The 72089-nt window shown below is 35.5% G+C and overlaps 4 protein-coding genes, 1 non-coding gene and 1 pseudogene across 5 annotated transcripts; 5 read left to right on the top strand and 1 right to left on the bottom strand.

Annotated features, from left to right (window-relative positions):
• The first annotated feature begins 19581 nt into the window (after window positions 1-19581).
• Window positions 19582-20526, top strand: LOC119520696 (olfactory receptor 5D13-like). Its single transcript, XM_037818683.1, has one exon. It carries the CDS (start codon window positions 19582-19584, stop codon window positions 20524-20526), a length of 945 nt encoding a protein of 314 aa, XP_037674611.1.
• Window positions 20527-34472: 13946 nt separating this feature from the next.
• LOC119520695 (olfactory receptor 5D13-like) lies at window positions 34473-35417 on the top strand. The gene has a single exon (XM_037818681.1). It carries the CDS (start codon window positions 34473-34475, stop codon window positions 35415-35417), a length of 945 nt encoding a protein of 314 aa, XP_037674609.1.
• A 279-nt stretch (window positions 35418-35696) lies between these two features.
• LOC119520694 lies at window positions 35697-39537 on the top strand (annotated as a pseudogene).
• A 6177-nt stretch (window positions 39538-45714) lies between these two features.
• On the bottom strand, window positions 45715-45819 carry LOC119520903. Its single transcript, XR_005214234.1, has one exon. It is a non-coding gene; the product is annotated as a U6 spliceosomal RNA (small nuclear RNA).
• A 3322-nt stretch (window positions 45820-49141) lies between these two features.
• Window positions 49142-50083, top strand: LOC119520830 (olfactory receptor 5D18-like). The gene has a single exon (XM_037818730.1). The coding sequence runs from the start codon at window positions 49142-49144 to the stop codon at window positions 50081-50083; it is 942 nt and encodes a 313-aa protein (XP_037674658.1).
• Window positions 50084-63349: 13266 nt separating this feature from the next.
• LOC119520693 (olfactory receptor 5L1-like) lies at window positions 63350-64285 on the top strand. The gene has a single exon (XM_037818680.1). It carries the CDS (start codon window positions 63350-63352, stop codon window positions 64283-64285), a length of 936 nt encoding a protein of 311 aa, XP_037674608.1.
• The last annotated feature ends 7804 nt before the right edge of the window (window positions 64286-72089 follow it).

The raw sequence follows: 72089 nt of genomic DNA, 5'->3' as shown, positions 1-72089 counted from the left end.
ATAGCTATATATCATCTACATCTATATCTATTTAAGCACAGAAACAAAATGCAGTTCTAGTAACTGCCATTAACTCAGCTTATGCAGACTTAATTTCAGAAAAACGTAAATTTACAATATTTCCTAAGTCACCACAGCATGGAAACCTAAGTGGGCCACTTCATTTTGGTCACATGACCCATCAATAAACATTATCAAATATGCATGATGAACAGAAATAATCTTTATTTATTTGCAAAATGGGCCAACTCCTAGATTATAACATTTTGTGGCCTTTAGCTGTCAATAGATGTCCTAACTATTGTGCCTCAGTGTGGCAGTATTACAATTTTCTTAGCAAGGCCTTATGTCCCTGTGCAGCAAGGAGTTATAACACAGCCGAAATAATTCCTTCATTTCTCTTTAGTTTCTAAGAATATCAGCAAATGATTAATATTTGAATACATTTCTCTAAGTTTTCCTGTAAAAGAGAGAAAACAGAGGAGTTCCAAAACCCAGAGAAATCTTTTGCCATAAATATGGACTCCTTAATAAATAAACACACACAGAACTTAGACTTGTCCTCTAGAGGGAAAGAAAGAAAAAATTAAAAGAGCAGAACATTGATCACCTACATGTACAGAAAAACTGCAGACAACAGTAGCAAAATCAGAAGTAAGAATAGTTGCAGTGTTAGAAACTAGGAGGTTGGTGCATCAACACATTTATTTACTTCTCTAAGATCTTGTACAAATATAAATAGTGTTAAAACATTCTTTTTTTTTCCTTAAATCAAATTTGCCTTCCATTTTTACTGGAAATATAACAAGGAGTCTGTTTTACTGTTCTTTGTTTTTCTAGTTCTTTTATAACCAGATTTATTTCTTCTCATTAAGCTCATAACAAGTGATATTGTTTTACACATGGCCATGCTACCTTTTTGGTAAAATATTTTTGGTTCTAATATCTCGACTTAAACCAGTATCATTCTCCATGGCTCAAAAAGATGTACCAGTTTGATTGTACTTGGAGTGCTTTTCAAGCTTGATGTGAGACTGCCACTCTCTACTATATAGTACCCCGCCCATATTTTTTTTTCCAGAAGGCCTGTAGTAACCAAATCAGGTGCCATTTTCTTCACAGAAGCTCCAAAAACACCTTGGGAGTTTTGGGAGTACAGAATATGGGAGCCTTTATGTTGTGCAGCATGTCCCTCCCCAAAATATTTACAGGAAAATTATAAAAAATAAGCAAACCTGTTCCCCAGTCAGAGGACACATCTGTATGGAGACTGTGGAGGAAAAGAAACATGTAGGTTATGAAACAAGGCTGACCAGAAATAGTAACATCTTGTATTGATCTATCATCAGATGCAAAGTGAGAAATTCCTGAGGAAACTGCAGTATAAGTAGCACCAGCTTCATAAGTAACACCATTATCACCAGTCCCCAGCTCTGAGATTCCCTTACTCTATTAATTTTACTCCCTAGATTTCTGGGCTTTCCTATATCCCTTGTTCCTACAATTTTTGAGTCTTCTGGAGTCTCTTCTACATTCTGTCTTCAAATGTCCTGCCTTCTGTCTTTTTGCAATAACAAATAATTTTCCCTTCTTCCTTTTCTCTCTCCATACATTGGTTAGGGTAGAGATTATTCCATTTACCAATGAGTTTTAGTAGAATGATTTTAAATTTCTTCTTTTCTTCTTTATTTTTCTCTAGATTGTCCCCAAATTGAGTAGCTGCTGATAAAATTTAAGTGATAATCTGGCCTTGTCACTCTACCACAGTTTCTCTCACTTGAGTTTGAATAGTTGGGAAAAAAGTCAAAACAAAGGTTCCTGAGACTAGAGCATGATTTTGATCTGCCCTTGGGTTTGATCTGCCAATGAGTTTTGAGAAGCCTCAATAATGGGGGCTCACCAGTGTTCTGGGTACCCTGAAGGCAACTTCTCTCAGTTCACCTTTAGTGGAAAGGCTTCATGTGCGACCATCAGCAACCTCCCCCCGCCAATAGTCCCCCAGTGCCCTTAGCTCTTCCAATACAGGGAGTGGTGGAAAGTCACCTTTTTTCTGGGTGGGTCATCCTCTGGTTCATGACAAGCTTTCTTTGTCAATCAAGCAAAATCTGCTGATTGTAGAATTCCCCACAATAGCGAGTACACAACTATGCGTTGAGCTGTAAATTGAAAACATGCTGTGGACTACTTCTGCAAACTTTTGTGGATCTTCTCGGGACACAGAAAAAGAAGCCCTTAGGTGAGTGATATCAGCTGGTGAGAAAAACACATGTATTCCTATTGTGTCATTTGCTCCTCAAGGGATCTGGGTAGCTTCTCAATGGCATTATTTTGCTGGGTACAGAGTTAGATGGGCTGTTTTTCCTCTCATTGAGAAAGGAGCAATAAATTAGATGGCACTTTAGTCTCCTTTCCCATGTTGGTATTTTGTCAGCTTAACATCTTGTTTTTCTTTTATATTTTATTTTATTTTATTTTATTTTATTTTATTTTATTTTATTTTTATTGGGATTGTTCAGATACCATAGAATCATCCGAAGATCCAAAGTTTACAATCAGTTGCCCCTGGTACCCTCATACAGCTATGCATCCATCACCACACTTAATTTTTGTTCAATTTTTAGAAACTTTTCATTACTCCAGACAAGAAATAAAGTGAAAGATGGAAAAAAAAAAAAAGAAAAGAAAAAAGAAAAGGAAACTCAAATCCTCCCATATCCCTAACCAACCCCCCTCAATTGTTGACTCGTAGTGTTGGTATAGTACATTTGTTACTGTTTATGAAAGAATGTTGAAATACTACAAACTATAGTATATAGTTTGCAATAGGCATATATTTCTTCCCTATATGCCCCTCTATTATTAACTTCTAGTTGTATTGTCATACATTTGTTCTGGTTCATGGAAGAGTTTTCTAATATTTGTACACTTAATCATGGACATTGCCCATCATAGGGTTCAGTTTTATACATTCCCACCTTTTGACCTCCAACTTTCCTTCCTTAGTGACATATATGACTCTAAGCTTCCCGTTTCCACCTCATTCACGTGCCATTCAGCACTGTTATTCTCACATCGTGCTACCGACACCTCTGTTCATTTCCAAACATTTAAGCTCATCCTTGTTGAACATTCTGCCCATACTAAGCAACCACTCCCCATTCTTAAGCCTTGTCCTATATCTTGATACCTTATATTTCATGTCTATGACTTTACATATTATAGTTAGTTCTTATCAGTGAGACCCTGCAATATTTGTCCTTATGTGTCTGGCTTATTTCACTCAGTATATTGCCCTTGAGGTTTTGACATCAGCCCATTTTTTTTTTTAAGATGGTTTTGTTCACACCCCATACATTTCATCCTAAGTAAACAATCGATTGTTCTCTGTATGGTCACATATTTATGTGTTCACCATCTTCACCACTATCTGTATAAGGGCATCTACATTTCTTCCACAAGGCAGGAGGGAGCATCAAAGAAGGTAGAAAGGGAAAAGAGAGAGGAAAAAAATGACAGCCAGGAAGTAGCAAAAGGAAAAGCAACCCCAAATCAAAGTAGGGTAAAGAGTCAGACAACACCACCAATGTCAAGTGTCCAACACGCCTTCCCTATCCCCCCTTCCTATCTGCATTTACCTTGGTATATCACCTTTATTACATTAAAGGAAGCATAATACAATGATTCTGTTAGTTACAGTCTCTAGTTTACATTGATTGCATCCCTCACCCAATGCCTCTCCATTGTTAACACCTTGCAAGGTTGACATTTGCTTGTTCTGCCTTGTAAAAGAACATATTTGTACATTTTATCACAATTGTTGAACACTCTAGATTTCACCAAGTTACACAGTCCCAGTCTTTATCTTTCCTCCTTTCTTCTGGTGTCTCACATGCTCCCAATCTTCCTCTCTCAACCATATATGCAGCTAGCTTTGTTCAGTGTACTTACATTGCTGTGCTACCATCTCCCGTAATTGTGTTCCAAACCATGCACTCCCATCTTCTCCTATCACTCTGCAGTGTTCCCTTTAGTATTTCCTGTAGGGCAGGTGTCTTGTTCACAAAGTCTCTCATTGTCTGTTTGTCAGAAAATATTTTGAGCTCTCCCTCATATTTGCTGGACAGCTTTGCTGGATATAGGATTCTTTGTTGGCAGTTTTTCTCTTTCAGTATCTTAAGTATATCACACCACTTCCTTCTTGCCTCCATGGTTTCTGCTGAGAGATCTGCACATAGTCTTATTAAGCTTCCTTTGTATGTGATGGATTGCTTTTCTCTTGCTGCTTTCAGGATTCTGTCTTTGTCTTTGACATTTGATAATCTGATTATTAAGTGTCTGGCATAAGCCTAGTCAGATCTATTTTGTTTGGATTATGCTGTGCTTCTTGGATCTGTAATTTTATGTCTTTCATAAAAGATGGAAAATTTTCATTGATTAATTCCTCTATTATTACTTCTGCCCCTTTTCCCTTCTCTTCTCCTTCTGGGACACCAATGATACATACATTCTTGTACTTTGTTTCATCCTTAAGTTCCTGGAGATGTTGCTCATATTTTTTCATTCTTCTCTCCATCTGCTCTTTTGCATGTAGGCTTTCAAGTTTTTGTTCTCCAGTTACTGGGTGTTTTCTTTTGCCTCTTGAGATCTACTGTTGCATGTTTCCATTGTGTCTTTCATCTCTTGTGTTGTCCCTTTCATTTCCACAGATTCTACTAGTTGTTTTTTTTTTTGAAGTTTTGATTTCTGCCTTATGTATGCCCAGTGTTTTCTTTACAGCCTCTATCTCTTTTGCAAAATCTCTAAAATTTTTTAATTGATTTAGAATTAGTTGTTTAAATTCCTGTATCTCAGTTGAAGTGTATGTTTGTCCCTTTGACTGGGTCATAGCTTCGTTTTTCTTAGTGTAGGTTGTAGTTTTCTGTTGTCTGTCATCTGACCTCCCAGGCCACCCCAGTCAGGTTTTCCCAGATGAGAACAGGCTCAGGTCACAGAAAGATGTACTATTTCAGTATCTGGTTTCCCTGATGGCTTTTCTTAGAGGATTGAGACACCTGTGCTTTTCTGCTGGGCAGATGCACTTGTCACTGCCTGTGTAAGAGGGTGTGGCCTGTGGCTCTCCTCCCCCAGACTTTGGGGTCTGGTTCCAGAAAGACTGAAAGATGGACAGTAGAACTGAGCCCCTTCCTTTCCTCTTGGGAAGCTATGCCCCCTCCAGAGATGTCATTTGCATATCAATAAGTTCTTTGTTTCTGTGACTCTGCTGATTGAAGTGTTTTGGTTTTAAAATGTCTGAGGCTGCCTTTACTGCAAAGCATTGTGGGCTGAGAACAGCTGAGAATCGTATTCTCCACAGAGAGAGAAAGGGACAGAAAAACTCCCAGGTTCACCCATCAGGCAGAGATAGCACCTGATCCTCTGGGCTCCCTGTCCTGAGAACAGATATGTCCCCCGACCCTCCCAAGATCAGTTGTTGCCAAAAGCCTCTGTCTGCTTGTTGAGGATCTGCTGTCTGTACTGAGCAGTTAATAGTAAAACCTCACTTGGAGCTGGGCTGAGAGAGTGCGCTGTGTGGCTTCCGTGAGGGAGGGGCTCTCGGCTCTCAGCTCTGCGCGCCTCTGCAGTTTTACTTACAGATTTTATGCTGTCATCTCAGGCATTCCTCCCAATTCAGGTTGGTTGTTGATGAGTGGACAGTCATGTTTGTCTCCCCACTGTTATTCCAGGTTATTTACTAGTTTTTTGGTCATTTATGAATTGTTCCGGGGGGGACTAAGTCTTCCGCTCCTCTCTATGCCACCATCTTCTTCTCTCAGCTGTTTTTCTTTTTAAGTGACTAGTGCAGCTACTCTCCATCCTGTTGCCTTCATTCAGGGACACAGTCATTTATCCAGGTTCTCAATTATTTCCTAATCATGTTTCCTTATCATCCATGCTCTTCTAGCTAGATGGTATACATTTGAGGAGGGACACTGGGAAGTGAAATCTGTGTTAAGACATGAGGTGAACTCAGGGTTATGCTACGAGAAACACAAACGTGTTCTCAACAGAGCAGATAACTCATTAGGATAATGAGGTCTAGAGAAGTTGTACTCACATCCATTTGCAGGGAAATCCACTAAATGAGGGGAACCACTCATCTAAAAGATCATCAACTCCCTCTTCCTAAGAATCAGCTTGAGGTAGGAAGGAATAAAAGGAGATAGGAAAACAGAGGGAGCAGGGACAGTAGAGAAAGGAGGAGAGTCATGGGAAAGAAAAAGTGCCTTTAATTCTTGCATTTCCCCTTCCATTTCTTTCTCACTCTTTCCTTCCAGCTCTCCAAATCATTTTTAACTTTACTTTTCGAATGATACTCCTACCATAAGCACCAGTTATTCATTTGCTTGGAATAAGGGATAAAAACCCCAGTGATATGTTAACATCCAAATCAAAAGAACTGCCCTCAGGTAACAAAAAGATTGGATTCTCATATAGCCATTCCAAATATAACAGAGAAAGACCTGTAGGCAAAGTTTCTGACTTCCAATATTTTCCAAAAGTATGTTGATCCTGATGCAATTTAGAGCCAGTATTAAACATACTTATTCACTAGATAATCTTGAATTTGGAGAAGGTGATAACATCCAGCTAGAATTTCAAATGAGCAGAGAACTAGAACAGAGATATTTCATAATTCAAGATCTCTTACCTGACTGTTGTATGGCCACTGACCTTCAACTGGTTCACTTAATTCAGGTACTGCCAGACAGTCCCTTCCTTGTCACCAAAGTTTTGGGGAAACAAAAGTGAAATCTCATTCCAACTCAAAACCTCTCCACAAAGGTAGAAGAGAAAGAAAAACTATTTTATTATTGAATAAGCATTAAACAAGAATATGACGCATCATAGGCAAAGTGATTGCAAGAATAGAATGAGAATTAGACCCTTTAGTGTTTTTTAATTTGTATTTGCCCTTACAGTGTACATCTGTTAGGTCTGTTCTCTTTTGTTCAACATTTTATTTTAAAAATATATTAAAGTTATTTGGTATAACAGTAGTTTTTTTTTCTTTCTTTTTTATTGCTGACACATGTTCCAACAGATGAATATACTCAAATTTGCTTGTGCACACTACATATAGGCTTTTGGGGAGGAAACTCTTTATTTCCCATGGGAATGCTACCATGAACATTCTTGTAAAAGCATCTCATGCATTGCATAGAAACACTCATTCTGTGGGATATGTCTTATGTCTGGAGGTTCTGAGTCACAGAGAGTTTGTTTCTTTAGTTTAACAAGTACCAACAAACAATTTTCCCAGGTAATTATATTGATTAATGTTTCTTCTTCATTGAATGAGAGTTCCCTTTTTTTGTGAATTCTTGCCAATATTTATTATTGTAAGTGTAGACATTTTAATTTTGCAAAGGTAGTAGGTGAGTAGTGGTATCTCATTTTGGTTGTAAATTGTGGTAGATTGAGTAATGTATCCCAACAAAAGCATGTTCTTAATCTGCATTCCTGTTGATGTGAGTCCATTTATACATACAACCTTTAGAAGATGATATTTTTTTAGCTAAACTGTGGCCAACTGGTTCTTAATCTGTGTTATCGGAGTCCTTATGAAGAGAAGCCAGAGTTCACAAAAGGCAGAAAGGAAAAGACTCTGCCATATAATAGGATGCATAGGTATAAGTCAAGAATCTCCAAGAATTGCTGTTGGCCAGCACTGGGAGACTCCGAGAGAAAATAAGACTTGCCCATGACTTGGTTTGGGACTTCTAGACTCAAAACCATAAGTCAATAAATTCCTGTTGTTAAGCCAGAACCTGTTTGTGATATTTGTGACAGCAGCTCTGGCAAATTAAGACAGAGTTTAAATTACTCTTATTATTAATGTGCTTGAATTACTTTTTCTACAGTTATTTGTCATTTGGATTTGTTTTCTCTTTGAATTGGCTATTCAGGTTTTTTTAATCCAATTTTCTATTGAGTTATTTGCTTTTTTATTACTGATTTGTTGGATTTCTTTGCACATTTTGAATATAAGCACTTTGTTGAATACATGAGTATTTCCTCCAAGATTATGGCTTGTATATTCACTCTTTTAGTAATTTTTAATGAAGTACAATTTATCAATTTGTTCCTTTATAAAGTAAAGTACTTTTAGTCTCCCTATTAAAGAAATATTTTTCTCCAACATCTTGAAGATATTCACGTATTTTATGTGCTACAGTTTCTCAAATTCCAGATATTATTCTGTGTTTTATGCTATATTTTCTCTTATTTTGTATTCTAGATTTTATATTGTCTTACCATTTTGTTTTTGCATGGATTTTTATGAAAATTGGATCATATGAAAATGGATGAATGGATGTATAGTGCTATGAATGCATATTTACCCCTCTACAGTACTGAATTTTTCATAAAGTAATTGTCCCTAGTGCATGGGTCTATTTCTCAACCCTCTCTATTGTTCAACACCCATTTGTCTATAATTAGAACCACCCATAAATAATAAGATTTGATATCTAACAGAGCAATCCTACAAACTTGTTCTTTTCTCACAGGATATATGGGATATTTTTGGACTTTTGTTTTTCCAAACAAATTTTAGAATCATCTTTGTCTGGCTTCAGGGTAGAAATATAGTAGAACTGTAGAACCATTTGGAGATAAATGGTAAGTTTTCATCACCCAGGCTTTCAAAAGATGAACATGTTATATGTTTCTGTTTATTTAAATTTACTTTAATTTCTGTAATAGAAGTTTTATCATAGTTATTTTCCATAATTTTCCCAAGGATCTCTTGCACATTTTTTGTTAAAGTAATTCCCAGGCACCTGATATTTTTCATGGTATTTGAAAAATGTGTGTAGTTTTTACATCACAATTTATTTTTATATTGACTTTGCTCTGGCCACTGTACCAGCATATCTCATTGATTTTATAATTTATTTGTGGATTATTTTGGATCTTCCACATGTATATCATGTAATCTGTTGATATATATTCTTATTTTGTTTTTACAACTTTATAACTTTTTATTGTTTTGCTTGCCTATAGAAACTCCAGTAATATATTGAAAAAAAGTCTTATAAGTAGGGATAACTGTCTTCCTGTTCTTAAAGGGAAAACACTCATATTTCATATTTTAAATATTGATTACTGCAGGTTTCTTGTTTTCAGATTAGTGGAGTTCTCTGCTGTTGTTTTTGTTTTGATTTTTGATGAGTGGATGATGAATTTATTCAAGGTATTTTTTCCTTTATTTTATAAGATGACAATGTGATATAGCACCTTTAATATTTTTATATGCAAGTTACATTTTTTGAATTTTCTACTATTAAAATGTATTTTCTGAGAAAACTAACCTGGATGTGTTAAAATATTTTATTTTATTTTTTGGTTAGTTCAATGTGTCAATATTTAATTTAGAATTTTAAAATCTATGCTCATAGATGAAATTGTTCTATAATTTTTTCTTGTTTGTACTGCCCTTGTTAGTTTTGGGTATCAAAATTATGCTGTTCTCGTAAAATGAGTTGGGAAGTGTATCTTATTTAATTCAGTCAAAAGGTTCCTGAAGATTAAAGTTTATTGGTGAATAGATGAGTTTTGAATTGCATAAGAAAGTTTTCACTTATGGATTCACTTTCTTTAACAGTGGAAGGAAAATTATGATCTCAATTTCTCCTTCAATCAGTGTTATTTTTATTTCCATTGGAAGTTACCCATTATAGTTGTTTTTAAAGTTAATGACACAACATTGTTCATAATACTCTCTAAAGCTGGAAGTATCTACAGCGATGATATTGTTTCTGGGAAATATTAATTATTTTTGCCTTCTCTCTCTTTTTTCCTTGATTAGACTTATGAGAATTTGTTCATATTTGTCAGTTTTCTCAAAGAATTGATTTTTGGATTACTGATCTGTTTTACGTTTGCTATTTTTTAATTAATCTCTTCTGTTTTCTTATTTTATTTATGTATTTTCTTTTCTCTGGCTGGTTCTTACTGCAAATACCCATCTGTCTCTGCCTGGTGACATTTTCCTGAGCATAGGAGCATGGTCAGTCCATGCATAGGGCAGCCCAAAAGTGCTGGGTAATTGACACCTCCAGTTATTGGTCTCAATCAATGATAGGTAATTAGTGGATGAATACTCCAGCTTCCTTTCCCCCTTGGGTGGGACAGGCCTGAGTTAAGTTCTACATAGTCTTCCAGAAGTCCCCAGTAATACTGAATCCCAGTTGTCTGCAAAAATAATCTGTTCATTGTTGCATCCTCTACTGTCTGTCTTCCCTTCCTTGTCTCATTTTAATACTTACCTACTAGTGCTTCCTAGGATTATCTTCCAAGTAAACTACTTGCATTCAAATCCTTGTCTTGGAGTCTTCTCCTGGGAAAACAACCTAGGAAAAACTGGACAATAATGTTTTAACAGATATGAGAGATAAATGTAATTACTATTACATAGAAAGAGCTCCTACTAACTGAAAAGATATAAACAACCCAAGAGATTTGAGCAATCAAATAAACATAAGCACCAAAACTAAATCTATAAAATTAAGAGTTGGCAAGAATGTGGCTTAAAAAAATGCTTTCATAAACTGCTGGGTAGGACTGTATTGTTGATCAAATATTTTGGAAAACTATTTGGCAGTATGAACCCATCATTCCATTCCTTAGCATATACCCAGTAGAAACACAAACATATTTGAAACCAAAGCTAGGGACATGTATGTTCATGAGAAAACAATTTTTAATTGCCAAAAACTAAAAACAACGCATGTCTATCAAAGAACAGTTCAATACATTTTGGTTGTATTTATTCAATTGAACACTGTATAGAAGTGAAAAAGAATGAAATTCTGATACTCAGAACATTAGAGAATTCAGCAGCCATAGTGTTAAGCAAAAACAGGTAAACAATCAAATGCATAAATCATATGATTGCATTAATATAAAGTTCAAAAACGGGCAAAATTAGTGTATAGTAATTTAAGTCAGAATAGCTGTGACTTTTTAGGAGTGCTGAATATGATGGACATAAAGGAGGCTTCTGACAATATGTCATTAATCATCTGTGCCTTCAGCTTCTTGATAAATATACTAGTTTGTTAATTTGAGTTGTACTCATAGTAATTATGCACTTTACTGTATTTGTATTTAAGTTATACTTCAATAAAGAAGTTTTCTGAAAAAATTTGGGAAAAAATGTAGATTTGGCCAGTGTGCAGATGTTGAGACAGAGTTTGGAATGCAGAGTGTATTTTAGGGATCTATAGCTGTGGGAGGAAAGAAAAGGATGCAATTTAGGACAAAGTGATAATTCAAACTGTAATGCACCCACTGAACCCTCATATGAACTTCAAAGTTGTCCCCCTGTGACCAGGCCTTTATACCCTATCCTGATCCATCATCTGTGGTGGTTTTCCATAGCTAGAGTTGCCCATAAGAGAGTTGACATTATGGGACATGTCCTTCCTCAAAGCGGGATCTGTAGAGTGCAAATTTGTCCAATACAGCAAGGAATAGGGAATCAACCAATCTCATATATTGCAGGTGAGAGTGAATGTTGTCATTATTACCACAAAGAGTAATCTGATAGCAGACATCTAAATAAAATATATTTTATGACCGGCAATTCTGCTTCTGAGAATTCATTTTACAGATATTTTGATGAACAGATGAGAAGGAATGTGCATTTGAATATTTTGAAGTATTATTTGTAACAGCAAAAGACTGAAGGCTTCTAAATGCGCATGTGTGTGTATAATAATATATTTATATTTCATCTATTTAGATATTTAAGTGTTTTGTGTATAGATTACATATTACATACATTATATTACATGCCCATATATAATAAATGTATATATGATTTATGTTATTATGTGCCCATGTATGAATATATATGCTTTAAAAATAGATGCACAATAAAATGCAAAATACACTATATCAAGAGCCAAATTATATTAGACTTGTAGAAGATGAACTGAATTACTATTCTTATAGGTTGAAACACATCCCCCACAAAGACATATTAAAATCCTAACCCATGGTCCTTTGGATGTAAACCTATTGTAAATAGGGTCTTTGAAGATATTTAGTTAAGGTGAGGCCAAACTGACTAGGTGGGCCTTAGTCCAATATGACTGAAGTCCCTATAAGCAGAGGAAATTTGGAAACAGGAGGGGGATGCAGGAGGAGACAGAAGGAGACATCTGGCAATGCGACAGAGGCAGAGACTGAGCTGTGAAGTGCCAGGAAGCCACCTCCAGAATGCTGCAGACCTCAGAGAAAGCATGATGCTGCTGAGGTCTTGATTTTGGACTTCAGTCTTCCAAAAGTGTGAGAAAATAAATTCCTCATGTTTAAGCCAACCAGTCTGTGGGATTTGTTACAAAAGCCCTGTTACACTAATGCAATCATAAAGATCCAACTCCATGTTTCAATTCCATAGTTATAAAAGAAAACATACCATAATGGGGAATATCACTTTTGCTTTAATAACTATTTTAATGACTTCTAGAAATTTTAATGTTTTACACTCTTAGTTGACATTCATGAAATTATAAGCATTCAATCTCTTTTCAAGTTTTGGTTATAGCCAATCATTCTCACTGATAATTAACCTATACTTGCAGAAATTTTTCATTGGGCTTTATTGCATGGAGAGTTACAAAGAGTGTAAATACAACACAGAGTTAAAGGTATGCAGAATGTTCCAACTTCTGACTCTAATTAGCAATGCAGTCTTGTAGTACCCACAATTAACCCCACAGTGCTAATAGCCAGATTGGTATTCTCTTTTGGAAATCATATTCTATGTCAAAGCACATAGAATCTCATGCTAATGTCCTTTTTATTTTAAAAGACAAGTAAGCTAATGTGTACAAAATTGCTTTGTACACTACAATTATGATTTGAAAGTTAAGTAAGATATTGACTTTCATCTAGTCATTCCTGAAATGTTTTTTTAGTGCATAATTTGAACTGAGCTGGACACTAACAATGCAGACATGGAATACAATAGAGAGGGGAGTAGAGAGTGCAGTAAAGAGATACAGAAGGAAAGCAATCATATTGAAACATACCCTTATGATAATTATTATAATTGAATTATGTCCTTTGGTTGCTATATTTCTTCAGTATCTGTTTGCATGGGGAGATTGATGTTGGAATCACAGCAACTCCAGATACTACCTTTGTAACCTGAGAAAATAGACTCTCTATGCCTTGCTTACTTCCTTTGTGAAATGGGTGAATTCTTAGGAAATTTTGTGGGGGTTTTCATGCAGATTACATGAATTATTATTTAATTAGCAATTAAGACCTCAGAAATGTTAACTGACCCCCCCAAAGACACACACAATCATGGACACTAAAAAAGCAATCTGGCAAATGTACAGTAAACTGAGGGCAAAAGAAGATTTTGAGAAATTACTTATACTTTACACCTTTCCGGTCAGAGATGATGGTGTCTTGGCATAAGGCAATGGTGGTTGTGGTGGTGGAGGCGACTGGATTAAATGAGCCTTTTAGGATGAAAGTTGACAGTTTTAGAATAAATATTTTAATTGGGTATAATTTCAGATATACAAACAAGTTGCAAACATAATGCAGTGATTTCCCATCCACCCTTCATTCAGTTAGCCACATAATTAACATCTTGCATCATCATTGTACATTTGTCAAAACTAATAAAGAAACAGTGGTACATTACTATTACCAAACTCCAGACTTTATTAGGATTCCACCAATTTTTCCATTAATGTCCTTTCTGTGCCAGGACACAATCCAGTGTACCACATTGCATTTACTTGCCATTTCTCCCAGTCTCCTCTGGTCTGTGACAGTTTCTCACTCTTTTCAGGTTTCTCATGATCTTGATCATCTTAAGGAGTACCTGGTAGATAACCTGTAAAATGTTCCCAAATCTGAACTTTTTTGATGATTTTCTGAGATTAAAATGAAGTTATGAGTTTTGGGGAATAATATCACAGAGGTGAAGTGCCGTTCTCCTCACATCATCCCAGCATGTAAAGAATACATGACATCACTGGTGATGTCACCTACATCACTGGGCTAAGGTAGTGTTTGCCAGGTTTCTTCAGTATGAATTTGAATGAGGAATTTGAAATGTAACTGAGTTAATAATAACAATTTCTGAATTGTTATTTAATTTTTCTTCTTCTCAAACTTTGTAGTACATATTTTCTTAAGTGAATATGTATTAATTCAAGTTCTAAAAGAAGCTAATGGAATACATTTGGTGATGTACTGATTCCTAATGAATTAGAAGAAAATACATCTACTGCAATGACACCAGAGAATGTTTAAACAACTAATGGCTTGGCTTGTGTCCCATGGAGCAATATTCAAGTTGTAATTCTTCAGCTTTACATTTTTTTTTATACTTCCTGAAATTTCTCATGTCCAGGAAGAAAATGCCATTTTGTTGATTCATTTGTTGAAATATACTATTATTTCTATTATAAACATCAAGACTGTTGCGATCTTAGAAAATGTTTGATTTCTGAGACAAAAAAATCACTGTAGTTCATTTATCATAAAAAGAAACTCTCAATAAGTTAATTAATCAAGAACATCTGGTTTCAGGTCAGTTCATTGCTCTTTAGGTATTTTTCTGTTCAGGTAGAAAACATGGAGCTCTAGCTCATAGAGATTAATCAGGAAATGAAACATCAGTTTTTATGTTTGAATACATTTTGGTCTTCACTACTGCAACATGAAATGTTTGTGAGAATGAAATTTTGTAGTACAAAAACTGGAAGCAGTGGCACTCTTAAGGAACAGTTGATAAAAGACAGAAAATTAAGAAGGATGCTTGTTGATTTTAAACTTCCTAGTTTTAGTTTCAATTTGCATACAAGCCTCATCCTAAACCATGGCTTTTCATAAATTCATTTTAAATTTTTACAGTTAAATACCAAGCTTGTTTTTCTGTGTATCTTTTTGTCATTGACCTAATGTAAGTGTCAAGTTATCACAGTGGTAGTAACAACCCTCTCACTGCTAGGGGATGGCCTAATAAAAGTGTGCCATTTTTTCAAAAGTTGAAGGGAAACTCATTGATAAAATAGGGTGAGCAGTCATGAGCTTTCAAAACATGCCTGCCTGTCCCACTTTCAATTGGAAATAAAATGTTCCTGATGGATGCTCAGTGTGGAGCTCAGGGAAATCCCAGGTCCCTGGGATTCTGGAACAAGGATGTGCTGTCTATGAAAGAAAATTATGACCTTTGATAGACTTCTCCTGGTGTGGTACAGGTAGGGAGTCTGGCAAAGCTTAGTCAGATTGTCAGAAGCCCAGAGAAAGCATAAGTGGATCTAATTGGGTGGTATCTGAGTGCAGTGGAACAAATGGAATGGTCCACACACAATTGTTTTACAGAGTTAAACATGTTTCAAAAATGCATTTGTTATGAGTTACAGAACCATAGTTTAAGTTATTTCCTTACTATGAAATATAACATTCATATACAAAAAGGTGATAACTTTCAAATTACAATATTACTTTTTTGCGTATATATTATATTTCACAATAAGGAAATAAATGAGTCTGTGGAACTATAACCCATAACATTCTTTGAAATTTGCTCTCTAACTACTTGTTAAATTGCACTTCGAAAGTTATCACTTTTATGTATATATGTTATATTCTACACAAAAAATCTGATAAAAAAATAAAAACTGCATTTGTGACCTTCCAAAAATGGATGCCAAGAGATTTTATGATTCTATTATATTAATATAAACATGGAACACTGGTGTGCCCATATTAAAAGAAAACACAAATTATTTTTCATTAAGGGAATCAATGTTTCCTAAGAGCAATGATTATTATTTTAGTTCAAATGAAAAAAAAATAACAAAAAAACAAAATGCACATTGTGTATATTTATAGTCTGTATAGCTAAACACATACACACAGGCAAATACATACATAGAAAAGAAAAACACAACAATACAGCAATTGCTAACCTAAATTATCCCTGGTTAGTTACATTTTAGCTAATTTTTCTTTTCATTTGTTTTTGACTGTAGTTGTCATAGTTTGCAAGTCCATTTGTATATTGTCAACAATTAAAAATTTTTAAAGAAATATTTTAAGCAGTCTTGATGAGGCATTCTTTCCAGTGATTTAGAAGAAATTACATTCTTTCAAAATGCCACATGGGAGAACATTTCATCTAATTTCTGGGTTTGTGATTAAAGAAAAATTGTTCAGTTAAGATTCTCTAGGGCTTAAATCCCTGAGGTCATGGAGGCATACATAAACCCTAGATTTTGTTCCTAGGAGTCAACTTCCAATCCTCTCTCTCTCTCTCTCTCTCTCTCTCTCTCTCTCTTTCTCTCTCTCTCTCTCTCTCTCTCTCTTTCTCTCTCCCCCCCCCTCTCCTTTTTCTGAGATTTTCTTGGTATTAGGAAAGAAAAATATCACTGCTGGAATATTAATTTAAATGCACTGTGGACTCCTGGGTATACAAGCATCTTGATGTTATAAAAAGTGTTTGAATCCTGAGTGGGAAATTTCCTGGAGACTTTTAACAACAGTTGCGGGTTTTCAGATGAGTTGGCTTCAGGTGAGGTGACTTGTGGTAACTTTGACTTGTCTGGGAGAGATTGGGGTCCTGGAACCTCTAAAGCAGGGAACACATTGTGTAGTCCAAATGCCATAACATCTATTATGTCCATATGTCCATTTACCAAGGGTTCACCTTGTTAATATCTACTCCCTCCCTCCTTCCCTGGGTATCATTCTGATTTCTGCTATAAGAATATCTGCCATGTGCCTAGCATAGTACAGTCATTCTACATATTTTAAAAATAAAATAATAAAATGTGAGAATAGCCTCAATGTCTCAAAATCTTGTCAAGAGAAGATGAGAATAATATGCATAAAGTAACAGTAAACACAGCATATAAAATTTGGATTTTCTGTCTGCAGGGATGACAAGAATGTGGAAACTCTTCCTTAAGTAAAAAGGGAAAGCTTTTTGTAATATTGACTTTTGTCTAATGCTTTAACTATTTGAAGTGCTCTAATCAGTAGTCTTCTAAAATAGGAGATATCAGGTAAACAAAATTAAAAATCAAATAAACCAAGGAATAAAAGAGCATTTGTTGTTCTTGATAGACTAAGAATATTGTCATAATTAAAGAAGGCTGAATAGTGGGAAATAACTAAGTTAAAGCTTAAGGTAAAACCAAGAAGAGACAATTAGATTTGATAGATTAGGTTATAAGGCACAATTGAAGTCTTTGGAACTATGGCTGTCATGACAACTGTAATAACTGAGAGATGAAGAAATCAATGACCTCAAAATGTAGAGCAGAAATATTTCAGGAAGGTTTTCTGAGTAGTGGTTGCAGTTTGATGTCTCTCCCATAACTACCAATCTGAGAGGAGAAAGGGAGAACTATAGTGATCCAGATAGTGATGAGAAAGGAAAGGGGAGAACCTGAAAAAAAAACTAAAGGGCAGTGGTTTAATTAAAACCAAGTGGGTTAATGAAAATTAACAAAGTGGGTTAATTAAAACCAGGAGAGTCCAAAGGAGATTCAGGAAAGAAGGCTGAGCCTCCTATTTGTCTGACACTGTTCCTACATGCCCTTTTTTTGGCCAGATTTGTCCTTGCTCAGAGTCTTAGAGGTTTTATATTCGTATAAGTGTTTAAAAATCATACTGATTAGTCATAGCATTAAAAATGAAAAGGGTGAACATATGTTCCCCGTACTCCATAGCTGTCCAATCCAGAATTAAGCATTTCAACTATGTTTTCTTATTTGATAATTGTACACCTATTAGCTGTGTATTATTGATCTTTATTTTTCTCATTCTATGTATAATGAAGTCAAGATTCAGAAAATTTGAATAATTCACTAAAGATAATCCAACAAATGGGAAAATTTGATATTGAAATTAAAAGTATTTGTTTCCAAAAATCCATGCTATCTTCATTGCATTGGTCTTTCATGAGCTCTTTGTTACTATCCTAACCATTATTTTTCCCTCATGCAGGAAATTTACTTTTATGAAAATCAGAGGTGGTACTTAGCTATGAAAAAAAAAATAATACTTCCTTTATACCTTGAGCTGGTCAGGAAAACTTAGATGGTGTCTTCATTTATGAGATTTACACTAAGAGATTTTATTAACTTGAAATTTTCAGCAACATACTTTTTAAGGCCTCAACATATTTTGTAATCATAATTGGACAGATACTTTTATGGTTATAAACTCCTTGCAAATACATGATCATTTTGCTTTCTCAAAATAACATAAACAAATATAACAAAGATTCAATGAGCCATAACAAGATAATTATCTATATAGATTTAATCAGTATCCCCCTACAATACCCAATGAGGCAATGTTCCAGTGTCAATTTATAATCTGGCAATCTTGCTCTGGGAAATAAGGAATGCATTGGCAAAACTCATTTCTGGTTCAGAGATTGTGTTATCATACAATAGTACAGTCATTTAATACTATAATATGGCTGCTAAGGTTGTCACATAAAAAAAATAATACACATTTAAAAGATAATAATCCAAACATTTAATTTAACCTAGTTAAAAATTCTGCACAAATTAAGCAGTTAATAATAGAGAAGTATATGGGGAAATCACAAACTGTGGACTCTCAACAGTAATATTTTAATATTCTTTCATCAACATTAACAAACGTACAACACAAATTCAAGGGGTCAATAATAGGATGGATTGTATGGTTTGTGAATATATCTCAATAAAATTGCATTTTTAGAAAAGTTAATGATCAAGTGTTCTCAGTTAGTATGTTGAGAGCTTTGGGTGACTCTAAGAAGGCACTAAATTATGTGGGAATGAATCATAGGAATAAAGAAACAATATATCAGGAAATGCTACTTCATCACATTACCAGGTTGCTTCAATATTTTCCTAAAGCATAAGGAGAGAATTAAATGAAAACTTGAAGATATAGATGGCTGTATTTCCTTCAATATCCACTTGTTTACAAAACTCAGAAATTCCTGTGGAGACTCAAAAAGACTACCTTCCCAGGGCCAGGATAACTCCAGTGATCCTCTCTGGGCATCATAACTCTATCAGTTTTATCTCCTTTAAAGATTTATAGGATTTTTCAGTGATGCTTTTTAGCACTAAATTTACATTCACTGTTATTATTAATACTCTTAAAAAGCATGAACCTTCAGAATGATGGGACTGTGAAAAGCATATATTTTCCACAACACTGTAGAAAACTACTTTCCTTGAGGAAACTTCATAATTCAAGTTCTGCCTCTTACGATAACCTTCTTGGGTTCAAAATCCAGCACAACTCTAACCAACTATGCAGCCACAGACAAGTTCCTTAACTTACAGATGTCTCAGTTTCCTTATGTGAAAGCTGTGCTTCTTGTTTTATAGTTCACAATGTTTTTCAGAGATCTAAATTAATTAATATACTTTAATGTTTGAGCACAAGGTTTGACACATGGAAAATATTTTATATAAGTGTGTGAGCATCACTAATATTTTTATTATTTTTTGTTATCATCATATCAGAAATTCTCCAAGAACAATCATGATGTTAGCTGAAGGAAACCAGAGTGGTGGAGCCACATTCATCCTCTCAGGCTTCTCAGAGTACCCCAAGCTCCAGGGGCCCCTCTTCCTGGTATTTCTGACCATCTACACAGTGACTGTGGTGGGGAATTTGGGCATGATCATGATTATCAAGATCAATCCCAAACTCCACACACCCATGTACTTTTTTCTCAGCCATTTGTCCTTTGTGGATTTCTGTTTTTCCACTATAGTTACACCTAAACTCCTGGAGAACTTGGTTGTGGAAGACAGAACCATCTCCTTCACTGCATGCTTCATGCAGCTCTTCTTGGCTTGCATATTTGCAATGACAGAAACATTCATGCTGGCAGTGATGGCCTATGACCGATTTGTGGCTGTTTGTAACCCTCTGCTCTACACAGTAATCATGTCCCCAAAGCTCTGTGCATCCTTAGTGGCTGGACCCTACACATGGGGTATACTCTTTTCCCTGATACTGACCTATTTTCTCCTAGAATTATCTTTCTGTGGGTCTAATACCATAAACAATTTTTTCTGTGAGTACTCTGTCATTGTCTCAGCCTCCTGCTCTGAACCTTACATCAGTCAAATGCTTTGTTTTGTCCTTGCCATATTCGATGAAGTGAGTAGTCTTGGGATCATCCTCACTTCTTATATTTTCATTTTTGTTACTGTCATAAGAATGCCTTTGTCAGGTGGACGCCAAAAAGCTTTCTCCACCTGTGCCTCCCACCTGACGGCCATCACCATTTTCCATGGGACTGTCTTACTCCTCTATTGTCTACCCAATTCCAAAAACTCAGGGCTCATTGTCAAAGTAGGCTCTGTGTTTTATTCAGTGGTGATTCCCATGCTGAACCCTTTAATCTATAGCCTCAGGAACAAAGATGTAAAGGAGACAATCAGGAAGTTAATGAATCAACCAATAAAAATTTGTTGAAGTTTTGTTTATTTCCAAAGGAATCTCATTTATTATACTTAGGATTATGCAATGTTTCCAATAGAGGTGATGTTTCAATTTATTTTATTCATTTCATCTGGCCAGATTTTTAAATCTATTGTAACAGACCAGGTATCTGATTATTTACTCTCTATTAACTGCAATGTTTAATAATATCACTTTGAACCATATGTGAAGTAATACAAGTGTAGTGGATTGAATAATGTTCCCCCAAAATATCTTGTCCACCAGAAAAAAAAAGTTCAGATTGTGAACTTTTTATAAAATGGGACCTTTGCAGATGTTACTAAGGTAAGGATTCAGATGAGATCATAGTGGACCATTATGATAGAGAGAAAAGGACACACAGACACACAGGGAAGAAGGCCATGTGGAGATGGAAGCAGAGATGAGTGTTAGGCTGCCACAAATGAAGGAACACCAGGAGCAAGCAGAGGGTGGAAGAGGCAAAGAAGTCTTCACCACTAGAGCTTTTGGAAAGAGTGCAGCCCTGCTGGCAACTTTATTTTAGATTTTGTCCCCCAAAACTATGAAAGAATAAATTTCTGTTCTTTTAAGTCACTGTCCCCAAGTGTGTAGATAATGTGTTGTGCCTGCTCTAGGAAACCAATACAGTAAGTAATTATCAGACTACAAACTCAAATCACTCAGTTCATAAACTGGCATGATAAATGATGTTTTACACATTCTTCATCCTGTTTAAGTCATGAGAAAGTCTGGGCTATTTCTGGACTCTCAACTTTATTTCTTTTATCTATTTGTCTATTGATATCCCAGTACTACTTGGTTTTGAATACTAATTCCTGATTTCAAAAGTCACTCTTTTCTATTACCTTAGTGGTCAGTTAATGAGTGGAGGCATATTTCCTTAAATGCCTGGAAAAATAAAAGAAGTGTCTCAGTCTTTCCAGATGAGTTTTGTGTATGTTGATGTGCACCTTTAACACTGAGCCTGAACGTCAGCCTGAGAAGAGAGATCAGGGCCCTCTCAGGTCTTTCCTGAACATCACCCAGTCTTGGGCATGCACATGACATTTTATATTCCTAGAAACATGTCTGAGCTTTTCAAAACATCTCACGACCCAGCTGTCTACTAACTTTTTTGTGGTTTATTTTTTGTCCCCATTGTAATCCATTTCCACAGGCAGCATTTTTGTTTAAATGTGTTCATTCCCTGGATAGCCACCTCAACACTGCAAAATTCCCAAGATAGGTAACATAAAGGCAAACCCTTTGAACCAGTCCTCCGGTGAGCCACCAGACTAGTCAAAACAAACAACCACTATTCTTTGAGACTAAGGTCCATTTTGCTCCTTCTGGTACCATTGTCCATACCAAAACATGGGCTGTTGGCTCCAAGGCTACCACCAAACCATGGAATGAGAAATGGAACCATGGCAACTAAAAAACACAAAACTCTCTATTTTTTGCTGAGATTCAGCTCTTTTTTCTTAACAAAGCATTCCCCTCCTTGCTGCAAATTTTTTGTTAGTTTTTAGAGTTCCAAAGAAAATTGATTTTGACAGTTTTTTACTAGTTTACTCCTTGCTTGTGTAGAGGGATGGACTTTCTAAGTTCCCTAATTTGCCATTTTTGCTTACATCACTCTTTAAGAAGGAAAAATGCAAAAAATAACAAAAATAAAAAAATTCAAGAAATAGTGACACATATTTTAGGTAGATAAAAAAGATAGATTATAGAAGTCTCTGAGGAAGAAAACTAAAGCAAAATATTGAGAAAATGGTTTGGGAATGCAGGAGCCACAAAAGACTTGTGACTTCAGATTTCACACCAATAGTCTGACAGCACCATCAATTGAGAGAACCCTTTCTGAAACTTGAGGAAACAGTAGCTTGGGTAACACAACCCATTGATAGTAGCCTTCTAGTACCCATAGTGAGAGGGACAAGAGCAGAAAGTGAACATAGAGAGGCAAAATGTAAAATAATAAGTAATCATTTGCATAATAAGTATTCAAAAATCTGTTAAATTTTTGGGTGAATTAATAAAATCTATTGTTTTATTCTTCTCATTTTCTAGCACCATATTAAATATACATACCATCTTAGATACAGCATCTCACCATCTAGGGAAAACAAAGGGATTAATCCAAACTTCCCTTTAAATAAAAATCATTTAGCAGTAGTTCATACACTTTAGTGATCATAAGTATCACCCAAATTCTTTCTTTAATATAGAAATTATTGGGTCCCATTGCTAGGACTTCTGATTTAGGGAATCCTATTTGCATCTGGGAATCTTCATAATGCAGAATTCCAGTCAATTCTGGAATAGATGATGCAGGGACTACCCTTTGAGAATCCTGCATTAGCTTAGGTTTATTAATTCCAGAAGGCATCTTAATGATATACAAATAAAGCCTAGAAGTCAATTCCATGTTTTACATCTTCTGTGTAATTACAAGGAAATTCTAGTCATTAAAAAGGGTATAAGATACCCAGAATTTTCCTTAATTACTTGTTTTGAGGCTGTGATGAATGAGTTGCTACTGATTCTCCCGAGTTTGAGCCCCAAGGGCTATAGAGTTAGGTATAAGATCCATCATGCCCCAGTTAACTCGGCTTATAGAGAAACAGGGGGCAGTGGCCTGTTTCTCTGTAGCAGGTGAGTTGCTTCAGATTTTCTCTGAAACAGTGAAAACATGATTTTCCTGGTAGAGTACCTTGGGTCATTAATTTTTCTTTTTATGTTAAGTTACCGTAATTGTTCTCCAAAACTGGGCCCAATCATATTAAATAAGAAGCTCATAATCTGAAAATAATTGGATTTATCACACACTAATAACCATTTCACAAAGAATACAATAAACTTGCACCTAGAAAAGAATATTTATCCATATCCTATTCATAAACATCTTAAATGGGTGTACGTGAACTTTTGTAAGGATTGGCTCAATGTGCTATCATTCATATACAAAGATAACTTTCTGGTTAGTGTTGCTAGAATGTTTGTCTGATAAATCTTAACATCCAAGAGTTATAGGAATTCAAAGATGTTTTAGAGAATCAGCTTCGTTTGGTATATAGATAGAACCTTTTTGGATGAGGTATAATCTTATGGAGAAAACTTTCTCCAGTAACTCTTCTCATTTTTTTTTTCTTTAAAGAAAGTTATAACATATTTGATGTTCACTCACATAAATCTCTTTGGCAGGAACAACTCTGTCCCATCATCTTCCATTAAAGGAACTGTAGTGATGGCTGAAAGAAATCTGAGTGTGGAGACCACCTTTACCCTCTTAGTGCTCACAGATTACCCAGCGCTTCAGACTCCGTTCTTCCTGGTGTTTCTGTCCATGTATGTTATCACTGTAGCATGAAATCTCAGGATGATAGCAATCATAAAGATGAACCCCGAATTTCATACCTCCACATATTTTTTCCTTAGTCACCTTCCTTTTCATGATTTTTCTTACTCTTCCATCATCACTCCCAAGCTGCTTGAGAACTTGGTCATGGCAGACAAAAGCATCTTGTACTTTAGCTGCATGCTGCAGGTTTTCCTGTCTTGCACTGCTGTGGTGACTGAGTCCTTCCTGCTGGCTGTGATGGCCTATGACCACTTTGTGACTTTACACAGTGGCCATGTCACCAAGTCTCTGTGACCTGCTGGTGGCTGGGTCATATCTTTGGAGTTTATTTGGTCCCTAGGTGCTCCTGTGCTTTGCTTTCCATCTACACTATTATGGACATAATGTAATTTGTGTATTTTTTGTGAATATACTGCTCTCATTGCTGTCTTGAGCTCTGATATACACATTCCCCACCTGCTGCTTTCTGGCTTTGCCAACTTCAAGGAGGTGAGTACTTTCTTGATCATCATCACTTCATATGTTTTTATTTTTGAGACAGTACTGAATATCTGTTCTGCCAGTGGGCATTGCAAAGCCTTCTCCACCCAACTGGCTGCCATCACCATCTCCTATGGGACCATGCTATCCTTCTACTCTGTACCCAACTCCAAGAACTCTGGACAAATTCAAAGTGTCCTCTGTATTTTACACAGTGGTCAATCCCATGCTGAACCCCCTTATCTACAACCTGAGAAACAAGGATGTCAATGTGGCCTTCTGAAAGTTAATTGATGCAGAAGTCCTATTTTACTGAACCAAATACAACCAAAAGTTGTTTTTCATCCCAATGAGTAACTGGGCCAGTTACAAATGCTTCTAAAACATACAGAATTTTGTAAGACACTTTTATAGAACACTGTGATTTTAATAGATTGTGAACTGGTAAGTTCAAATCCTTTGACAATTCCAGAGGTTTAATTCTGTGATACATTCTGCAGGATTTTGATCCATAAATTACCTATTTCTTCAAGTTGTCTAACAGCAAACAAACAAAAATACTACAAATAACAGCTGGGAAAGGTAAGTATTGTTATAAATAATAATAACTTTCACTTTTTTAGCATTTTCTGCATGACAGGCTCTGAGATAAATTTTTCAAATTTTATCACATTTAAGACCCAAAGTGATATCTGAGTCATCTGGGTTGGTGGCTTTCCATAGCTAGAGTTGCCCATAAGAGAGTTGACATTATGGGACATGTCCTTCCTCAAAGTGGGATCTGTAGGGTGCAAATTTGTCCAATACAGCAAGGAATAGGGAATCAACCAATCTCATATATTGCAGGTGAGAGTGAATGTTGTCATTATTACCACAAAGAGCAATCTGATAGCAGACATCTAAATAAAATATATTTTATGACCAGCAATTCTGCTTCTGAGGATTCATTTTACAGATATTTTGATGAACAGATGTAAAGGAATGTGCATTTGGATATTTTGAAGTATTATGTGTAACAGCAAAAGACTGAAGGCTTCTAAATGTCCATTAATATATATTTGACTAATAAATTATAGCACATTGAAGCAATAATAGCATGCAAATTTAAAAATGTTAGGTCATTTTTGTATATACTTAAATGGAAGAGTCTCCAAAATAAAGGGCTTCAGAAAAATTAAGAACCCTTTAATATTAAATAACTTGTAATTGGATAACATTTATGTAAAGAGTGCATATGTGTGTTTCTCTGTGTATGAGCAAGAACATTTTTATTAATTTTGAACATTCAAAAAAATGTGGAAGTGGTTACCTCAGGTTGCTAGGTTGAGGAAAAGTAGCATGTAGGAATTGACTTTTTTTTACCTTACCATTTGATAATGTTAGGTAAATGTATTATCTAATCAAAGACCTTTACATATAATAAAATGTTTTAATACAGAAATCAATGACTAAAAAAATTGGCTGGCCTCCAAATTGTATGTTTACCAAAGTTTCTCTCTTTTTCTCTCTTTGTATGTAGATTGATTCTCATATTTACAAATATACATATGTGTGTATAATAATATATTTATGTTTTGTCTGTTTAGATATTTAAGTGTTTGATGTATATATTACATATTGAATATGGTATATTACATGCCCATATATAATAAATGTATATATGATTTATGTATTTTGTGCCCTTGTATGAATATATATGCTTTAAAAACAAATGCACAGTAAAATTCAAAATACACTATATCAAGAGCCAAATTATATTAGACTTGTAGAAGATGAACTGAATTACCACTGTTATAGGTTGAATCACATCCCCCACAAAGACATATTAAAATCTTAACCCATGGTCCTTTGGATGTAAACCATTGTAAATAGGGTCTTTGAAGATATTTAGTTATGGTGAGGCCAAACTGACCAGGTGGGCCTTAGTCCAATATGACTGAAGTCCCTATAAGCAGAGGAAATTTGGAAAGAGGGGGAGGATGCAGGAGGAGACAGAAGGAGACATCTGGCCATGTGACAGAGGCAGAGATTGAGCTATGAAGTGCCAGGAAGCCACCTCCAGAATGCTGCAGATCTCAGAGAAAGCATGATCCTGTGATGCCTTGATTTTGGACTTCTGGCTTCCAAAACTGTGAGAAAATAAATTCCTGATGTTTAAGCCAACCAGTCTGTGATATTTGTTACAGAAGCCCTGTCACACTAATGCAATCATAAAGATCCAACTCCATTTTTCAATTCCATAGTTATAAAAGAAATGTATCATAATGGGGGATATCACTTTTGCTTCAATAACTATTTTAATGACTTCTAGAAATTTTAAAGTTTTACACTCTGAATTGACATGTGTGAAATTATAAACATTCAATCTTTTTTCAAGTTTTGGTTATAGCTAATCATTCTCACTGATAATTAGCTTGTACTTGCAGAAAGTTTTCATTGTGCTTTATTGCATGGAGAGTTACAGAGAACGTAGATACAACAGAGAGTTAAAGTTATGGAGAATGGTCCAACTTCTGCCTCTGATTAGCAATGCAGGCTTGTAGTACCCGCAATTAACCCCACAGTTCTAATATCCAGATTGGTATTTTCTTTTGGAAATCACATTCTATGTCAAAGCACGTATTAGAATCTCATGCCAATGTCCTTTTTATTTTAAAAGATAAGTGAGCTAATGTGTATAAAATTGCTTTGCAAATTACAATTATGATTTGAAAGTTATGTAAGATATTGACTTTCATCTATTCATTCCTGAAATGTTTTTTTAGTATATACTTTTACACTGAGCTGGACACTAACAATGCAGAGATGGAATACAATAGGGTGAGGAGTAGAGAGTGCAGTAAAGAGACACAGAAGGAGAGTAATCATATTGAAACATACCCTTATGATAATTATTATAATTGAAGTATGTCCTTAGGTTGCTATATTTCTTCAGTATCTGTTTACATGGGGAGATTGGTATTGGAATCACAGCAACTCCAGATACTGCCTTTGTGAACTGAGAAAATAGACTTTCTATGCCTTGCTTACTTCATTTGTGAAATGAGTGAAATCTTAGGAAATTTTGTGGGGGTTTTCATGCACATTACATGAATTACTATTTAATTAGCAATTAAGACCTCAGAAATGTTAACTGCCCCACACCACATACACAGCCATGTACACTAAAAAAGCAATTGAGATCTCTAACTGAGCCATCTCGACAGGTGAACTCGCTGCCCTCCCCCCTACGTGGGACCCGACTCCCAGGGCTGTAAATCTCCTTGGCAACGCAGAGTATGACTCCTGGGGATGAATGTGGACCCGGCATTGTGGGACCGAGAGTATCTTCTTGACCAAAAGGGGGATGCAAAATGAGACGAAATAGTTTCAGTGGCTGAGAGATTCCAAATGGAGTCAAGAGGTCACTCTGGTGGACATTCTTATGCGCTGTATAGATAACACCTCTTAGGCTTTGATGTATTGGAATGGCTAGAAGTGGATACCTGAGACTGCCGAGCTCCAGCCCAGCAGTCTGGACTCCTGAAGACAATTATATAATAATGTAGATTACAAGGGGTGACAGTGTGATTGTGAAGACCTTGTGGATCACACCCCCTTTATCTAGTGTATGGATGAGTGGAGGAATGGGGACAAAAACTAAAGGACAAATGGGGTGGGATGGGGGGATGATTTGGTTGTTTTTTTTTCACTTTTATTTTTTATTCTTGTTCTGGTTCTTTCTGATGTAAGGAAAATGTTCAGAGACAGATTGTGGTGATGAACGCATAACTATGTTATCATACTGTGGACGGTGGATTGTATATCATGGATGATTGTATGGTGTGTGAATGTATTTCAATAAAACTGAATTTAATTAAAAAAAAAAAAAAGAAATCAGCTTCTAATTGCATGAAATCATGCAACGAATTGCTTGGTCCTAAAAGTACTTTGCTTCTTCAAGAGCTGTAATAAAGTCCTCTCTCTACACTGGTGAAAAAAAAAAAGCAATCTGGCAAATGTACAGTAAACTGAGGGCAAAAGAAAATATTGATAAATTACTTATACTTGACACCTTTCAGGTCAGAGATGACGGTATCTTGGCATAAGGCAATAGTGGTTATGGTGGTGGTGACTGGATTAAATGAGCTTTTATAGGATGAATGTTGACAGTTTTAGAATAAATATTTTAATTGGGAATAATTTTAGATATACAAACAAGTTGCAAACATAATGCAGTGATTTCCCATCCATCCTTCATCCAGTTATCATCTTGCATCATCATCATACATTTGTCAAAACTAATAAAGAAACAGTGGTATATTACTATTACCAAACTCCAGACTTTATTAGGATTCCACCAATTTTTCCATTAATGTCCTTTCTGTGCCAGGACACAATCCAGTGTACCACATTACATTTACTTGCCATTTCTCCCAGTCTCCTCTGGGCTATGACAGTTTCTCACTCTTTTTAAATTTCTCATGATCTTGATAATCTTAGGGAGTATCTGCTAGATATCCTGTAAAATGTTCCCAAATCTGAACTTTTTTGAGATTTTCTGAGATTAAAATGAAGTTATGAGTTTTGGGGAATAATATCACAGAGGTGAAGTGCCGTTCTCTTCAAATCGTACCAGCATATAAGGAATATATGATGTCACTGGTGATGTCACCTTCATCGCTTGGCTAAGGTAGTGTTTGCCAGCTTTCTTCAGTATGAATTTGAATGAGGAATTTGAAATGCAATTGAATTAATAATAAAAATTTCTGAATTGTTATTTATTTTTCTTCTTTTCAAACTCTGTAGTATGTAATTCCTAAGCAAATATGTATTATTTAAATGATTCAATTTCTGAAAGAAGCTAATGGATTAGATTTGGTGATGTACTGATTCCTAATGAATTAGAAGAAAATAATCTACTGCAATGACACCAGAGAATGTTTCAACAACTAATTGCTTGGCTTGTGTCCCATGGAGTAATATTCCAGTTGTAATTCTTCAGTTTTCATTACTTTTTTGTACTTCCTGAAATTTCTTTTGTCCAGGAAGAAAATACCATTTTATTGATTCATTTGTTGAAATATACTATTATTTCTATTATAAGCATCAAGACTGTTGCTGTCTTAGAAAATGTTTGATTTCTGAGAAAAAAATCACTGTAGTTCATTTATCATAAAAAGAAACTCTCAATAAGTCAATTAATCAAGAACATCTGGTTTCACGTCAGTTCATTTCTCTTTAGGTATTTTTCTGTTCAGGTAGAAAACATGGAGCTCTAGCTCACAGAGATTAATCAGGAAATGAAATGTCAGTTTTTATGTTTGGATACATTTTAGTCTTCACTAGTGCAACATGAAATGTTTGTGAGAATGAAATTTTGTAGTACAAAAACTGGAAGCAGTGGCACTCTTAAGGAACAGTTGATAAAAGACAGAAAATTTAGAAGGATGCTTGTTGATTTTAAACTTCCTAGTTTTAGTTTCAATCTGCATACAAGCTTCATCCTAAACCATGGCTTTTCATAAATTCATTTTAAAGTTTTACAGTTAAATACCAAGCTTGTTTTTCTGTGTACCTTTTTGTCATTGACCTGATGTAAGTGTCAAGTTATCACAGTGGTAGTAACAACCTCCTCACTGCTAGAGGACGGCCTAATAAAAGAGTGCCATTTTTTCAAAAGTTGAAGGGAAACTCAATGATAAAATAAGGTGAACAGTCATGAGCTTTTAAAACATGCCTGCCTGTCCCACTTTCAACTGGAAATAAAATGTTCCTGATGGATGCTCAGTGTGGAGCTCAGGGAAATCCCAGGTCCCTGGGATACTAGAACAAGGCCACACTGTCTATAAAAGATAATTATGATCTTTGATAGACTTTTCCTGGTGTGGTACAAGTAGAGAGTCTGGCAAGGCTTAGTCAGATTGTCAGGATCCCAGAAAAGCATAAGCGGATTTAATTGGTTGGTGTTTGTGTGCAGTGGAACAAACGGAGTTGTCCACACCCAATTGTTTTACAGAGTTAAACATGCTTCATAAATGCATTTGTTGAGTTACAGAACCATAGCTTAAGTTATTTCCTTACTATGAAATATAACATTCATATACAAAAAGGTGATGACTTTCAAATTACAATATTACCTTTTTTACATATATGTTGTATTTCACAATAAGGAAATAAATGAGACTGTGGAACTATAACCCGTAACATTCTTTGAAATTTGCTCTCTAACTACTTGTTAAATCACACTTGGAAAATTATCACTTTTATGTATATATGTTATATTCTACAAAAAAAATGATAAAAAATTTAAAAATGCATTTGTGATCTTCAAGAAATGGATCCAAGACATTTTATGATTTGATTATATTAATATAAACATGGAGCATCAGTGTGCCCATATTAAAAGAAAACACTAATTTTTTATTTGGGGAATCAATGTTTCCTAAGAGCAATGATTATTATTTTAGCTCAAATGGAAAAAAAAATGCATATTCTGTATATTTATTGTCTGTATAGCTAAACACATACACACAGGCAAATATATACATAGAAAAGAAAAAACAAAACAATATAGCAAAATGCTAACCTAAATTATTCCTGAATAGTTGCTTTTTAGCTAATTTTTCTTTTCATTTGTGTTTGACTGTAGTTATCATTTTAAGTCCATTTGTATATTTTCAAAAATTAAAAATTTTTAAAGAAATATTTTAAGTAGACTTGATGAGGCATTCTTTCCAGTGATTTAAAGAAATTACATTCTTTCAAACTGCCACATGGAAGAACATTTCATCTAATTTCTGGGTTTGTGATTAAAGAAAAAATGTTCAGTTAAGTTTCTCTAGGGTTTAAATCCCTGAGGTCATGGAGGCGTACATAAACCCTAGATTTTGTTCCTGGGAGTCAACTTCCAATCCTCTCTCTCTCCCTCTCTCTCCTTTTTCTGAGATTTTCTTGGTATTAGGAAAGAAAAATATCATTGCTGGAATATTAATTCAAACACATTGTGGATTCCTTCTGGGTATACAAACATCTTGATATTATAAAAAGTGTTTGAAACCTGAGTGAGAAATTTACTGGGGAATTTTAATAACAGTTGCAGGATTTCCAGGTGAGTTGGCTTCAGGTGAGGTGACTTCTGGTAACTTCGACTTGTCTGGGAGAGATTGGGGTCCTGGAACCTCTGAAGCAGGGAACACATTGTGTTGTCCAAATGCCATAACATCTATTATGTCCATATGTCCATTTACCGAGGATTCACCTTGTTAATATCTACTCCCTCCCTCCTTCCCTGGGTATAATTCTGATTTCTGCTATAAGAATATCTGCCATGTGCCTAGCATAGTACAGTCATTCTACAAGTTTTAAAAATAAAATAATAAAATGTGAGAATAGCCTCAATGTCTCAAAATCTTGTCAAGAGAAGACGAGAATGATATGCATAATGTAACAGTAAACACAACATATAAAATTTTGATTTTCTGACAATCAATGTCTGCAGGGATGACAAGAATGTGGAAACTCCTGGATAAGTAAAAAGGAAAAGCTTTTTGTAATATTGGCTTTGGTCTAATGCTTTAACTATTTGAAGTGCTCTAATCAATAGTCTACTAAAACAGGATGTATCAGGTAAACAAAATTAAAAATCAAATAAACCAAGGAATAAATGAGCATCTGTTGTTCTTGATAGACTAAGAATATTGTTATCATTAAAGAAGACTGAATACTGGGAAATAACTAAGTTAAAGCTTAAGGTAAAACCAAGAAGAGAAAATTAAATTTGATAGATTTGGTTATAGGGCACAATTGAAGTCTTTGGAACCATAGATTGTCATGACAACCATAATAATCAAGGGATGAAGAAATCAATGATCTCAAAATGTAGAGCAGAAATATTTCAGGAAGGTTGTCTGAGTAGTGGTTACAGTTTGATGTCTCTCCCACAACTACCAATCCGAGAGGAGAAAAGGAGAACTGTAGTGAGCCAGACAGTGATGAGAAAGGAAAGCGGAGAACCTGAAAAACATACTGAAGGGCAGTGGTTTAATTAAAACCATGTGACTTAATGAAAATTAACCAAGTGGTTTAATTAAAACCAGGAGGGTCAAAAGGAGATTCAGGAAAAAAGGCTGAGCCTCCCATTTGTCTCACACTGCTCCTGCATGACCTTTTGATGGCCAGATTTGTCCTTGCTCAGATTCTTAGAGGTTTTATATTCACATAAGTGTTTAAAAATCATACTGATTAGTCATAGGATTAAAAATTAAAAGGGTGAACATATGTTCCCTGTACTCCATACCTGCCAGACCTGGAATTAAGCATTTTAACTTTGTTTTCTTATTTGATAATCGTACACCTATCAGCTATGTATTATTATATCCTTATTTTTCTCATTTTATGTATAATGAAGTCAAGCCTCAGAAAATTTGAATAAGTCAGTAAAGATAATCCAGCAAATGGGAAAACTTGATATTACAATGAAATCTGTCTCCAAAATCCATGCTTCCTTCATTATGTTGGTCTTTCATTAGCTCTTTGTTACTATCCTAACCATTATTTTTCCTCATGAAGAAAATTCACTTTTATGAAAGTCAGAAACGACACTTAGCTATGAAATAAAATACTTCATTTCTACCTTGAGCTGGTCAGGAAAACTTAGATGGTGTCTTAATTTATGAGATTTACACTAAGAGATTTTATTAACTTGAAATTTTCACCGACATATTTTTAATGACAACATATTTTGTAATCATAATTGGACACATAGAGACTTTTATGGTTATAAACTCCTTGCAAATATATGATCATTTTGCTTTCTCAAAATAACAAACAAATATAACAAAGATTGAATGAGCCATAGCAGGATAATTACCTATATAGATTTAATCAGCATCCCTCTACAATACCCAGTGAGGCAATGCTCCAGTATCAATCTATAATCTTTGGCAATCATGCTCTGGGAAATAAGGAATTCATTGGCAAAACACATTTCCAGTTAACCTCTGGTTCAGAGTTTGTATCATCATACAATAGTAGTCATTTGATACTACAATATGGCTGCTAAGGTTGTCACATGAAAAAAATAAGACATTTAAAAGATAATAATCCAAATATTTAAATTTAACTTTTTTAAACATTCTGCACATATTAAGCATTTAATAATAGAGAAGTATATGGGGAAATTGCAAACTGTGGACTCTCAATAGTAATATTTTAATATTCTTTCAACACTAACAAATGTACCACACAAATTCAAGGAGTCAATAATAGGATGGATTGTATGGTTTATGAATATATCTCAAGAAAATTGCATGTTAAAAAAGCTAATGATCAAAAATTCTCAGTTAGTATGTTGAGAGCATTGGGTGACTCTAAGAAGGCACTAAAGAATGTGAGAATGAATCATAGGAATAAAAGAAATATGTCAGGAAATGCTACTTCATCACTTTACAAGGTTGCTTAATTATTTTCAGAATAGTAACGCAATTATTGAAGCATCAGGAGAGAATTAAATGAAAACTTGAAGATATAGATGGCTGTATTTCCTTCAATATCCACTTGTTTACAAAACTCAGAAATTCCTGTGGAGACTCAAAAAGACTACCTTCCCAGGGCCAGGATAACTCCAGTGATCCTCTCTGGGCATCATAACTCTATCAGTTTTATCTCCTTTAAAGATTTATAGGATTTTTCAGTGATGCTTTTTAGCACTAAATTTACATTCACTGTTATTATTAATACTCTTAAAAAGCATGAACCTTCAGAATGATGGGACTGTGAAAAGCATATATTTTCCACAACACTGTAGAAAACTACTTTCCTTGAGGAAACTTCATAATTCAAGTTCTGCCTCTTACGATAACCTTCTTGGGTTCAAAATCCAGCACAACTCTAACCAACTATGCAGCCACAGACAAGTTCCTTAACTTACAGATGTCTCAGTTTCCTTATGTGAAAGCTGTGCTTCTTGTTTTATAGTTCACAATGTTTTTCAGAGATCTAAATTAATTAATATACTTTAATGTTTGAGCACAAGGTTTGACACATGGAAAATATTTTATATAAGTGTGTGAGCATCACTAATATTTTTATTATTTTTTGTTATCATCATATCAGAAATTCTCCAAGAACAATCATGATGTTAGCTGAAGGAAACCAGAGTGGTGGAGCCACATTCATCCTCTCAGGCTTCTCAGAGTACCCCAAGCTCCAGGGGCCCCTCTTCCTGGTATTTCTGACCATCTACACAGTGACTGTGGTGGGGAATTTGGGCATGATCATGATTATCAAGATCAATCCCAAACTCCACACACCCATGTACTTTTTTCTCAGCCATTTGTCCTTTGTGGATTTCTGTTTTTCCACTATAGTTACACCTAAACTCCTGGAGAACTTGGTTGTGGAAGACAGAACCATCTCCTTCACTGCATGCTTCATGCAGCTCTTCTTGGCTTGCATATTTGCAATGACAGAAACATTCATGCTGGCAGTGATGGCCTATGACCGATTTGTGGCTGTTTGTAACCCTCTGCTCTACACAGTCATCATGTCCCCAAAGCTCTGTGCATCTTTAGTGGCTGGACCCTACACATGGGGTATACTCTTTTCCCTGATACTGACCTATTTTCTCCTAGAATTATCTTTCTGTGGGTCTAATACCATAAACAATTTTTTCTGTGAGTACTCTGTCATTGTCTCAGCCTCCTGCTCTGAACCTTACATCAGTCAAATGCTTTGTTTTGTCCTTGCCATATTCGATGAAGTGAGTAGTCTTGGGATCATCCTCACTTCTTATATTTTCATTTTTGTTACTGTCATAAGAATGCCTTTGTCAGGTGGACGCCAAAAAGCTTTCTCCACCTGTGCCTCCCACCTGACGGCCATCACCATTTTCCATGGGACTGTCTTACTCCTCTATTGTCTACCCAATTCCAAAAACTCAGGGCTCATTGTCAAAGTAGGCTCTGTGTTTTATTCAGTGGTGATTCCCATGCTGAACCCTTTAATCTATAGCCTCAGGAACAAAGATGTAAAGGAGACAATCAGGAAGTTAATGAATCAACCAATAAAAGTTTGTTGAAGTTTTGTTTATTTCCAAAGGAATCTCATTTATTATACTTAGGATTATTCAATGTTTCAAATAGAGATGATGTTTCAATTTATTTTATTCATTTCATCTGGCCAGATTTTTAAATCTTTTGTTACAGACTACATAACTGATCATTTACTGTCTATTAACTGCAATGTTTAATAAAATCACTTTGAACTTTATATGAAGTAATGCAAGTGTAGTGGATTGAATACTGTTCCCCCAACATATCTTGTTCACCAGAACATCAGATTGTGAACTTTTTATAAAATGGGGCCTTTGCAGATGTAAGTTAAGGATCCAGATGAGATCACAGTGGAGCATTACTATAGACAGCAAAGGACACACAGACACACAGGGAAGAAGGCCATGTGCGGATGGAAGCAGAGATGAGTGTTAGGCTGCCAGAAATGAAGGAACACCAGGAGCAAGCAGAGGGTGGAAGAGGCAAAGAAGCCCTCACCCCTAGGGCCTTTGGAGAGAGTACAGCCCTGCTGGCAACTTTATTTTAGACTTTGTCCCCCAAAACTATCAAAGAATAAATTTCTGCTGTTCTAAGTCACCAAGTGTGTAGATAATGTGTTGTGGCTGCTCTGGGAAACCAATACAGCAACTAATTATCAGACCACAAACCCAAATCACCCAGTTCATATACTGGCATAATAAATGATGTTTTACACATTCATCATCCTGTTGAAGCCATGAGAATGTCAGGCTATTTCTGGACTCTCAACTATATTCCTTTGTCTATTGATATCCCAGTACCACTTGGTTTTGGATACTGATTCCTGATTTCAAAAGTCATTCTTCTCCACCACCTTAGTGGTCAGCTAATTGGTGGAGACATATTTCTTTAAAGGCCTAGAACAATAAAAGAAAAGTGTCCCAGTCTTTCCAGATGAGTTTTGTGCATGTTGATGCACACCTTTAACACTGAGCCTGAACGTCAGCCTGAGATGAGAGATCAGGGCCCTCTCAGGTCTTTCCTGAGCATCTCCCAGGCTAGGGCATGTACCTGGTCTTCTATATTCCTAGAAACATGTCTGAGCTTTTCAAAGCATCTCATGACCCAGCTGTCTCCCATGTTTTTTTGTGGTATATTTTTTGTCCCAATGGTAATTCATTTCCACAGGCAGCATTTTTGTTTAAATGTTTTCATTCCTTGGATAGCCACCTCAGCACTGCAAAATTCCCAGGATAGGTAACATAAGGCAAACCCTTTGAACCAGTCCTCCAGGGAGCCACCAGACTGATCAAAACAAATGACAACTATTCTTTGAGAATAAGGTCCATTCTGCTCCCTCTGGTACCATTGCTCATATGAGAACATGGGCTATTGGCTCCAAGGCCACCACCAAACCATGGAATGGGAAATAGGACCATGGCAATCTAAAAAAGCACAAAGCTCTCTATTTTTACTGAGATTCAGCACTTTGTTCTTAACAAAGCATTCCCCTCCTTGCTGCAAAGTTTTGTTAGTTTCTAGAGTTCCAAAGGAAATTGATTTTGACAGTTTTTACTAGTTACTCCTTGCTTGTATTGAGGAATGGACTTTCTAAGTTCCCTACTTTGCCATTTTTGCTTACATCACTCTTTAGGAAGGAAAAATGCAAAAAATAAGAAAAAATTAAAAATTCAAGAAATAGTGACACATATTTTAGGTAGATAAAAAAGATAGATTATAGAGGACTCTGAGGAAGAAAAATCAAGCAAAATGCTAAGAAAATGGTTTGTGAATTCAGTAACCACAAAAGACTTGTGACTTCAGGTTTCACACCAATAGTCTGATATTACCATCGAATGAGAGGTCCCTGTCTGAAACTCAAGGATAGAGGAGCTTGGGTGACACAGCCCATTGATAGCAGCCTCCTGGTGCACATAGTGAGAGGGACAAGAGCAGAAAGTGGGCATAGAGAGGCAAAATGTAAAATAATAAAATCATTTGCATAATAAATATTCAAAAATCTATTAAATTTTTGGGTAAATTAACAAAATCTGTTCATTTATTCTTCTTATTTTCTAGCACCTTGCTAAATATACATAACATCTTAAATACTGCATCCCACCATCTAGGGAAAACAAAGGGATTAATCTGAACTTCCATTTAAAAAAATTCAGTTAGCAGTAGTTCATACACATTGTTGATCCTAAGTGTCACCCAAATTCCTTATTTAATATAGAAATTATTGGGTCCCATTGCTAGGAATCCTGATTTAGGAAATCCTATTTGCGTCTGGGAAACTTCATAATGCAGAATTCCAGTCAATTCTTGAAAAGATGATGTAGGGACTACTCTTTGAGAATCCTGCTTTAGCTTAGGTTTATTAATTCCAGAAGGCATTTTAATGATATGCAAATAAAGCCTAGAAGTCAATTTCATGTTTTAAATCTTCTGTGTAATTACAGGGAAATTCTAGTCATTAAAGAAAGTATAAGATACCCAGAATTTGCCTTAATTACTTGTTTTGAGGCTGTGATGAATGAGTTGCTAGTGATTCTCCTGAGTTTGAGCCTAAAGGGCTATAGAGTTAGGTATAAGATCCATGATGCCCCAGTTAACTCAGCTTACAGAGAAACAGGGGGCAGTGGCCTGTTTCTCTGTAGCAGGTGAGTTGCTTCAGATTTTCTCTGAAACAAGGAAAATATGATTTTCCTGATAGAGTACCTTGGGTCATTAATTTTTCTTTTTATGTTAGTTACTGTAATTGCTCCCCAAAACTGGACCCAATCATATTAATTAAGACATTCATACTCTGAAAATAATTGGATTTACTATCCACTAACAACCATTTCACAAAGAATGTAATAAACTTGTCACCTAGAAATGGATATTTATCCATATCCTATTCATACACATCTTAAATGGGTTTATGAAAGCTTTCATAAGAATTGATTCAATGTGCTGTTATTCATATGCAAAGATAACTTTCTGGTTTATTTTGCTAGAATGTTTGATAAATCTTGGCATCCAAGAGTTATGGGAATTCAAAGATGTTTTAGAGACTCAGCTTGGTTTGATATATACATAGAAGCTATCTGGATGAGGCATGATCTTATGGAGGAAATTCACTCCAATAACTCCCTTTTTTTCTCTTTTAGAAAATCATAACATATTTGATACTCACTCACATAAATCTTTTTGGTAGGAACAACTCTGTCCCATCATCTTCCATTAAAGGAACTGTGGTGATGGCTGAAAGAAATCTGAATGTGGAGACTACTTTTACCCTCTTAGGGTTCACAGACTACCCAGAGCTTCAGATTCTGCTCTTACTGGTGTTTCTGTCCATGTATGTTATGACTCTAGCGTGAAATCTCAGGATGATAGTAATCATAAAGATTAACTCCAAATTTCGTACCTCCACATACTTTTTCCTTAGTCACCTTCCTTTTGGTGATTTTTCTCACTCTTCCATCATCACTCCCAAGCTGCTTAAGAACTTGGTCATGGCAGACAAAAGCATCTTGTACTTTAGCTGCATGCTGCAGGTTTTCCTGTCCTGCACTGCTGTGGTGACTGAGTCCTTCCTGCTGGCTGTGGTGGCCTATGACCACTTTGTGACTTTACACAGTGGCCATGTCACAGAGGCTCTGTGCCCTGCTGGAGGATGGTTCATATCTCTGGGGTATGTTTGGCCCCTAGGTGCTCCTTTGTTATGCTCTCCATCTACACTATTATGGACATAATGTAATTTGTATAGTTTTTTGTGAATATACTGCTCTCATTGCTGTCTCAAGCTCCAATACACACATTCCCCACCTACTGCTTTTTGGCTTTGCCACCTTCAATGGGGTGAGTACTCTCTTGATCATCCTCACTTCATCTGTTTTTATTTTTGTGACTGTGCTGAAAATCCATTCTGCCAGTGGGTGTTGCAGAGCCTTCTCCACCCAACTGGCTGCCATCACCATCTTCCATGAGACCATTCTATCCCTGTGATCCATCTACTGTGTGCCCAACTCCAAGAACTCAGGACAAACAGTCAAAGTGGCCTCTGTATTTTACACAGTGGTCAATCGCATGCTGAATCCTCTCATCTACAGCCTGAGGAACAAGGATGTGAAGGAGGCCTTCCAAAAGTTTATAGATACAGAAGTCCTATTTCATTGAACCAGCCTCAAATGTTTTTCATCCCAATGAGTAACTGGGCCAGTTCCAAATGCATCTAAATCACACAGAATTTTGTAAGATGCTTTTATAGAAGACTGTGATTTCAATAGATTGTGAACTGATAAGTACAAATCCTTTGACAATGCCAGAGGTTTAATTCTGTGATACATTCCACAGGATTTTGATCCATAAATTATTTATTTCTTCAAATTGTCTAACAGCAAACAAACAAAAATCCTACAAATAACAGCTGTAAAAGGTAAATTTGTTATAAATAATAATTACTATCATTTCTTCAACATTTTCTGCATGACAGGCTCTGAGACAAATTTTGTCAAATTGTATCACATTTAAGACCCAAAGTGGTACATGAGGTCAGGTAATAGTAATATCCTGTTTTACACAGGAGATTTACCTAGGAGATTAAATACGTTGTCCAGTGTTTTACAGCTAGAAAGTTAAAGAACAAAGTCTCAGAGAAGGATTTGTTCTAATAATCCATTTCTTAATGCAATTTAACCACAAGAATGGGGTATAAACACAAACACTTTAAATTCTACATGATATATTCAATGACTGCATGAGCATGAAGAGCTTTTGAAAGAGTGAGGATGATCACTAATGCAGAAAGAAGGTCTTGAGGCTCACTTTCCAGAAACAGAAGTGCCTGCTCCAAGCCTAGAAGACAGAATAAAATTTAGTTCGGTTGACTGGGGAAAGGATCTAGAAGGCAGGGACAATGGCAAATGCAAATTACCACATAGTAAAACTTGTGGTATGAAAAACAGTTGATTTCATGAACTTCTGTGTGGCTAAACTGGGTGGGAATAAGGTAGTGTGATCTTTGTGGTAGAAAAATGAACATAATCTGGGCTGTAGCCCTTTTCTCCTGCCCATTGTCCATGAAGCTCTGGTGTTTACTTTTATTCTTCTCTTATATTGCCATTATTATTATTAAGAATTTCTATGTGTCAGACACTATACTAGATGGTTTATAAGCATTTGTATTTACTTATTTCTCACAAGGACTGTATTTGTATTTACAAATAGGAATCCTGAAGTTTAGAAGATTGTCCCAGGTTTCATAGTTAAAATTTAAATTCAAACTCAGGTCCATCTGATACCAATATCTGTATAGAATTTGTAGACTTTGCTGATTCAATGAACTTAGATTTCCTTACCCCTGTGTGGAGAAAGTAATGACTCATGGGCTTTTTGTAAATATGGAATGCAATAATCTATATAAAATTTTCTATGACAATACCTAACAGGTACAGTTTACTTCCTGAAGTAGGTAACGATTTGCCAATACATAATAGGCATGATGAATATTTCTGATGAACATAATTCTGATGAATATTTGCAGAATTAAATCACTGATGTCAATGTCTCCCTGAAGATCCTCTTTCAATAATGTGTCCAGAGGTATATGCATTAATTAATCTCCATTCAGAATTTTAGTTGTAGTGTGACTGAATCCATGGCAGAAAGAGAAGTTCTCAATGATGTATTTCAGGATTTCTGAACAACTGATGTGACTTTTGTCCAGTTTATCCAAACATTAGTCCATAAACTGGTATGGGTCTGTTCCAGTTTGCTAATGCTGCCATTACACAAAATAACAGAAATTAATGGGCTTATATAAAAGGGGTATATTTGGTTACAAATTTATAGTTCTGAGGACAAAAAGTATTCAAACAAAGTTATCAACAAGAGGATACCTTCACTGAAGGAAGGCCAATTGGGTTCAGAACACCTCTGTCAGCTGGGAAGGCATGTGACTAGTGTCTGCTTGCTCCCAGGTTGCATTTCAAAATGGTGTTTTCCAAACTGTCTCTCGGCTTGTCTCTCTTAGCTTCTCCAGAGCAAATTCTGCACTAGCATCTCTTAGCTAAGCATCTCCAAACATCCTTCTGTCTGCATCTGCAAGCATCCAAGCATTAGCAAGCATCATCAAGAATCAGAGCCTATTGACAGCTCTTTTTAAAGGCTCCAGTAAACTAATCAAGACCCATGGTGAATGGGCAGGGCCACACTTCCATGGAAATAATCTAATGTAAAGTATGGCCTACAGTTGGGTGAGTCACATCTTCATGGAAACAACCTAATCCAAATATCCCACAAGATTGGATTAAAGTATGGCTTTTTGGGGGACATAATGTATCCAAGCTGGCACAAGGTCCATGTGGATAGGTAACTGTAGTGGAATTTTAAAAATGATAATAGAATAATGTTAAGTGTTTTCAGAATATTAAGTATTAATGACTGGCACATATTTCGATATTATGCTTTTCATTTTATGGTGTTGAAATATTTGTTCTTGTGTGAAGTAATTATATCAGTGGAAGGTAGTTGTGTTTACGTCTGCATGTGTGTTTGATTAATTAATGAAAATTCTATTTTGTATTCTATCCTGGTTAAACAATGAGCTTGTAGAAGTTTGTTGTGAGCCGAAAGTTATTATGAAACTGAAATGTATTAAATTCCAAAAGCTGGGCATAAGGCTTCTAATAATCCTGTATCAAGAAGTCTAGATTTTTCTGGGTAACATAATGCCTGGTCTTCTTGTTTTCAGTGTGTTAACACAATTCTATTTCACCAGAAGATTCTTTTAAATTGATCTATTTAAACTTCCATCCACAGAGTCAATAAATCCTTTGACTGAATGTGTTGTTTTCTCACTTAATTGAAAGTGTGGAATAGAGTTACTTAGAGGATGATGTTGACCTGCCATAGGAAAGGGCTTTCTGATTTGTTAATGCATATGATAATGAGTGACTTGACTTTAAAGTTATTTGTTTTACTTGTCACTAGTGATTTTTAAACATGTAAGAAGCATTGAGTTTGGGGGAGACAAAGATGGATGTGCTGTGCAGTAAAAGGAGGAATAGTTTTTCAACACCTTCATTGCTTCCATCCTGAAGTTCCATGAATTCCATTAATGGGTGCCCTAGCACTTGAGACAGTAACTTCTTATGTTGAGGAGAAGACAGGACAAGGACAGTTATACTTGATGTGTAGATCATTATGCCAGTTTGGAAATATTATGTCCCCCCAAACACCATGTTCTTTGATGAAAAGTATGGGGCTGATGTATTAGTGTTGATTAGATTGGAATCCTTTGAGTGCTTCCATGGAGATGTGACTCAATCAACTGTGAGTGAAATGTTTGATTGGATAATTTCCATGGACATGTTACCTGCCCATTCAGGGTGGGTGTTGATTGGATAACTGGAGTCCTGTAAAGGAATTCACAGACAGAAGGACCTGCAAGCAACTGAGAGTGACATTTTGGAAGAGCTGCAGCTAAGAGAGGGCAAAATGCCCCAAGAGCAACATTTGGAGAAAGCCATTTTGAAACGCAACCAAAGAGCAAGTGGATGCCAGCCACGTGCCTTCCCAGATACCAGAGGTTTTCTGGACTCCATTGGACATCCTCCAGGGAAGGTACCTGATTGTTGATGCCTTACTCTGGATATTTCATGGCCTTAGGACTGTAACTGTGTAAGCATATAAATCCTCTTTTATAAAAGCCAATCCATTTCTGGTTATTTTGCATAATGGCAGCATTAGTAAACTAGAACAATGATGAAATACAAGTTTAAATAAATTATCATTTCCACAGGTTCATATAACTAGAAATGACTGAGGTAAAGCAAAACTTAACTCTTTGAGTCCAAATCATGTGCCCTTTCAGTATACTTCTTTGAGGCTGTCAATATGAGAAGTCATAGAAATTATTTTTTTTTCCTTCAGAATGGACAACTGATGGTTTCATTTCAATATACCTGGATTATGACTGGATAGTATTGACTCCAAAGGCTGCATTCCCATTATTATTAGGCCTCTAATTTTTCTCTTTTCTTTTCTCTAATTTATAGTTTTAGGCCCACAATGAATGAAATAAATCATTAGGTGGGGTTATGAAGGAATCATGATTCAAAATGTCTGAACTAAATTTCATATGAAGAAATAAGCAAGCACAAAATCCAAGGAAAAACCCTAAAAGTTAGAACAAATTAGAGCAGGAAGGTTAAACTTTATAAAATTTAACAAAAATTATATAGTGTCATTATTAAGCAGTGACATACTGGGAAAGATAGGTAACCAAATGAAAAAAGATAAAATTGGAACTGTTCTCTATTTCACATGCCAAATGAGGGTTCTAGAGAATGGAGGTTAAAGTTTAGATTAAGTAAATATATAAAAGCTTCATGACAAAAACAACAGAAAGAAATTAAAATGACAAATGAATAATTGTAAAAAAAATCATAATGTATCACATACAGTTGAAGAGTAAACAACAAACAATCCTATAGAAAAATAGATATTTGATTAAATAGTTCCCATAAAAGGAATACAAATTAATCCTTAAGTATATGAAAAGTGTTTCAACTGCATTTGTAGTAAGAAAAGCAAATAAAAACTTTCCTGAGATATCGTTTGTCCCTGTATGAGATTGGCAGAAATACAAAAATTTAATGACATATCCTGTAAATGAAGTTGTGGGGGAAAAGATTTTTATTCACTGGGGGCAGAGTTGTAACAAACTAAAGTGCCTACAGAAGGTGACTTTAAACACTCAGAAAATCATATATGCATTTATCCCTTTTCTAAGCAATCACAAATCTAAGAATCTGTTTTAAAGACAGAATCATGAAAAATATGAAATAACATTAACAAGCATTTTTTATAATAACAAAATGGATAAAATTCAATATGAAAATAATCTATGGGTCACAGTGAAGTACTATTTAACTGTAATAAGAGAAAGAGGATGATTTTTATACGCTGTTATGGAATGTCCTCTATGGTATATTGTTAAGTCAAAAAAGATGAGATGCAGAAAATTGTTTAAAATATGGCAAAATTTTTGAAACAATTCAAAAAATAAGTAAAATGGGTAAGTAAGGATGAAAACTGGGAATGTACCTTATAAAATAGTTTTCATTTTAGAAAAAGGTAATATTTAATATAATTTGAAAAAAAGAGATTTATATTAAGAACCAAAGAAAAACAATCTCTACCAACTGAAAACAAATAAAAATAAATTAACCTATCAATGTTTCAAACACACCTACATAGTGTAAAGCATTTTCTTTAGGACTTGCAATACAGCACTTTGACAGTGCCTCACTTCTACCTGATTATATTAGTATAAAGTAAATAAATAATTATATAAATGACATTGAAAACAAATTGTCCTCATAACAGAAGTGACAGACATAGTATCAAAGAAAGTATGTGTGGTGGCTTGGAGTTATGTACCCCAGAAAAGCATGTTCTTAATCTTAATTCCCTCCTTTGGTTGTGAATCTTTGTAAATAGGATATTTTGATGAAGTTATTTCTGTTAAGGTGTGGCCAATTGAATCAAGATGGGCCTTAATCCTATTACTGGAGGCCTTAAAAAGAAGGCCACAGAGAGAGAAGCTTGGAAGAAATAAAAAGCTGGAAGACAAGGGAACCTGATATGTTTGCATAGTTTGCTCCCTCACTTCATAATGGCTTGTGCTTAAATTGCATTTCTCTGTGGTCTTGCATGATCTCCCTACTTAAACTGATAACCCTAGCTGGTCTCTTCAGCACTACTCATTATAGGAAAAATAATTACATATTTGTTTTTGTATTTTTTGTTTTCCCCATTGCATGCCAATTTGATAAAGGAAGGAACTTTGCCTCTCTTTCCCCCCAATACCTAAGATAGTGCCTGACTCATGTTAAACCTATAACAAATATTTGGTAATGACTGGATGAATAAAGAAATGAATATGTATGTAAACTCCTTATGCACTCAACCTCCTTTCCCTGGTTTCCATAACAGAAAACAAAGTGCACAAAATATGACTTTTTAGATAATGATTAGTGCCTACATACTCTTCAGTCTATGTTCAATGGAGCTGATCATTACTACAAAGAGATTATATCTCTTTTGAGAGAAAAGTTTGAATGTGATTCATTTCTGAATGAATGTTTAATCTCATTAATTAATTTAATTGCATAAATTTAATCTCATAAAACAATTGCTTTAAATTAATGAAATTAATTACTCTCATATCTTTGCTTGCATTGGGTATGCAAAATATTTGCTGAATAATTACACTCAATAAAACTTTTATTTGCACAATAGGATTTTTTTTTACACTTTTATTCTAGTGAAATATATACAACCTAAAATAAAAATATGGAATGCTTCATGAATTTGTGTGTCATCCTTGTGCTGGGGCCATGCTAATCATCTGTGTCATTCCAATTTTAGTATATGTGCTGCTGAAACCAGCACCACAATAAAACTTTGGTAAGTCTACTTTTTCCCAAACTTTTACTAAAGGAGAATATTTGAGATACTGGTTTCCATTTGTAAATAATTTCATCAGGCTGTATTTGATTTTGGAAATTCAGTATTTGTATTTTATAAATCTGACTAGAGATAAGAAATCCAGTAGAATGAACAGTTTGTTTTGTTTTCAGTTTTGACCACCCAGTTTTAATAATCACCTCTTCTAAAACAAACCTGATTGTTCTTTGTTCTTTGAACTATCTCCTCTCTACAACCCAAATCCCCAGAGTTTTGGTAGTTTCCCATGTTCATGGAAAATCTTATTTATCTTTCAATAAATATTCTTTAATACACTGACTTTGCACTAGTTACCATCTTGAGACTTGAACTAGATCAGTGAGCCAAACAGCAGAAATTCTCTGCTTTCCTGAAACTTATTCTAGCAGGAGGAAACACAATGTACACTAAATGCAATAAAATACGTTTGAAGCTTATTGAGTATTTTAAACACTAAAATTGGGTAGTAGGATAATCCCTGCAATACAAAAGTGGGTTCAGAGAACTGTATGTTATTGAAAAGGTGCATTTAAGCAAAAACTTAAAAGGAAAGCATGCCAGTCGGAAGAAACACCAGTAGAAGGGACGAGAAGGAAGAAGATACTATTTTGTCAAGGAATTGCAAAGAGGTCAGAATAGCAGGAAAAGACAGAGGGGGAAAGAGTAACAAAATACATAGAGATTTAACAGAGATCACCATTTTTCCACTTGAATATTTGACATTCTAAGTATTTATTCTCAATAACTCATAATCACCTGAAAGCTGGCTTTTCACACTTCTCCAACATGTTTTGAGTGAGTGGTGTGGAGGAAGAGGGTTATGACAGATATATGAAGTCACTCACTGGTATTTGATAATCATGAATCCTGTGATTATATTCATTTTTATAATTGTGGAAGATATAGGAGTGATAATAGCTTAAGGGAAATGACTTTAAAATTTAAATTATTTCTTATTTTCAATGTCCCTAATACTGCTATATTTTCCACCAAGTTTTCTAGTACACAAAAATTATATCAGAGAAAGGTGATTAATTTTAATTGTTTACTTTGTGTTCTCTGGAGAATAGGGCAATAGAAATTCTCCAGGGTTCATGTACCAACCGTTGTGACTACAGATATTAGATTGCAGGCATCACTCCTGACCAAGCTTTCCAGAGACAAGAGATCCTGCCTTTGCCATCATCAGCAGGTTTGATTTAAGATTCCAAAGATATACTTAACAATTTCAATATAGGGTGTCTAGAACTCAACTTTGGTGGGGGAGGAACTTACTCATTAGAGCAAGACAGTTTTTGAGAAATATTTAGTTATTACAACAGTTTCAAATATGGACATGCAAGGAACAGGAAGTAGACTCTTTAAACAGAGTTTTGCGTAGAAGTGCTGGCTCAGCTCTGCTCCTAAATAACAGTGCCATGAACAACAGGTATCTGGGGTGGAGGAATAGAAGATGCCTGAGAGTTTTATAAATATGTATTTATTTCCTTCTGTAATTTTTGGAGGAGTTGTCAAGGTGTAAAAGTATATGAATATAATTGAACTCTCACATGAAAAAAATTAAAAAGAAAAGAGTTTTAATTAAGATTATAAAGCCTGGAAAAATGTTGGCTCCTGGAAGCAAAATGAACATTAAAATGGAAAGAAATTATAGGGAAGAAGATTTCATCTAATATTTTTCCTAGGTACAAAGACATAATGAATATTATCATCAATTTAATCACAGTAGTTGAAACAGAAAAGTCAGGATATCAAGCATATACATTGTTTACAAATTAATTCTTAAATGTCTTAGATAAAGGATATATATTTTTAAGAAAAAAATGTAATAATTAGAATGTCCAGCTGTGTGGTAGAGTACTTTTTGAGGTTAACTTTAATTTTCAGATTTGTATGTATAGGAACAAATGGAGCTATTGAGGGTTTCAGTCTTGCATATGACCTGACGTCTTACTGCTGAGACATTTGAAATTTAAGACCAGAGATAACCTTACCAGAACTGATAGAAAAGGAGTTCCTGATATGATAGGATCTGAGAGGAGCCTGGCACCAATTCTAGAAATGAAAAATATATATATTTTTATTACTGTTTTCCCATGAAATGTCTTCATAGTGCAGTATTAATTTAAGATTTTCACCCATCTCTTTCATATGTAATAAAGGGTCAGAATGAGTATTTTCTGTATCTTGATGGGAGAGAAGAGAGAGAGACCTGGAAAATGAAAGTTGCTAGGTCAGAGTATGACAATATTTCTGGAAGAGAAGATTTCTCTAAATCCCATTTTCATGTGTTTCAAACTGATGCTGCTCACTAGACCATCTCTGTGGCTTGTCCCACTGTCACTGGAATATTTAGCATGGTTTTAGAGTCTCTAGTTTGCTCAAAATTAAACTCTGTGATCATTAACAAAGAAATCTGTTCATATATAAACCTTTTACATGGACCAGAGCCTGGTATAGGGAAGTGGACATATGGCTGGGAGTCTGGAGATCAGGGTCCTGGTCACTGATTCAGGGATTGGTTTTTATAAGTCATTGGCCAAGTCAAGACTTCTAGCTTCTGTTTTGTTACCTGCATAAAAAAGAAATTAGTCAAGATTATCATATATTTTATTATTCCTCAAACAATGAGAAAGAATTGGAGGTTAGGACTCCCTGATTTGAAGAGAATTTTCTCTGAAAAAATTAAATAAAATTTATTTTGGTATCAAATTTTCTGCATCAGATAGAAAAAACAATAATTAAAGGGTTAGAAGTAATTAACAATAAAGACACAAATGAAAAGTGTTAAGGCTGTCCATTCTTTATGTTTCATGTGTACATGTGATAAATTAGTTTAAAAATCTCAGATTTTTATTACTCACTGTAGAGAGATGGCATTATTAATTATTGCATTATGCTGAATTTATCTTTTATGAACTCATAAAGTTCAAGGAGACCTGAAAGTGCTATGTGATAATTCCATTAAAAATTATCATCAAACAACTTGCACTCATTCTCCTATATTTTTATATATTAAAATAACAGGTAAGAATTTAAATAGTTCAAAATTGTAATTGGTTTTCCTTAAGAAAAATTAAAAATGACTAGTTATGTTTTAAAATTTTAATTACTCAGCATATTTTTGTTAATAAATAGAGAGAGATTCTGAAGACTTGTGTCTCATCTGCTATTGGCAAGGGACAGTTAATCAAGCTTCCTATATGCTCACTCTCCTTAGTATTTTTGTTTCCAGGACTGACTTTCAGATTTTCAACAGATAGAAAACATGTTTTTGTCAGGGGGAAATAAAAGTGGGGCCACATTCACCCTCTTGGGCTTCTCAGATTCCCCGGAACTGCAGGTCCCTCTCTTTTTAGTATTTCTGGCTGTCTATAGTGTTTCTGTTGTAGGAAACCTTGGAATGATTGTGATCATCAAAATTAACCCCAAACTGCACACCCCCATGTACTTTTTCCTCAGCCATCTCTCATTTGTGGATTTCTGCTATTCCTCCATCACTGCTCCCAAGATGCTAGTGAACCTAGTTGTTGAAGACAGAACCATTTCACTTTTAGGATGTGTACTACAATTCTTTTTCTTTTGTACCTTTGTGGTGACTGAATCCTTTTTACTAGCTGTGATGGCCTATGAATGCTTTGTGGCTATTTGCAACCCTCTGCTCTACACAGTTGCCATGTCCCAGAAACTCTGTGCCGTGCTGGTGGTTGGATCATATGCCTGGGGAGTGGCATGTTCCTTGATACTCACATGCTCTGCTTTCAACTTATGTTTTCATGGTTTCAACACAATTAACCACTTCTTTTGTGAGTTCTCCTCACTGCTTTCTCTCTCCTGTTCTGATACTTATCTCAACAATTTGTTGCTTTTCATCTTTGCCACATTTAATGAGGTGAGCACACTACTCATCATTCTCACTTCTTATGTGTTCATCGTTGTCACCATCCTGAAGATGCATTCAGCCAGTGGGCATCACAAAGCCTTCTCCACCTGTGCCTCCCACCTGACTGCCATCACCATCTTCCATGGCACCATCCTCTTCCTCTACTGTGTGCCACACTCCAAAAATTCCAGGCACATGGTCAAAGTGGCCTCTGTGTTTTACACAGTGGTGATCCCCATGTTGAATCCTCTGATCTACAGTTTCAGAAATAAGGATGTCAAGGAAACTGTCAAGAAGTTAATGGGCACTAAATTATTTTCTCACTAAGTGTATTATTATTGTAAAGTTTATTCCTGAGTTGTAAATAAATTGTGTCCAAAAAGGTTACTCTTAAAAATACCTTTAGAAGTCAACAAAGAGTTAATGTTTTATAATGGGAAAGGCATTAATTTTGGTTTAGGTAGATTAAACTTGTTTGTATCTCTTACCTGCTGGAGAAAATCAATTAACTTAATTCCTGTCATTTTTAGTTTCTCATCTACAAAATTGTAATAACATGACTTTGCAAATAATCTGATTGTGAAGACTGAAAGAAAATATAAATGGCATGTGGTACACCTTGTATAAACTAAATAGATATTAATTTCTTCCCCCCTTCTTATAGGGTACTTCAATATGGTATGTTCTCAATAAACCCATGAGTTTCTCTTATAAAGGTATAAATTGCAGTAAAAATAAGACATAGTACTTGCCTTCAAAGAACACAAAATCCAATGGCAATTTTAGATCATCAAATAAAGAGATTATTGTTTAAAGCAGAAATAATAAGTATCATGAGAAGAAGTAAGAGAAGGAAAAGTTAAATACATTCAGGGACATTAGAATTATGTCTTCATAAGACACATATTATTTGAAATTGGCCTTGGAGAATGGGCAAAATTTTATGAGACACATTTAAATGAGGAAGGAGTTTTATTAGCACAGAATAGCATGAACAAAATCAAGGAGGTGAGAAGGTACTACTGAGTCAGTTATCTAAGCATTTTTGAGTGAATATCATGTAGTGTGTAGACATGTGTGCATGTTCTCATGTGTGCACACATATGTGTGTGAGTTGTGTATACAGGTTACTTTGACATGAATGAAGTTTTTGTATTACAAAAGATACTGTCTATATCCTGAATGTGTTTTATAAAAGAGCTCCAGTATAAAAATATAATAAACTGCAACAGACTACACCAGAAGCTTAGAAATGGTAGATGGGGTAAAAAATCATGTATTCATAAAGTGGGTGTGAGGGTTTAACCAAACATGAATCCAGTGAAAGACAAGTACGGAAACACAGTTTTGAAAGAAAGATATATGGAAGATTCATTGTCTGATGGTTTTGACCTCTGTGAACTGCATGCAAAACCAGCAAGTTTTTTGTGAAATTTCTATGAGCAGAATTACTGCCAGCCTGGACTGCAAAGGGCAGAAAAGGAATGAATTGAAAGAAGAATGACTTCAAGGGCAGAACCATGGAAGCCAAGATCTGAACAGAAGCAATCTCCTTTAGGACAAGAGAGTGGGTCCACCTATGTATATGGAAATTGTATGTTCACCAATGTGTTTGGAAAAGCAGACCATTTGCCCTGATATTTGGAGGGGGTAGAACTTGTTCCCATTTTTCATTGAGAATGATGCCACCCCAATGCTCAGAGGTGGTGAGGCCTATGTTGCCATCCCAATGCTTGGAAAGAGTGGGCACTCCACCCTGTTGCTTGGGGAGAATATGGCCACTGTGCAAGCACTTGCAAGGGGTAGGGCTGCCCTTCCATAAGGCCCAGATTACGTATATCAGTCCTTTGATAATTCTCAGACTTTGAATTTTAATGGAGTTTACCCTGCTGGGTTTTGGAATTGTTTGGAAACATGACTCTTTCTAATTTCTCTCTATGGGAATGGAAATATTTATCCTCTACCTGTCCCTTCATTGTACATTGGAAGCAGATAACTTGCTTTCTTGATTTCACAGGTCCACAGACAGAGGGGAGCTGTGCCCCAGAAGGGACCACACTGGTAAACAATTTTGATGAGACTTTGTATTTAATACTGTTATTGAGATGACTTAAAGCTTTGGGATACTGTGATGGAATGAATGTATTTTGCATGTTGAAAGAACATGCCTTTGGTGTCCACAGGGTAGACTGTGGTGGCTTGGAGCTATGTACCCCAGAAAAGCATGCTTTTAACTTTATCCATTCTTTTTGGTGTGGACCCATTATACATAAGATCTCTTCAAGATGTTTCTTAAGGTGTGGCCCAAAAGAATTAGGCTGGGATTTCAGCCAGATTACTGGAGTCCTTTACAAACAGAGTAAAAATCAGACAGAAACAGTCATACAGAGCAGCCAGAAACTGAAGTTCAGTGGAACCCAGAAGAGAAGGTAGAAACCAGGAAAGGCTGCCATGTGCTCCTTGATTTTGGACTTCTCCTAGGCTCAAAACCATGAGCCACTAAATTCCTTTTGTCTAAGCCAACCCATTGCAAGGTATTTTATTTAGAAGCTAGGAAATTAAAACAGCAAGGATGGTAATTGCCCAATCTGTGTATGTGCTATCATTCTGCCAGTGCCACCCAAGCCATCACAAAGTATCAATACCTTATGATTTTTCCCTAAATATAGGTATAATCTCTGAATCTTTCTCAACAGAACTCTTATCCAACATTTTTAAAAAAGTGATTGGAGTTTCCAGGTATTGAAAGCTACTATTCTGCATATACTTATTCAACATTAAGTAAAAAACCATGTAGTTATTAATATCAACAGATAATTAAATTGAATAAAGTAAAAAACATTGCTTTAGATATTGATTGTATAATAAAAGAATGCTTTTTCTATTGAATTAACTTGTTTCACTTGGTATTTATAAATGATTTATCTTTCATTACACATCTGATACCTATACAGCTTCTAATTTTATTTGAATTTAGAAACCTAGTTGTATTAACCTTGAGTTGTATTAATACTGTTAATCCTATCATTTACACCTAATGTGTGTAATTTATGTAGTGAAAATTACTGAGTAATTTCTCTTATTTCTCTCCTACTTCTGCAAACAATGATCACATTGTGTGATGGAAATGACACAACCCATTCAGCTTTTAGTCTTAAGAAATAGAAGTCCATGCAATTTATATTACTTTTCTAAAGCTGTAAAAGCAATTGGTGACAGAATCAGGGTATTCATGGCAGACTCATGCTACTCCAGAAGCATATTTTCCACTAAATACTAGAATCAATCTCATGTTCTTTTATTTTCAAGTTGCAATTTCCCAGATTCTTTATGATGGATCACTTTGTTTCTTTCTATATAGAATGTGACTTATATTAGTAGTTTTTAGGGATTGAATCATATGCTCCACAACAGCCCTGTTCAGGTCCTAACCCCTCCTGTGAGTGTGATGCCATTTGTAAATAGGACATTTGAAGATGCTATTATTAGCTATGATATGGTCAAACTGAATGAGGGTGGCCCTTAATTCAATATGACTGAAGAACAGGAAAGGAAATTGTACAGGGAAGTAAAAACCAGAAGTAGGAGAAGACAGAGAGAGAAGTAGGAGAAGACTGAGAGAGTGATCCTCATGTGAGAGAGGCTGGAACCATCAAACACTACAGACTTTGGAGCTTTGCCTATAGCTTGATTTAAGTCATCTAGACTCCCAAACTATGAACCAATAAATTCCTATTGCCTAAATCAACTAGTCTGTGGTAATTGTAATAGCAGCCCTGGCAAAATAAGACAGCATTCTTCAGATATTTGGCTGTATGCCTCTAATTCATTTTTGAAAGGGTATACACAGCAAAACTTATTTTGACACATACAATATTTCATTGTTAGTTTTAAATAGCATCAAAAAGTGTAATTTCCATCACATAATATGATTCATATAAAATACATGAACAACATAATTTCACTAGTTAGATTATATCTTTCCTTCTTCTCCTTCAACTCATATTTCAATTCCACTTCTCCAAAGAACATTATTATTTTATGAATCACACCCTTTATTTCTTATGGTCAAATACTTTCTTTCAGGGTTATCAAAATTTTTTTCTGGTTAGTTAAACTTGTATTGTAATGACATAATAATAACTATACTGCTAATTAAGACATGCAATTTATAAATTTTAATTAAAAATTAATATCAAAATTAAAAAATAAATATAGGAAGTATTTAGTTTTATTAGAAGGATGAGTTTAATTTTTAAAAAATTAATTAGTATATCCATGGTAGAAGATCACTGTATTAGTCAGGATTCTCTAGGGAAATAGAACCAATTATATATATAAAGTAAATATTATGGTATTTTATAAGAAATGTCAAATGTGACTATGGGGATGAGCTAATTCAAATTCCATAAGCAAGCCACAAGTTGGGAACTCTGATCAAGTTTTTCAATATATTCCCAAAGAGAGGCTCACAGGCTGAAGTAGAGACAGAAATTCTCTCTTCTGACTGCAATCATCACTTCTCCTTTTAAAGCCCTTAAACTGATTCGATGAAAATTCTTTCATTGCTGAAGGCAATCTCCCTAGTTTCTTGCAGATGTAATCAGCCATAGATGCAGTCAACATACTGATGATTTAAAACCATGAAATTTTCTGACAGTAACAATAAGGCCAGTGTTTGCTTGACAAAACAACAGGACACCGTAACCTGGCCAAATTAAAACATGAACTTAACCCTCACAGTCAATTAATGCTAGAAGACAATTGGAGTCAGTATCAATTTTATTCATAATTTTAAATTGCTGAAAATGTTGATAAAATGTGACCATATTAAAAGCAAACAGGAATAGAAACTTTGCTGAAAATTGTGTTGTCATAGCATTGTCACACAACATTTTTAACTCCATCCAAGTTATGGATGAACTTGCCAATTCCTCTCATCAATTTTTCATCAAAAACATTTTAAGGATGCATTAAACTCAGTTTGCCTTTCAATTTTGCTGAAAGGCCAAAATTTGGAAATACGCTGTGTTTGACAAAGATTAGTTAGCCTGTGTGATAATTTGCAAACATGGCCCAGGTTCTTCACTCCTCATTTCACCCGGACCTTTGCCAATGTGACTTTGCAGCTCTACACATCAAGTGTGGATTATAATCTCCACTCTTTGAAAATATGCTTCTCTTGCAATTTCCTTTGGTTAAGAGAAGGTGATATTGCACCATTTCCAAATCTTTGAGGGGACTTATGGCTTTTACATACTCATGTAATCCTGTAGACTTGCCATGTTAACAAACATGGAATAAACTGATAGAAAATGAGAGACTCGTAGCACACATCATAACAGCTGACAGCTAGTCCACCACCAGGCTTGAGAGTAAGCCTCTCTAAGCTGCCAGCTAGTCCCATTCATATCAACCAGCCAAGACACAATCAGCCAAGTATGGATTAGATTAGCACATCAACAGCTGATTTATGCAAGAGTGAGAAATCATAACTGGTGGTCATTTTTGGCCAATATGTCTTCCAGTGGGTTGTTATGCAATCATTGGAGTCACTTTTTTAAGTTCTGGAAAGGTTACCAAAAAGCCTTTTCCAAGATTTATCATATGACAATTAAGGACATCTGTTATTTTTCCACATAGAGATGACTTGTTTCTATAATGCAGTAAGAATGTTGGAAAATACCAAAATATTGATTTCATTGAACCTTGTAAATATAACATTTTATTAAAATTGTATTACCTTATGTACATTTTCATCAAAAACATGGGGTTTTATATTTTTATTATTCAATTTAAGTACAATGAACATGAAATCAGTTCCACTCAAATTTCTTTCTGAGTCAACCTTTAAAAACACCTCACAAAGTAGAAGATGGCAGCATAGAGAGGAGTGCAGGCTGGTTAGTCCCCCTGGAACAACTAATAAAAAGAAACAACTAGTAAACCTGGAATAACTGTGGGGAGACAAACATGACTGTCCACTCATCACACACCAACCTGAATTGGGAGAAATGACCGAGATCACAGCATAAAATCTGTAAGTAATAACTGCAGACCCACGTGGAGGGCCCCTCACTCATGGAAGCCCCGTGGATCTAGGGAGCAGCACTCTCTGAACAAGTGAATATACCACAGCCCAGCTCCAACTGGGGTTTTAATGTTAACTCCTCAGTACAGACTACAAATCCCCAACAAGCAGACAGAGGCTTTTGGTGATGACTGACCTTGGAGAGTCAGGGGACATGTCTGTGTTGGGATGGGGAGCCCAAAGGATTGGGTGCTATCGCTGGCTGGCATGTCAATCTGGGGACTTTCTGTCCCTTTCTCTCTCTCTCAACCTGGACAGCTCAGTGAAGAGAGCCTTGACTGTTTTTGACTTGCAGCTCCACAGTAGAGAAAGCCTCAGCCATTTTAAACTCACAGCACTCTGACCCAGACAAGAGTGGAGATAGCGGAGTCAGAAAAACAAAGAATCTATTTATATGCAAATGACCTCTTTCTAGAGGAGAGGAAAGAAAAAAGAGGTGGGGCCCAGCTCTACTACCTGCCTTCCATTCAGAACAAGGCCACAGAGCCTGGGGGAAAACAGCCCCCAGCCCCACATCCTTACACCAGTCTAGTGACTGGCTGATAGGTACCACCTGCTGGGCAGAAAACACAGGGTGTATCAATCCTCTAAGACACAACATCAGGGAAACTGGATACTGAATATTTCCTCCTTCTGTGACCTGAGCCTGTTCTCATCTGGGAAAACCTGATTGGGGTGGCCAAGGAGGCCAGATGCCTTGACAACAGAAAACTACAACCTACACTAAGAAAAACAAAGTTATGGCCCAAAGGAACAAACTTACACTTCAACTGAGATATAGAAATTTAAGCAACTAATGCTAAATCAACTCAGAAAGTTTAGAGAATGTATGACAAAAAAGTTAGAGGCTATAAAGAAAACACTGTTTATACATAAGGCAGAAATTGAAAGTTCAAAAAACCAATGTCAGAATCTATGGAAATGAAAGGTACAACACAAGAGAAAAAAGACACAATGGAAACATACAACAGCAGATCTCAAGAGGGAGAAGAAAACACTCAAAAACTGGAGAAAAAGACACCTGAAAGCCTACAGATAGAGAAAAGAATGGAAAAATATGAGCAACATCTCTGGGTACTTAAGGACAAAACAAAATACAAGAATGTACATATCATTGGTGTCCCAGAAGGAGAAGAGAAGGGAAAAGGGGCAGAAGCAATAATAGAGGAAATAATCAATGAACATTTCCCACCTCTTATGAAAGACATAAAATTACAGATCCAAGAAGCACAGCATACTCCAAACAGAATAGATCTGAATAGGCCTACACCAAGACACTTAATAATCAGATCATCAAATGCCAAAGACAAGACAATCCTGAAAGAAGCAAAAGAAAAGTGATCCATCACATACAAAGGAAGCTTAATAAAACTATGTGTGGATTTCTCAGCAGGAACCATGTATGCAAGAAGGAAGTGTTGTGATATATTTAAGATACTGAAAGAGAAAAACCACCAACAAAGAATCCTATAACTGGCAAAACTGCCCTTCAAATATGAGCAAGAGTTTAAAATATTCTCTGAAAGACAATGAGAGAGTTTGTGAATGAGATACCTGCCCTACAGGAAATACTAATGGGGACACTACAGAGTGATAGGAAAAGACAGGAGTGAGAGTTTTGGAACACAATTTTGGGTTATGGCAGCACAGCAATGTAAGTACTCTGAACAAAGATAACTATGAATATGGTTGAAAGAGGAAGGTTAAGAACATGTGGGATACCAGAAGAAAAGAGGAAAGATAAAGACTGGGGCTGTATAACTCAGTGAAACCTAGAGTGTTCAACAATTGTGATAAAATGTACGAATATATTTTGTAATGAGGGAGAAGAAATGAATGTCAACCTTGCAAGGTTTTAAAAATAGGGAGGTATTGTGGGAAAAATACAATCAATGTGTAATAGAGACTATAATTAACAGAATCATTGTATTACGCTTCCTTTACTGTAACATAGGAAATACACCAAAGTAAATACAGATAAGAAGGGGACATAGGGGAGGGGTATGGGACTCTTGGCATTGCTGGTGTTGTCTGACTCTTTATTCTACTTTTATCTAAGGTTATCTTTCCTTTTGCTGCCTTCTAGCTGTCAAGTTTTTTCCCCCTCTTTCTTTTTTCTTTTTCTTTTGCTTCTCTACCTTCTTTGACTCCTCCTCCTTTGTGGAAGAAATGTAGATGTCCTTATATAGATAGTGGTGAGGGTGATGAATACATAAATATGTGACTATACAGGGAACCATCAATTGTTTACTTAGGATGGAATATATGGTGTGTGAACAAAACCATTTTTAAAAAAATGGGTTGATGATGAAACCTTGAGGGCAAAATACTGAGTGAAATAAGCCAGACACACAAGGACAAATATTGCAGGGTCTCACTGATAGGAGCTAATTATAATATGTAAACTCATAGACATAAATATAAGTTACCAAGATACAGAATGAGGCTAAAGAGTGGGGAGCAGTTACTTAGTATGAGCAGAATGTTTAACTAGGGTGAACTTAAAGGTTTGGAAATGAACAGAGGTGATGGCAGCACATTGTGAGAATGACTGACAGTGCTGAATTGTGTGTGAGTGGGGTGGAAAGGGGAAGCTCAGAGTCATGTATGTCACCAGAAGGAAAGTTGGAGGTTAAAAGATGGGAATGTAGAAAACAGTAAACCTTGTGGTGGGCAATGTCTGAGATTAACTGTACAAATATTAGAAATCTCTTTCATGAGGCAGAACAAATGTATGACATTACAACTAGAAGTTAATAATATAGGGGCATCTAGTGAAAAATATGTATACCTATTGCAAACTATATATCACAGTTAGCAGTATTTCAATGCTCTTTCATAAACAGTAACAAATGTACTATACCAATACTTTGAGTCAACAATGGAGGGGAGTGGCTAGGGATGTGGGAGGATTTGAGTTTCCTTTTCATTTTTTTTTTCTTCTTTGTCTTCATTTCTTTTCTGCAGTAATGATGATGTTCTAAAACTTGAACAAAAATTAATTATGGTGATGGATACACAGCTGTATGATGGTACTGGGGGCAATTGATTGTACACTTTGGATCTTTGAATAATTGTATGGTATGTGAACACAATAAAAAATATTTATTGTTAAAAAAACACAGCTGTTTGAGATAAAATAAAGAGACAGACAAGGCAGCTTTGGTATGAATGGGCTGTCTAGATGATGTAAGACATCATGCAAACAATGATTTTTAGAGATGTTCTTATACTTTTTTTTCTCATGAGACTTTCTGCTTCTGGAAGTATTAAGCCCGGGGCAAGAGTTTGGGGGTACGCTACAAAAAAGAAAGGGCTAAACAAGTATCATCAGCACTGTATTATATACCCAATTTGAAAACATCATCACAAATGTTAAAATATATATCTAATGGGATTGGAAAGTTTCTTAGTTTCCTGTGAATCAAAACAACAACCATATCATAGGTTGGCTTAAGCAGAAGGGATATACTGACTCACACTTTTGAGGTTCAAAATCAAGATGCCCACAAGGTAATATCCTTTTCCCAAAGACCGCAGTATTCTGGGTCTTTCTGTCTGTAATACTTGGTCCTGGACTTTTCTATTTTCTTTCTCTTCAGTGTCTAATTTCCTTTGCTTATAAGGACCTCAACCATATTGAATTAAGGTCTACCCTAATTTAGTTTGGCCACACTTGAACTAATAACTTCTTCCAAGTTCCTATGTAAAACTGGGTTCACACCCACAGGACGTGGGGTTAGAACCTGACTGTGCTTTTTGTGGGGGACATGATTCAATCCCCACTAGAAAGATGAGAAAGCCAGGAATGAGCAAGAAACCATACCATAGTCTGAAGTGCTTTAATTGTTGAAAACTTCAGGATAAAAATGTCAAGTTGTCTTTCTGTTTTGACATTTTTAGAAGTTTATTTGCATCAGTTTTTCTCATGGGGCAATTCATCATTGTAGTATGTAAATGGATAGAAGGAATATCAACTTTGTAAAGTGAGAGAAGAGGAATTGTAAAAGGTACTAGGTTAAAGGAGAACCAAAAACACTCTTCAACTTTAGGACATTCTCAGATTTATTTTAAGTAAACACATATATATTTGTTAGGAATTTGGACATAGATTCACCTATACCTAATTATATTCAGGAAAGTCTTGAAATGATTGATATATCCAGGTACACAAGACATGGGTTTGAACACTGTTAGGTTAGGAAGAAAATATTTATTTGGCAAGGACTAGCCTTGGGAGAGACCTTTGAAGCATTCCTATTTAACGGCTTCTGGTATTGAAAATGCCCACTAGGAAATATGCCATCTCAGAACCCTTCTGTATGTTTTCTCTTCATGCATTCATATGGGTGGTGCAAATCATAAAGCTGCACATGTCCTCTTCCTACCAGTGATTTCTTGCATGATTCTTAGGCAAGTCACATCTGCCTGTGCCTCAGTCATCTAAGTTATAAAGGGGACATGAAAAAATTACCTCATTCCCTTATTCTCATAAAGTGAGTTCAGTATGATATTTAGGACAGAACTTAACACATAGGAAGTTCTCAGTAAGGTGAGCAATTAGTATTAATCTTATTATTGTTATTGTTAATATTATTTTTCCAAGTAAAGGAAGGCTGTTATTCCCAGACCTTTACAATATTTGGTGGATCTCTGATGTGACTTCAGACACTATGTTGTGCAGGAACTTAGGAAATTTTGAATATGAAACAGGCAACATGGTAAGATGTTTATATATTTCATAATGGCAATGTGAATGCTGGCTCACAGGGGTAATGCTCAGATGCAGTACACAATACTCTGTAACTCATCATGAACTCTGTAAGGAATTGTTTTGTATTACAATACCATGTCTCAAATTGGGATGGTTTTTTCCCTCTGTTTATATTACATAGACATCAATACTTGCTTCTGTCCCAAGATAGGGTAGTTTTCTTGACATCTTTTTCCTATCCCAAAGAGATAAATGACTGTTTCAGAAAGCTTAAGGGACATAGACTCCAGGGACACACACAAAGACAAAAAGCCTGTAACATTTTCCATTGTAGAATCTTCAGAAACAAGGGAAACAAGTTGGTTGGTTGGACTACACTCTGGTAATTTGATAAAGATATGAATGATGTTTGGGGGGAGTTAGACAGTTGTTTTCATTTTTTTCTTCATTAGTGTATAAATTAAATAAACTCATGTATAAGAGAAGAGATAATTGTAAAGGAAGAGTTGAATTAGACTGAGATTTTTCTTACTAATCTCTATTTTAACTGCCTTTAATTAGAGAATGTTTTAGAAAAAAACATTTTTAAGCACACCTCGATGGAAACATCTTTCTCTTTGAGTATTATGAAATATGTTAGATAGCAAATGGAAGCTGTCTAATCTGCAGAACCAAATATCTTCTAACAGCTGTTACTATGAGAAAGAAAATAGTATGAACAAAATGAGAAGCATGCATCATTTGTTTTGAGTGTGTGTGTGTGTGTGTGTGTGTGTGTGTGTGTGTGTGTGTGTCTTACACTAGCTTCACCATGGAACCTGCAGGAGAAAGCATGGAGGATCTACTGCAGTCACTCTGATGGTAAAGTTGCCAGTAAGGGACTCAGGACTGTTCATGGAAAGACCCAGGCATGTGAACAACCTCTGGAGTGGAAAGGAGAAGAATCAGTTTGGCCTTGTGTAACACACTGTGAAATGCATTTTGATGGCTGGATTTTTTACATTTGCTACTATATTGACATTTTGGCCCTGATCATGCTTGGTTGTGAAGGCCTGTCTTGTACATACACTGTAGGGTGTTTAGTTGCATCCATGGCCTCTATCCACTAGATGTCAGCAGGACTTCAGCCAATTGTCATAATCAAAAATGACTCCAGATACTGCCAGTGAACCTTAAGGGTTAGTCACTCCTCAGTGGAACCACTGCTTCACTGGTAAGCAACAACCTGACTTCTAACCTTTAGTCTTGAAAATAGGAAAAGTTTTTCAACATTACATATTACATTGAACTGAAGGAAAGTTAAATAACTCAATTATCCAGGTCAGGGAAAAGAGGAAACCATGTCATCAGAATCATTATTTGTTTCCAAGCAGGGATTTCTCCATGCATGTATCCTTGACCTCTTCTAAATCAGCAGGAGTATGATGGGAATACTTGGTTCTGTTGATTCCTAGTACAGATTCTATTTCCCCCACAAAAAGCCAACTCATGCCTCTAAAGTCCCTTACGTACTAACCAAGAGTCAGAAAGGAGGAAGGTCCTTACTCTCTACTTGCATTTGCTGTGCTCTAGGACTTGAAGATGTCTTCTTCTGATTGAAAGAAAATGTTACTTTCTTTCCCCATCCTCCCCATGAATACATATATTTTGTGAGAATTAAGGTAAATTTATGTATTCCCCTTTAAAAGAAAATGGAGATAAAATATTTACATTTCAAAGTTGTTATGAGGATTAAGTATACAATGCAAAGTATGTATACATACATAGTATTCTGCCTGTGCAATGAGTTACTAGTTTTTTAATTGCCATGTCATCACAGTCATTTTTCAGATAATTAAAATTCTTCAAAATTATCAGTTTAATAGTTGCATAGCTTTTCATCATATATATGTAGCATAGTTTGGACCATTTCCCTCCTTTTGACACTTAGATTAATTCTAGGTTTTAATATCATAAGCAATATTGCAATGAAATGGTAGATAATTTTGTTAATAATTCCTATTCACAACTTTGATCATCTCTTGCAATAGATAGAAAGCAATGAAATTAATTTGTCAATAATGTCTTCTTAAGGCTTCAGTTTCACAGTTGCAAGAAGTTTCATAGTTAACAGGAAGATATTTAAGAGAATCCAATTCCCTGAAACCTGGTCAACAGTGAAGAGCATAATTAACAATTAGGTTTTAGAAAAATGGTTTAGAAAAAATGCTAGTATAGAATGTAAAAGGTATTCTCTACATCTACAGATATCAATACAAAATGAAATTTGTATGTTAGTAATCTTACTTAAGTATTTTTTCCATCACTTCGATGGAAAACTCAGAGAAGGGATTTATATATTGAAAACATTATTTTCTAGGATCCCTGGTTTGGATAAATGATTGAAGAGAGTTTTTGTTAAAGAATGGTTTTGAAACCAGAGAGAAATAGAGCAAATTAAGTAATATTTACCTTCTTTCTGATGATGTTATGTCCCTCCTTATAGTGTGCAATATGGGTTTAAAGAATCTTGTAAGCTTCTGTAGTTGTTAGTGTTTTTCATGATTTTGTGTGATCTGTGAAGTAAACTGTGAGCCCTGTTCATCTGTATTCTACTATTTCTGAACTTCTAAATGTCACACAAAAAACAATACCTTATTTGTTCATTGCCAAAAGTAGGTCTCCTAATTATTCTCATGTCTGTTTTTCGGAGAGAGCAAAACAGAATTTTGGATCCTATAATGGAGAATGACTTTTAGTTTAATTTTTGTTTTGTTTTTCATTTTTCCAACTCAAATAAAGTAGGGACATGGAGGAGGGAAACTGCAGCACTGTGTCAGAGTTCATCCTCCTGGGATTATCAGACCTCCCTGAGCTGAGCATCTTCCTCTCCCTGGTGTTCCTGCTCATCTATGGAGTCACAGTGATGGGCAACCTGGGCATGATCACAGTGATCTGGGTCAGCTCTCAGCTTCGCACCCCCATGTACTTTTTCCTTAGCCACTTGTCCCTTGTAGATTTCTGTTACTCCACCATCATTGTGCCTAAGATGCTGGCCAATATCTTAGACAAGGAAAAAGCCATTTCCTTCCTGGGATGCACTGTGCAATCATACTTGCTTAGCACATGTGTGATCACTGAGGTCATCCTGTTGGCTGTGATGGCCTATGACCGCTTTGTGGCCATCTGCTATCCACTGCTGTACATGGTAATCATGTCCCAGAAACTCTGTATGGGGCTGGTTTCTGTCTGCTATCTCTGTGGAACAGTGAGTTCTCTGATTCACATATGTTTGGCTCTTGAGATCCCATCCTATAAATCAAATGTGATTAATCACTTCTTCTGTGATTTGCCACCTCTCTTATCTCTTGCCTGCTCTGATGTGTCCATCAATGAATTGTTGTTGTTTATTGTGGCCACTTTCTATGAGATCATCACCATCATGATCATCATCACCTCCTATTTGTTTATTCTCATCACCATCCTGAGGATGCGCTCTGCAGAAGGAAGGTGCAAAGCCTTTTCCACCTGCACCTCCCACCTCACAGCCATCATTGTCTTCCATGGAACAATACTTTTTATTTATTGCAGGCCCAGTTCTGACTACAGTCTGGAAACTGAAAAAGTGGCCACAGTGTTCTATACTGTAGTGATTCCCATGCTGAACCCCCTGATCTATAGCCTGAGGAACAAGGATGTGAAAGCAGCTCTCAGGAAAATGGTGGGCTTCAAAATATGTTGTTAGAGAATGTTTTTATAACAGAACCTGAGTTTCCAAAGTGGAAGACGGTGGAGGGGTGAAGGTGGTTTGCAGTGTTAGAATGGAGAGAACAGTAAGTTGCTAGCTAGTTATGAATGAGTCTTTTTGATTCCCTTATTTTTATGCCTTTTTATCTTCTACAAGTAACATGAACATATTTCAATGTGTTCATCCCCAATTTTTCTTTTTTTAATCTGTTTTGTTTCAGTTTTATATGAGAAATTGTGCTAAGACATACATTTAGTTTGCTGCAAAACCTTCATAAATATAATGAATGGCTCATGAGAATTATGCTTTGTTTCCATATATGTTATGGAAACTATAATTCTTTTCAAAATTGCATTAATGATTTCCAAAAATGGTATATTTGTTATCATTTGCATAACCTTTATTATCAATAGCAGCATTTCTGACTCTCTTTCCAGTTTGTCTTTTAATTCTTTTCTTCATAGTTACTCTACAATATAATCATAGTAGATCAAATATTTCTTGTAGCTCCTAAATGGAATTTCTAACTTCTGCGCATGTTCTTTGCAAGTGTCTGCTTTTGATGAACTCACTTTTTTCACCTTTTATTAACATGTCTAAATCACACCTCTCTTGTCAGTCACAATTAATATGCACCATTTGATGCTTTAATTGAACTTCTATTTTGCTTCATGTTGGTTTGTACATTATGTTTTCTTTTTTGAAGAGAAGTTTCTCTCCTTCTACCAATAATGATGTGACAAATGCAATGAGCCTGAGTTCATGAAATTATCGGTTGGTGTTTTGACTATGATTTTTTCATTTGGCTAGTTTATATTACTAAATTCTCCAATCTTCAATTTCCTGATGTTTAAATATTGGATAATACTTTCAGCCTTACAGCATTATATTGAAATTAGATTATTACAACATATTTGACATACGACAATGCACTGGACCAACTGGAACAGAGGAGGTATTTAATTAATGTCTATTTAAATGAAGTCCTTGAGGCCTAGGGTTATTCATCTTTTTCTCTTTTACTATCATTAGCATATTATAATTTTTCTTCATTTTTATTGATTTAAACAGATGAATGAAAAAATATTGGTGAATAAATGGTATGCATATCAGACAATACATGAACTTAGAGCACTATATTGACTTTCAAGAATTGTAAATAGGCTTATAATTAAGCCAACAGTGTCTGATATTGCCATGAGTATTATATCATTTAGGTTCCACTGACTAAAATAATTCCCTAGAGGGCTCTAATACATCAAATCTTAGGTGTTGGAAGGCTGAAACAGCACAAAGGGGATACTATGAATTAATTTAAGGATTATTAACTGCAGGAAAGAGCTGTTATATTTGATGTTGAGAGACCATAAGGAAGAGGTAGTGTTATCAGAATCTCAGAGCTTGGAGGAGGCTCTCCACTCAGCTGCTGTTAAGTCTTGAGGAAGGGGCCTGGCTCTCAGGATGTCTGAGCCTCTGAGGATGGGTTAGGACTCAGCAGTGCTCAGACCCCTAGTGGACTATCCAGCAGATCTTTGAACACCAAAGTCTGCTGCTCCAACTTCTGAGGAGAGTGGTGAAGTGAAGAGAACCTGTTAGCCAGTGCCAAGGGTCTCTTTCTGTGGGATTCACATAAACAGTCATTGGAAAAGAAAAAGGAATGCACTTTTTTCTCTCCTCATCTCTCCACATCTTCCAATCTTTACTTTCTCCTTCCTTCCCTTTTTACCACTGGTTCCTTCACTTAGCAGAAACTTACAGGAAGATAGATAGCAATGTGTATGGGGAATGCACTGTGTGGAGTCCCTGAAACATCATCATAGCCCAAAGAATGGAGAGGGAGATATGGAGATGGACAAGAGGCAACAAACACAACTTTGGAGGGATAACAAAGTATAATGCAAGGAAGAGAATCTTTTAACTTCTCATCTTCCTTAGTGTGACTAAATCTCTCTAGAAATGAACACTTAATAAGCATCAAGACTCTTTAGCCTTTACTTCATTGTATTAATCATAGATGCAGATGATACTTGGTAACATTTGTAAACCAAATGTGACTGGGAGGATGGTAGTGTTGTGGATGGTCACTCTTTGAGATCTAGGTAAGTGAAGTTTCATGGTTCCATTTCAAACAGCAAATCTAATGCTTTCCTCATGATTTCTATAAAATGAGCAGTCTTTTGCATTTCTTGGGCTGTTTATAGCTTATTACTAAGATGAAGTTCTGCTGGAATTCTTGTCTCAAAGGGAATTTTAGTCATCAATAGAATGTTTTCTTAGCATTTGGTGACCTTGGTGATATGGTAGAATTGAAAGGATGATTTGAATTAGGAAGGGGCTGCTGGAGAGACATACATGACTGAGCCATAAGGATGTAGCTGTCACTTTTAATTTTACTTTCATATTTCATGTCTCCGATCAAATAAAGTGACATATTCAAAGTGCATGAATCACCAAGAAAACTATATAAAGGCACCTTTTCACTGTAGTTAACATATTTGGAAAATAATGAGGTTTCAGAAAACAATCTAAAACTAAGAATTGTTCACTTGGGTGTCAATGTGAAAGTTAGGCACAGAAGCAAAAAAAAAAGAGAAATTTGACAAATGTAAGCATCTCATTTTCAATGACATAAATTTTTCTCTGTGAGACTTCTGTTGAAGTGCTTTGCCATATTTCTGCTTAGTATTATTGTTATCATAATTATTTTCAATATATTTTATATTTGAAGAACATTAACTCCTAAGGAATATACTTGAAAACTTTTCAGTTTCATATATGCCATTTAAAGTGATGCATTAGACATGCTCCTCAATGTATAGTTTATGTTTATGTATTTATATTCTTTTTTTACAGTTTAAAGAATAAAAGCAGTGAAAATAAATTGTAGACTATTCTACATTTTATCTTTAATTTTTATGGTTTTATAAACTTAAACTTTAATGTCTTAAACTTATTGATTTTATGTTTGCTGAATGATTGATTACTTACAAACTCCTCTCCCAAATTGTTTACTATTTTCCACACTATTTATTGAGCATGCTTTCCTTTTCTATTGGTTTGTGATATATCCCTTAAAAATCTGTCCTTATATAAACTATATTCCCCAAGGCCCTTGATTATATCACACAGCCCCCACCTCATTTTCTATAATAAAGGTAAAAGCTATTTAGTTATACAATGCCATTTTACAATCAAAGTACAAAATTTTCTATAGTAGAACCATGAAATATATTGGTACTATGCAAGGCAAGAAAATATACCTTCATTATTTTATTAGTCATTGTCAGATTTTACATACATAGAACAGTATTGTGCCTCTAGCTAAGTATAATCATCATTGGTGTGAGGAGACATTTACAAATCAGAAACAGAGTAAACATCACCCTGAATGGGAACACATTGAAGAGTTCCTTGCAAATGTTTCCTCTGAAAAATTTCATCTCCTTCATTATTCATAGGCCAAGAAGTCAGTTAACTAAACCATCTCACATTTGCTCATCTCTGATTAAAATTTGTTTTTGAAAAGAAAAATCAATGACCATCAAAAAGTGATGTTCGGAATTCAAAAACTGATTTAACTGCTTCAATATACAAAACCTGCTTAGGAACTGAGGAAACAGACTTCTGTCTTAAAATAATTCATGTTATGAAGTTTTGTTACACTTCATCCAGTTGTTTAATTCTTTTGGAATCATATTTTTGCTATTTGTGTTATAATCAGAGCCATCTTTACAAATGTTGGGATTAGAGGTACTTCAAGATTTTATAACCTAAGATCAAACCACACTTCAAACTCCTGAAATTGATACAGGTGTATCTCATTTTAATACACTTTGCTTTATTGTGCTCTGTAAATATTGTGTGTTTTTACAAGTTGAAGGTTCTTAAAAACCTTGCATAGAGGAAGTCTGCCTGCATCATTTTTTCCAAGAATGTGCTCAATTTGGGTGTCTGTGTCACATTTTAATTAAGGTGGATACATTGTATTTCAGATGTAATGCTTTTGCACACTAGTGTGTAAATATAACTTTTATATGCAATGGAAACCTAAAATTTCATGTGACTCACTTTATTGTGATTGTTTTATGGTGGTGGCATGGAATGAACCCACAGTATCTCTGAAGTATGCTGTAATAGCAATAGGTTTGTTTCTTGTTTATTTAATTTGATTTTATTGTTCAGTAAAAAATAAAATTTAACTGACAAATATACAAAACAAAGAACAATAACAAAATGACAGGTTCTCTTACAAGTTTTACCTGTGTCAGTAGCTATGATTTTAGACAAATCCATCTAAACTCTGTGGTCACAATTTCATCAGCAACATTTATTTTGAAGGATATGACATTGGAAATAATAAATCTCAATTCAATCTCAGTGCTTCACAAACCAATGAGTATCTTAATTAGACAGGTGGGGACGTTGTGTTCAAGCATCTGGACCCCTACTATCTCTGAGATGCTTCTCACTGTGCTTCCTTCTACTTTATGTCCATTAATGTTTCCTGGTTACACTCTTATATGATTCACCATGATATAACATACCTGCAATAAATAAACTTTGTTAACTAAGTTATGATATAATGATTTCTTTTACTGCCTATTTTAAAATAGATCCTATCTCAGAGACATGATTATGAATTAAAATATCTTAAAATCAATGAAATGTGATAGGGATTCAGAAGTGTCAAGAAAAAGACTAAGAATTCTCATAGCTCACTCAAGTTATGAATGATTTTCTATTCATAATTATCTGATTCTTACACCAAAGATGGAAGGCCAGTATAGGAATGAAGAAAGATCAGAAGAGTAGAAGGTAAGATAAGAGTGTAGACCTAGGCCTGGGAGCAGCAAAATAGATGGACTTGAGCAATGGACATGTTCTTAAACCTAGCATGAAGAGCATTATAGTTATCTCAAATGTTTCAGATAAATAAAATTAGGTTTAGGGTTCTGTTACAATAAATCTTAATAATACGTGCTATTGAGCAGACATAGAAAAGGGTGAGGAGAATACACAGGTGAAAAAGAAATGGTTCATCATCTCCAGGAACCCACACTCTAGTAAGAGAGAAAGCCACGTAAATGTGTAAACAAATATGCACAACACAGTGCAGTCTGAGGAATAAGTAAAGAATGTATGATGAACAGAAATCATGACTATCCGAAATATGAAATTGGTCTGATGGAGTTAGAAAAGGTTTCCTGCAATGGTTCACACCTCAGCAGTTTTTGACAGATGATATCAATTAGGTTGATGGGCCATTGCACAAATATGCAGATATGTAGAATTGAACACTGTATTATGTAAACCACAAAAGACATGTTCAAGCCTCAATCTGCATTTTTGTAGGTATGCACCCATTTTTAAATAATATCTTTGAATATGTTCAGATATATTAGGGTGTAAACTCATTTATGCATCACATTTTCAAAAATCCTATTTAGTAATGACCAAATGTTATAAGGGTGGGCCTTAATCCCTATTACTGGAGATTTATAAATGGAAGAAGTTCAGATCAGAGAAGTCAGAAAAAAACAGGAGAAGCCACAAAGAGAGATCACCATTTCTTGGAGGATTGTCATCACTAGGACTCCAGGAGAAAGTATAGCCTGTTGACACCTTGCTGTTGGAGTTGCAGCCTTCAAAACCAGGTGTTTTCATTTCCTAGCTCCTAATAGCATACAATGGGCTAACTTAAACAATGGAGACTTTTTAGCTCACTGTTTTGCAGTTAGAAGAAGTCCAAAAATTAAGGTGTCAGCAAGGCGATGTTTTCTCCTTAAAGACTGTGGTCTTCTGGGGCTGACTATCAATCAGGGAATGTGGGGCCTTAGCTTTTCCATCTCATGACAATGTTCATGGCAGTTTTCTTCTCTCTCTTCTAGGTCCTGTTAACCTCCACCTTCTGGATGTTCCCCATGGCTTTCTCTCTTTGATCCTGAATTTCATTCTGCTTATATAGGACTCCAGTAATCCCAATTAAAGCCCATCCTGACACAATTGAGCCACAACTTTATTGAATTATCATCTTGAAGAGATCCTATTTACAAGGGGTCCATGTGGACCAAGACCAAGTACATGTCCAAACTGGAGTACACAATTCAATTCACCACATGGTAACACAATAAATTGTGTTTTAGGCCAATCAGTGTATAGTATTTGCTCTATATGCCCTAACAAACTAAGAATATGTATCTTGATATTTATGAATCAAACTTTTTACAGAAAAATGGAGAGGATAAGACTAATAGAGAAGAATTTGGATGCTATTTTTTTCAAACTTGGACATATATCTATATCATTGGGAGTCACTCTTGCATACTTGGGAATGATTTGCCTATGACACCTTTCACTTATTTATCTTAATTTAATTTATTCTTATTTAATTTAATTTTGGATGGGATGAGTAATATATTCACGGTGTCTACTTTCCCTCCTTTTCTCTCAGTCATTTACAAAATTTCCAGTATATCCTTCCAGAGGTTTTTAAGCATATTCAAACAAATATACAAATGTAAGTTGTTTTCTTTTATAAACAATTATTTAAGAGGCAGTGTGATGGGCAGATATAAGAGGAAAATCTATAGGCAGGAAGACCAATTTGGAGGCAATTCAAGACTGTAAGTGTGAAATAGTTAAAATATGACCTAAGGGAATATCAGTGGTAAGAGGGAAAACAGAATCAAGAACTTGGTGAAAATATGGATGTGAAGGGAATGCAGAATTCAGGATGACTTGGTGAAAACTATATAATAAATCATAAGCAAAGATGAGATAATGCTGTTAATAGGGATGAAATGTATCTTTATCAGTTATTTGAGGTGTTAGCAATAAGATTAGAAACCTAATAAAACTGGGTCTAGCCTGAGATGTAGCTGTTTCTGGGGACACTAAGAAATCAAATTATCAACATTTGTCTTCCTGTCCTCAATGTGCATGAAGAGATACTATGCACCTAACACCCTTGGCAGAAGATAACTGAGTAGCAGAGGGATCTAAAGAGGGATCTTCCCACTACCCCAGTGGTTAGTGTCACCAAGTGTGGTTATGCCTTGCAGAGGACAGGAACATGGAAGACACTTAAGAAATACTTTACAGTAAACTAAAGATTAATTCTGCTATGATTACTTATTTTACAAAAATTTTGGAGACTGTGGGACGATCATGGAGCACAGGGAGAAAACTTTTAAACCTTTAGCTATGCTTCATCTAAAATGTTTCTAAAACTTCAGTTGTTTTTCTTCAGAGTTTCCAAGAGACCTGAATTACAACAGAAAACAGTAGTTAATATTAATTGCTTGCTTTGAGGCCTCTGGAGAATAAGGCAACAGAGTTTCTCTACAGCCCTGGTGCCATAGGGAGTTAAGTAGATAGAGGAATTTTAGCATTTCCAGCAAACAAGCTCTCCAGAGCCAGGAGGTAGGCTTCATTTTGTTTGCAGGTTTGGATAATTTATGATATTCTTTTACATGTACAGTTTCTAGAAGCTGCCTTTGGGGCAAGCAATTCTTCATGGAAAAAATCATTTTGGGGAAATTTCCAGCTACTGCAGACATTACATATGTGGATATTTCGGGAATAGGAAGCAGACCATTTTCTAGTGAGTTTTGTGTAGAGGACCTGGCTCCTTAAATGCAGATTCTCAACAACTCTTTCTTGGGAATGGGATAAAAAGACTGGCCCTGACCTGAAAGTTTTCAACAATATATGTCTCCCTGTTTGTGAATTTTTTGAAAAGTTTTACAAGGGAGAATAGACAAATATTTAAATAAAATTCACATGAAATGAATAAAATGAA

Source organism: Choloepus didactylus, chromosome 26 (genome assembly GCF_015220235.1).
Source record: "Choloepus didactylus isolate mChoDid1 chromosome 26, mChoDid1.pri, whole genome shotgun sequence".
NCBI lineage: Eukaryota > Metazoa > Chordata > Mammalia > Pilosa > Megalonychidae > Choloepus > Choloepus didactylus.
The sequence above is the reverse complement of the archived record's forward strand: the minus strand, read 5'-3'. Positions and strand labels throughout refer to the sequence as shown.

Coding starts and splice junctions, on each gene's coding strand:
- LOC119520830 (XM_037818730.1), top strand. CDS start 49,142: ATGTTTTTGTCAGGGGGAAATAAAAGTGGGGCCACATTCACCCTCTTG.
- LOC119520693 (XM_037818680.1), top strand. CDS start 63,350: ATGGAGGAGGGAAACTGCAGCACTGTGTCAGAGTTCATCCTCCTGGGA.
- LOC119520695 (XM_037818681.1), top strand. CDS start 34,473: ATGATGTTAGCTGAAGGAAACCAGAGTGGTGGAGCCACATTCATCCTC.
- LOC119520696 (XM_037818683.1), top strand. CDS start 19,582: ATGATGTTAGCTGAAGGAAACCAGAGTGGTGGAGCCACATTCATCCTC.